The sequence below is a fragment of the Ursus maritimus genome, unplaced genomic scaffold (assembly GCF_017311325.1).
Source record: "Ursus maritimus isolate PB19 unplaced genomic scaffold, ASM1731132v1 scaffold_3, whole genome shotgun sequence".
NCBI lineage: Eukaryota > Metazoa > Chordata > Mammalia > Carnivora > Ursidae > Ursus > Ursus maritimus.
The window spans coordinates 53,357,118-53,429,206 of NW_024425563.1; positions in this window are offsets into that span (position 1 = coordinate 53,357,118).

Consider the following 72,089-nt stretch of genomic DNA (forward strand, 5'->3'; position numbering starts at 1 on the left):
CACCCCAGGCACCCCTGTTTTTATTTTTTGAAACAGCTTCAGGAGAATAGGTATTATTCTTCTTTGAATGCTCGGTAGAATTTCCCATGGAATCTGTCAGGCCCTGGACTCTTGTTTTTTGGGGGGGTGTTTCTAGAATAAAGGTCCTTTACGTCTCTGGTTAAGTTAATTCCAAGGTAACGTATGGTTTTTGGTGCTATTGTAAATGGGATGGATTCCCTGATTTCTCTTTCTTCGTTCTCGTTATTCGTGTACAGAAATGCAACTGAAGAAATCAGTTGCATTTCTATACATGAACAATGAGACTGAAGAAAGAGAAATTAGGGAATCCATTCCATTTACAATAGCACCAAAAATCATATGTTGTCTTGGAATTACCCAGACATAAAGGATCTATATTCTGGAAACTACAGATTACTTATGAAAGACATTGAAGAAAACACAAAAAGATGGAAAAATATTCCATGCTCATGGATCAGAAGAATAAACATAGTTAAAATGTCTATGCTACCCAGAGCAATCTACACTTTCAATGCCACCCCAATCAAAATACCAATGACAGTTTTCAAAGAACTGGAACAAACAGCCCTTAAATTTGTGTGGAACCAGAAAAGGCCCCGAATCGCCAAGGAATTGTTGAAAAGGAAAAAGAAAGCTGGGGGCATCACAATGCCGGATTTCAAGCTATACTACAAAGTTGTGATCACAAAGACAGCATGGTACTGGCACAAAAACAGACACATAGACCAACAGAACAGAAAAGAGAACCCAGAAATGGACCCTCGGCTCTTTGGGCAACTAATCTTTGATAAAGCAGGAAAAAACATCCAGTGGAAAAAAGACAGTCTCTTCAATAAATGGTGCTGGGAAAATTGGACAGCTACATGCAAAAGAATGAAACTTGACCACTCTCTCATACCATACACAAAGATAAACTCCAAATGGATGAAAGACTTTGATGTGAGACAGGAATCCATCAAAATCCTATAGGAGAACATAGGCTGCAACCTCTTTGACATAGGCCACAGCAACTTTTTTCATGACACATCTCCAAAGGCAAGTGAAACAAAAGAAAAAATGAACTTGTGGGACTTGTATCAAGATAAAAAGCTTCCGCACAGCCAATGAAACAGTCAAAAAAAACTAAGAGGCAGCCCACGGAATGGGGGAAGATATTTGCAAATGACACTACAGATAAAAGACTGGTATCCAAGATCTACAGAGAACTTCTCAAACTCAATACACGTGAATCAAATAATCAAATAAAAAAAAATGGGCAGAAGATATGAACACACACTTTTCCAATGAAGACATACAAATGGCTAACAGACACATGAAAAAATGTTCAAAATCATTAGCCATCAGGGAAATTCTAAGCAAAACCACCTTGACATACCACTTTACACCAGTTAGAATCACAAAAATGGACAAGGCAAGAAACAACAAATGTTGGAGAGGATGTGGGGAAAGAGGAACCCTCCTACACTATTGGTGGGACTGTAAGTTGGTATAGCCACTCTGGAAAACAGTGTGGAGGTCCCTTAAAAAGTTAAAAATTGAGCTACCCTATGATCCAGCAATTGCACTATGGGGTATTTACCCCAAAGATACAGACGTAGTGAAGAGAAGGGCCATATGCACCCCAATGTTCATAGCAGCATTGTCCACAATAGCTAAATCATGGAAGGAGCCGAGATGCCCTTCAACAGATGACTGGATTAAGAAGATGTGGTCCATATATACAATGGAATATTACTCAGCTATCAGAAAGAACGAGTTCTCAACATTTGCTACAACATGGACGGCACTGGAGGAGATAATGCTAAGTGAAATAAGTCAAGCAGAGAAAGACAACTATCATATGATTTCTCTCATCTATGGAACATAAGAACTAGGATGATCGGTAGGGGAAGAAAGGGATAAAGAAAGGGGGGGTAATCAGAAGGGGGAATGAAACATGAGAGACTATGGACTATGAGAAACAAACTGAGGACTTCAGAGGGGAGGAGGGTGGGGGAATGGGATAAGCTGGGGATGGGTAGTAAGGAGGGCACGTATTGCATGGTGCACTGGGTGTTATACACAACTAATGAATCATCGAGCCTTACATCGGAAACCGGGGATGTACTGTATGGTGACTAACATAATATAATAAAAAATCATTAAAAAAAAAAAAAAAAGAACTCTTCCATCACCACATAAAATCTTTAAAAAAAATTATAAGAATAAATAAATAAATACATAAATATTTGAAAGTAGAATAAAAAAATAAATAGATTATCAACAAAATACTAGCAAGCCAAATTCAACAGCACGTTAAAAGGATCATATACCATGATAAGGTGGGATCCAATTCTAGGATGTAAAGATGGTTCAATATATCCCAATCAATAAATGTGATACATCACATTAATAGAGCAAATGATAAAAATATGATCAGCTCAATAGACACGTAATAGGAAAAGCATAGGACTAAATTCAACCTCTTTCATGATAAGGTTCTCAACAAATTGGGTATAGAAGGGATTACTTCAGTATAATAAAATCCATGTTTATGAAGCCCACAGCTAACATCATACTCAATGGTCACAGTTTAAAAGCTTTTCCTCTAAGGTCAGGGATAAAACAAGAGTGGGAATGGAAATTGGTTTAGTCACTATGGAAAACATTATGAAGTTTCCTTAAAATATTAAAAATAGAACTACAATATGATCCAGTAATTCCACTTCTGGGTATATATTCAAAGAAAACAAAAACGGTATATCGAAAAGATATCTGTACTCCCATGTTTATTGCAGCATTCCTCACAATAGCTAAGACATGGAGACAATCTAAGTCTCCATAAAGAAGATGTGGTAAATGTATACAGTGGTATACATGTAAACATACATGTATACCTACATGTATCCAACAGTATAAAGGTTATATTACTCACAATAGCCAAGACATGGAGACAATCTAAGTCACCATAAAGATGATGTCATGGTAAAATGTATACAATGGAATATTATTCAACTATGATAAAGAAAGAAATCCTGCCATTTGGGACAACATGAGGGCATTATGCTAAGTGAGATAAATCAGACAAAGAAAGACAAATACTGCATGGTTTCACTAACATATGGAACCTAAAAAAGCCGAACTCATAGAAACAGAACAGAATAGTTGTTCCCAGTGGCTGGCAGGTAGGGGAATCAAGAGATGTTGGTCAAAGGGTATAAACTTGCAGCTAGAAGATGAATACATTCTTGAGGTTTAATGCAAAGCATTGTGATTATAGTCAATAATACTGTAATACATACTTCAAAGTTGCTACGAGAGGTGTTTTTTAACTTACTAATATCACTTTTTTAAGCCCAGATGTGATAAGTAGTTTTTTTTAGGATTATAGTAAATATTTAATAAGTGAATATAACAAATTGGAGTTATTAACTTAAAAGACTAAATCTTAAATGTTCTCAACACAAAATGAAATTATCATTTTGTGATATGATGCAGGTATAAATGCTATAAGCGGTATTCATACTGCAGTATATAAATGTATCAGATCAACACCTTAAATTTACACAATGCTATATGTCAATTATATTTCAATAAAAAAACAATAGTTAACAAAATAAGAAATTTGATTGAGGTGTTTAATAGAAAAGTTACTTTAGCTAGATAGATTTAAGATTATGAAAAATAATTACTATAGAATTCAAGATACAATACAATAGAAATGAAGTAGTATTATTCTTTTAATCTTTATAGAACTACTGGATACTAACATTTATTATAATATTAAACGTTACCACTATAAGACATATTTAATTTTTAACCTTTAAACTATATTTGAAATGTGAGTTCTCTGAAGAAAAAGTCTCATTGGAAATTCTTCACAACTTATGAACAAGAATTAAAAGCAGAGTATCAGTCTGCCATCTCAAATATTTCTGAGGATGAAAAGTTCTAAAATCATGGGGCGCCTGGGTGGCACAGTGGTTAAGAGTCTGCCTACGGCTCAGGGCGTGATCCCGGCGTTGTGGGATCTAGCCCCACATCAGGCTCCTCTGCTATGAGCCTGCTTCTTCCTCTCCCACTCCCCCTGCTTGTGTTCCCTCTCTCGCTGGCTGTCTCTATCTCTGTCGAATGAATAAATAAATAAAACCTTTAAAAAAAAAAAAAGAAAAGTTCTAAAATCACACTTTTCAGACATGATAAATAATATAAAAACTTTGGAGAAGAAAAAAGACTATTGTGAGAAAATATTTTTGTCTTTCACTTATCTCATATAAATTTCTATGTAGTAAGACAAACATGCTGTGTAGTCACTGTAGGACCCATTAGCAGCTGACAGTGGAAAGTTACAGCTCTTCACTGTCATGTTTATTGCAGCAATCACTGTCATGACTTTAAAATTTTCACTACCATTTTCAGTAAAAATTTTATTCTTTTATACTGGAAGTTCATTTTATGACTTGATTTTTAGCAAAGCATCAATTTTTATCACTCAACTTTTGGCATTGGTCTAAAAAACATATATATGTGTGTTTATGTGTACATGTATATATATATTCAAAACACCTCCAATATTATGGGAGCATAACATAGTTGAAAGTGAAAAAAAAAGCCTTTGTGAGAAAATTTCTTTTAGTGACACCATGGTCTTGCTTCTGTTTTATAGTATCAATCCACAGTATCAACTAAATTCTCAGTAGGTTTGCTTACCACATTTTCCCCTGAATTCTAACCCTTGTCCCTCTAAAATTCATGGGAATAGAGTGGTCAATTTACTTTGGTTTGAGCTTAAATGAACACTTTAAAGTGACTCTTTAAAGAAACCCATTAAAAATCCTCCTACTCTGGAAGCATTCTGCCAAGACTAACTCAAAGCCACAAAAGATTTGGGGTTGGTGCCAAATTGGAACCTGTAAGAACTGTGTGGGCCTTTAATTCAGCAAAAATTCCATTTTTAACAGAAACTCAGAATATTAAACAGAAGAATACAAAGTAATTTTCCAGACCAAGAGCATGTGTGATAAAACCATGGAACTCTACAGGGGAATTCCCCAAGTGAAATTCTTTCTTTGGAGTAAAATGAAAGGATCATAGCAATCTTTAGAGAAGAAACAAGGTCTTGCACAGGGCAGAAATCTGACCTTGCCATGGAGTCATTTTGTGATCTGGGCTTATCAACATAGTCTCTTCATGTTTACTCTGTTTCCTAATAAAGTAAGTATTTATAATGGTGACTAATCATTCGTCCATTAGCTATCTCTTCACATTAGAAAAAATTTATTGTTTTGCTCTTTGAGTTGGCAATAGTAAGAAGAGCTCCCAAACATCAGTAGTACTTGTAGATTGCATGAGTGGGTGGCTTATATACCATTTCTATTTTGAGCATTACTCTGCTATGCACTGTGAAGAGTACTCGATGGAAGCTTCAATAAATATTAGATATTATTACTATTATGTAAATGATCTCATTTAGTCATTGCTTTATTAGCCTTATTTTTATGAGAGAAAATTGAAGCTTAGAAGACTTAAATAACATTGTTAACACTTGAGAGAGATACAGAGAATGCACCAGCATGGGGAGGGGTAAGGGGAGAGGGTGAGAGAGAGAGGTGGACACCGCTGAGGGCAGAGCCTGATGTGGGTCTCGATTTCACAACCCTGAGATCGTGACCTGAGCCGAAATCAAGAGTTGGACACTTAACCGACTGAGCCACCTAAGCACCCCAACGCAACTATTAAAGTGGTGGAACCAAATTTGTCTACTCTAAAACCTAAGCTCTTAACCACTGAACTACTCTGACATTCTATAAATTTGAAACTCACTAGGAGCTCTGAAGTTTACAGGGGAATTCTGGGGCACACTAATTTCTTGGCTTCAAAAGGCAAAAAAACCTCCTACCCTTTACCCTTTCAGCTACTTTGAGGCTCATTTTTCCCCCACTAAGTCTGTGAGGACAGCAGACTGAAGTTGAATCTCATTTGTAAATTGGAACAAAATCCTATACCCTCTATTTCACGTACAGATTGCGATGATATAATGATATGAGGTGTGTCAAACAGCTCTGGAAACCATAAAGCAATTTCTTTACAAATGTAAGGCATCACTGGGTCATAATGCCTTTGCCCCTACCCTTTAATAGTAATACCTACTATTTACTGAACCCTTTACTCTTTGCTATGTATACATTTACTCATTCAATCCTCACCATAATTCTGCGAAGCAGCACTGTAATCCCATTTTAAAGATGAGGAAACTAAGATTCAAAGTGTTCAACCTGCCTTAACTTGGATAGTCATTTAGTGACTGACTTGGAATTTTTACCCATTTATGTCTGGATCTGAAGAGGGGCTATTAATGATATATCTATACGTAGACATATGTATATATTTATCTACATATAAAATCAATATTAGCAGCCCAATGTTTAGAGAGATGATGCTTCTAAAAAATAACTTATGACCCAAAAGCTGATGGCTGATTATAGACTGGCTCAACAATGGGTCTTTAGAAGGAGGTAATGTAGGCTACTGGTTTCTCTGGGATTATTAAATTGTGATTCTTGGAACACCTGTGTCAGGATGTGGACTTCTGGATAAAAATGCAGATTCTTAAGCCTCTGCTCAGATTATTGAATCAGAGTCTCTGGAGAGTACAAACCACGAATACACATTTTTTAACAAGTTCTACAGGTGATTTAATGCAAATTAGAGTTTGAGATCCATTGCATAAAGTAATGAGCACTCTAGCTCTATCCCTGGTTGTTTTATATATAGATTTTTTGTAAAGTTTCTCTTCTAAATGTAGGAAAAATAACTTTTCAGGGACTGTGTTGTTTTTATTTCAAAATGTAAATTTATTATATAATATGAATTATAAAAGATTACATTAATGTGGCTCTGGTGGGCAAAATATCCCAGCCAGACAGCCAGGCACTCTCATAAATGCATTTTTGTCTACCAGTAGGCCATCAACTCCATTTTCATTTAAACATCAGTTAAAAGAAAAGGTATAATTGATCACAAGATTAATTTCCTCTCAGCAAAGAAACACCAGCTAGTCACATGTGGGGGCCACTTGCTTGTTAATAGCTCCTTCTGTAAATAAATTATAAAATTAAATCACAGGATCTAAATGAACAATTAGGCAAGCTGTTAGAAGCAATGCTTTTCCCCTCTGAGTTTTATAAAGGTTTCTGAAATAATTTTTAATTCACAAGAGGGAAAATTACTTTTCGTTAGATAATTCACAATATTTTCTTCATTTCAAAAAACAGATTATAGAGACTTTCATATACCACAAATCCAGCTTAACGGACTTTGATTGTTTCTGAATTTTTCCTAAGAAATACAGAAGTGATTCATTCTAAAACAGTCTCAATGGAGTTGGATTTTTCTCTACCCTGAAGTTTTACTTAAAAAGGAAAATGTATCTCAAGGAATCCTTTGAATATTATCAAAAATTATGAGATTGGTAATATATTTACTAATGTAAGTTATTTTGCCAAACAAATAAGAGTGGGAGGGGGGTTGCAGTTTAAAATGTACCCAGTATTTGTTTTAATCAGGTATGGTAAAACATCAGATACGGAAATGATTGTCATGAATAAAGAGTATAAACTCATAGATCCCTGGAAACATGAGGCATGCCGTTCTACTCAGGGCCACACAGGGAAGTAACAAAGCTGGCCAGGAGGCAGAGAAATCAGGGGAAACTGTGCACAAGAGCCTTCATGCAGTTTTCATGGGAAAGGCATAGCAAAACAGGATAAGCAGGCTTAGAATTGGCTAGTTTGAATAATTTCATCAGATTCTGGGATGTAGGGGCTCTTTCTAGTTGTCTGGTACTGACCTTCAGGTGATTAGGGCAAAGGGATAGTGGCTTGCTCAGCATGTGAAAGCCTAATAAAGGAGATGTTTGAAGGTATGGGCTCTGGATTGGTTTATGTATGAAAGGAGTACTCCAGGATGAATTGTTTGCTATCTCTAGGAATTAGCTAACTCTGGGAGGGGCAGTCCCTCCAGGGTCAGCAAGGCCCCAAGATGTCAAAGCATAAGAAAATATGGAAAATAAAAAAACATACCCAACACAAGTAAGTTCTTGTGCTGTTGCTATAAAACTGGACAAATTTCTGAATTCAAACATTAGATGTACTTGTTGATGTGTGGGTGGTTTTCTACATACTAACTCTATTCTGAGGTCATGTGTTAATGTTCTATCACTTCTGAAAGAGTGAAAGAGCACTTTTTAAAACTTAGCTTTAAATCCTTAATAAACAGTTTTATAATGGCATTTTAAACTTAGAGCAAGAAAAAAGTAAACTCTACAGCAGTATTTGGCATCCAACTCCAACTGTTCTGAAATTCTGTGTGTGGCCAAAGAGAAGTACTAATTGGTTTTCTTCCTTGCAACAGCAAACACCTGAATATCATAATTAGGGAGGGGTAGACCTGAGAAAACTTATAAATCTGAGGAACTGCTACATCTCAACAGTAGGTCTATAGGCATGGAGGCGGGCACTAGGTAAGATTCCATTGGTTTCTTGATGAAAGGGATACAGAGCTCAAAATTCTGTTTGAAGAACATCTGAGAAAAGTGGAGCTGGGTAAAGGGCCCAGATGTGGAGTAGAAGTGATCAGAATGTTAGACAATAGAGACAGAAGGGAGGAGTCACAGAAGGTTTAGAAAGGAAAGCTCTTTGACTACAGCATTACCCTATTTTCCAAATGTCCTCATCTGGCCAGAAAGGTGGTTTTCCTTGACACTTAATGACAGATTTTATATTTCTTGGAAGACTGGCTTCTAGTACAACAGAAACTTTTGGAGGTGTCTGAAAGGCCTCAGCATGAGGAGCAACAGTGGTATGGCATGAATTATTTTAGCACTAATAGTTTGAACTGGATTACCTACTTGCTTTCTTCTCCAGATTTTATGTATTAAACAATAAAAACAACAACAAAATTGATTATTCCTGAGGGAAGTATATTAATTAGGACTCTTCAGATTACAAGTGACAGAACTCCAACACCAAGTAGGTAAATGAAAAACAGTCTTGGGAGTTTGCCAACTTCAAGCACAGCCAGACTCAGGGACCAGAGTTATGCTTAAATCTCACCCTACCAGAAGATAACAAAACTCAGGTAGGCCAAAGCACTTACGCTGAAAACCTCAAAGTGCTCCCTGGATTTGGATGATCTCTCTTGTGAGTTCTTCTGGGTGAGGACAGAGAAGCAGAATTCTGAAAGTTGACTGGAGAAGCAAAATGCTTCTTGGTGGACACTGGGATCATGAAAGTCAATCAGGAAGCCCTAATTTCTCTAAGTTGTCCAATAAATATTTATTGGCCACCTACTTTGTGTTACTGAGGACAGAATAAATCAAGAATACTTTTCTTTAAGTTGCTTTAAGGCTAGTATTAGATGTTAAAATGGTAAGAACAAATATTCTCCTTGATCTTAGTGAAGGGCCAAAAGTGATCATGGGGAAATGGAGTGGCTAGATGACCTTCAGCTGGAGGCTTTCTCTGAGCCTGGCAATGGCAGTGGGGGACAGGATAACATTTCTTGGATAAGTCTGCTATTTCAATGAAACATTCTCTCTCCGGGAATGACCTTGACCTCTCCATTTTGAAAACACTCTTGTGCCTGATAGAGGTCCCTGGATTTTGTAAAGAAAGGTTCTTTAGCTAGTTTTTTGTTTTGTTTGCTATTAAATGGTCTGCTTATCAACTGATTAAAAAGAAATCTTAGGTTAGAAATGCTCATCTATGGGGGAAAAAAAGCTCATCCATAGGAATCTATGACATTAACTCAGCACTGCTAGACCCTGTGGAAAATTTGACATAGAGGGTGAAGAAGATTCATGATCTAAAGATTGGCATGGCAGAAGCACTCTTGTGAGATATGTGATGGCTAACAGATGTGGCCACGGACAAGATGTGCCCTCATCATATGATGTGTATCAGTAATATGACTTCACAGGAATTTCAGCAATGCTTAAAATTATTTTTAAATGGCTTTGAACCATAAAATTGTGATAGTCACCTCATATCTTCATGCTTTGGCTTGCTCATCGATAAAATAAAGGAGTCTCCTGGATGTCACTAAAACCTTTAGGGTCCAAAATTTTATGTTTCTAGGGAGGTTTCAGAGATGCGATGGGATGTGCACTTGTTCGTAGCCACAAGATGTGGGTCAGAGAGAACTTTCTACCTGTTTGCTGCATCACTTTAGGCCAGTGATTTTCTGAACAGGTATGATTTTGTCCTCCAGGGGATATTTGGTAATGTCTGGAGACATTTTTGGTTCTTAGAATTGGGGGTAGTGGTGCATTGAGTGGGTAGAATCCACAAATGTTGCTAACTATCATGTAATGCACAGGACAGAGCCCCGCAACAAAAATTATCCAGTCCAATAATACTTAGGTTTAGAAACCTGCTTTAGACAAATCATCTCAATCTTTATGATCCTTGGTTTCTACATTTCTTGAATACTGCTTATGATGACAGTAAATGAAATAGCTTTGAAAACACTCAGTAAATGATAAATTGTGGCTTCACTGTGGTCATTAATCTGAGTGTTGCCTCCACAGTGACAACAACAGAGAGGGAGGTCTGCAAGTAGAGCAATGGCATCTGGGACACAGCAATGAAGGGAGTCCAGTGAAATGTTGCCACCTGGAGAGGTGTTACAAATTATAAAATATTGCTTCCTTTTCTTTTGCAGCCTCTGATGGAATTTCCTGGAAGGTTTTGGGACACTGTCATCTGGCTAGTGCTGTGGCTGAAATCCTGCACTTTAAGTTAGACAAACTTGAGTGTGAATCCTGTTTTACCGTTTCTAGTCTGTATGACTTTACTTTTCTGGAATCCAGATTAAGATGGGTATATTTCCAACTTTATAAGGTAAATCCTGAGGCTTCAAAGAGAATATTGCATGTTAAGCCAGAGCCTGTGATCACAGAATAAATGGGAGCCCTAATCATCACTATTTTCTGCGTCAGTGCTGTCATGGTCACTTTAAGGATCTTTCCCTTTACTTTTCTGTCACACATCTTTCTCCTACTGAGCAAACTTTCATTATGCTTTCTTAGAGCAAATCAGCACCTGTTCTTTTTGCCTGGTTAAAATCAGCCAACTAAATTTGTATTAGATTGAGATACAAATAATTAAGTTTAAACAAAGTTACACAAGCAATAAAACAAAAATTGCCTCTCCATGCAATAAAAGGGGAAGTCATTGACTATAGGCTGCAGAATTTTGTTGCTAAAAAGGATCCTACAGCTCAAGGGTTCCCTGCCTAGTTTTACATCAGAGTATCTCCTGGGGAGCTTTTAAAAATACATAATCTGGAACTCCGAGCTCTACTGAATCAGAATCTTTGGCATAAGGCCCAGAAATATGTATTTTCTAATAGCTCTCCTGGTTTCTAAGATGTGTGGCTGGGTTTGGAGATAACTGATCAGAACTTTATTAGCACAGTTCCTCTCAATACTGGAGCATTGAAAAAAAATATAGATGTCAGGGTTCCACATGAGATCTACTGGACAGAATCTCTGAGAAAGGATATAACAACATATATGTATTAACACATATATGTACATATATACACACATATACATACATACATACACACATGTATATATAATATAATAATAGTCTTACTTGATCTTTACTGTAATCCTGAGCTTTGTCTGGAGAAAATTATCTCCAGTTTTCGGATTGAATCTTATAGGACTAGGAGACCATAGTGATAGGACTAGGAGACCATAGTGGTCTGTTTATGCTCACAAAAAGGGGTATATTTCATTATTTGTTCAAAATATTTGCTGTCCCTCCCTACTATGCCCTTCTCTGGAGCCCCTCCAGAAAAGTACAGAGGAGTACATTTACTGTTCCACTGACATCAGCCTTGGTCCTATAACTTGCTTTGACTGAGAAATGTGAGTAGAAGAAGCCTGTGTCTCTTCTAAGAAGAAACTTTGAGCCATCTCAGTTGTCAGTTTATTTTTTCCCTCTGCCACCAGACTAGCATATCTGTTAGTGGCTGCTACTTCAGCCTGCATCACAGAATAAAGACTTGAAACAGAGCTGTAGCAACCTGCAATGGTTGTTAATTTGAGCACAAAGCAGACCTTGTTTAACCCCTTGAGATTTTGGAATGACTACCCTCAACCTCCTACTCCCTCTTCCGTAACAGACAGAAGAATTAGAACCCAGGTCTTCTGCTCATGCCTTGCTGTCTGTATAATACCCAATAGGAGAAGACAGCTGCCTCTGTCCTAGATGAGGAGGGGATTATTTGCTCCCATTGCTAGAGCTGAAAAGGGGGAAAAGGTGTGTTTTTGGTATACTCAAGTAGAATTTAGAATAGAGACCTCAAATTTCTTCCAACCCAGAAATTCTATTGTTCTTTGACATCCCAAAGAAACATCATTGCCCACTGTTGTTACTTGGGCTAGTCCTATTTGTGGAGTTATACAGTTGAGGCCTAACTGTGGCATTAACCTGTGGGATTGACTGGGAAATAAACCACGGAATGTAATATTCTTTATGTGGAAAAAAATCTGTACGAGTTCCAAATAATAGGCAAAAAAAGGTCAACTTTTGAAACAAGCTCTTGCTTTTTACTTCAGGCTTCAGATAAAACTGGGTGTTATACGCAACTAATGAATCATCGAACTTTACATCAAAAACCAGGGATGTACTGTACGGTGACTAACATAATATAATAAAAATATTATTATGAAAAAAAACCCTGAGAATACTCTCAAATGATGTTTTCTAACAAAATATATACATTTAAAAAAAATTTTTTTATTATATTATGTTAGTCTCCATACAGTACATCCCTGGTTTCCGATGTAAAGTTCGATGATTCATTAGTTGCGTATAACACCCAGTGCACCATGCCATACGTACCCTCTTTACTACCCATTACTGGTCTATCCCATTCCCCCACCCCCCTCCCCTCTGAGGCCCTCAGTTTGTTTCTCATAGTCCATAGTCCCTCATGTTTCATTCCCCCTTCTGATTACCCCCCCTTTCTTTATCCCTTTCTTCCCCTACCGATCTTCCTAGTTCTTATGTTCCATAGATGAGAGAAATCATATAATAATTGTCTTTCTCTGCTTGACTTATTTCACTTAGCATTATCTCCTCCAGTGCCATCCATAACTAACAAAATATATACATTTTAAAAGGGTGATTGTGATTCACATTCTGCCCACAGGAGGGCCACACAAATCAGTATTTCACAATATTTTTTTTGTGATAAATTGGTTTACATATTTATTCCTAGAGCTTTTTTTCTCCCTCCACAAATCCAGATTATCTTTACAATTTATAACTTGAATTAAAAATTTTCAAGTTCTCTATATAAAGATAATTTCAGTCCATTTCAGTTCTTTTAAACCTTTCATTACCATTCAAATTTTGATGTCTATGGTAGATTTGAATTCCTATTTCATTTTCAGAGACTTATTTTCCCCAAATGCATTATTTTGTAGTTTAAGCATCTGAAACCAAGAGAGATGAGGTAATATTAGTCAGAATCAAAGTTAGTTATTGACAATTCAAAATTTAAAAACCATGATTTGGGTTTTTTTTTTTTTTAATATCAAGTTGGAAACATGAGGACAATTATTTTTAGTAAAATGTAAATAACATAATAGCTATCATTTATTGACTACCTACTCTGGACCAGAATTTTTTTTTTTTTTTTTTAAGATTTAGTCATTTGAGAGCGAGAGAGAGAGAAAGGGAGAGGAAACAAGTGTACCCACGTGCAAACAAGTACAAGTTGGGGGAGAGGCAGAGGGAGAGAGAATCCTCAAGCCGACTTCATGCTGAGCAGGGAGCCTGACAAGGGGCTTGATCCCACCACCTTGAGATCATGACCTGAGCTGAAATGAAGACTCACCACTTAACTGACTGAGCCACCCAGGTGCCCCTGGACCAGAATTATTTATTGTACATGATGCTAATCCTCCCCAAAGCAGCATGGCAAGGTATATGTCACTCTCATTGTTTGGGATGAGGAAATTGAGTCCCAAGGATGTTAGTCTGACATAACTACTATGTGACTTTAATGGAAAGAACTGGCATCTGATCCCAAGTCCCTCAGAAGCCAAAGTCCACAAGCTTTCCTTTTCCACACTGCCTTTCTCCCATTTGGCTTTGAAATGAGTTTCTACTCTGGCTATCATATTTATCATCTCAAGTTTCTTTCTCAATTACATATTTTATTTCCAAAATAAATATTTATGCACATAAATCTCTATCCTAACAGGAAGCAGAGAATTAAAAATCACATAATCGCCATGAAAGCTTCTGGTTCTTCCTACGGGAAAGGGAAGTTGTGGTTTGCAAGAAGCACAAGCAGGGACCCCTTACCAGCAGTTTGTGGGCCGCTGTGCCACAGAAGAATAGGGGAAGGCACTGGTAAGGCAGAGAAAATAAATATGCATTTAAAATCCCTTCATAAGCAAGCACAAGTGAAGGGAATAATTTGGATTCATTAAATAATCTGCAACATTTTCTTTATAAATGTCTTGCCCAACTACTAAAAAGTCAGAAGAAGCCATGCAACCTTCTAACCACTAGATGTCATTGTTGCTTATGAAATAGAATTTCCCATTTCCTCCTGTCGTCCTCCCTAAAGTTTATCCTTCAACTAAGCTATTAGAGATATAGAAGAGATCAAACACATAGCTCCTGACAAGGGACTTGTGTTTTCCTTGGAAAAGACAAGACAAACCTATGCAAATAGTTACAGAGTATTACAAAACTGGCATTCATTTGTGACTAGTTGCAAATATGCAGGGTTGAGGCAGCAAGAGCTATAAAATCTCAGAGAAATAAATGTAAACAGGAGTGGCCGTGGAAGGTTCCACAGACGTGGGACCTGGGTGATGTTCTAACGGATGAGTAAGAGATGGCCTAGGTAAGGAGATCATTCCAAGGAAGAGGAATGACATGAGCACAAGCATGGAGGTGGAAATAAATATAGAGCTGGGGTGAAGTGGAAGACTCATTGGGGAAGAGTGGGAGTTGGTTGTGGAGGAGACAGATTGTATAGGACCAGAAATAACAGAGGAGCACGGCAACTTACTCTCCCTCCTGAATTTGCCTCTAAAAGTTTTTTTTTTTAAATTTTTTTATTATGTTATGTTAGTCACCATACAGTACATCATTATGCCTCTAAAAGTTTTTGAGAAGAGTGATGTGAAAAATATTTCACTGTAGGAAGATTAACTGTTTGGGTATTAGGGTCAGGGAGAATCACAATATATCTCAGTCCCTTGTAAACCATTATTTGAGCTTTCTTCACCGTGTAATTACTTTATCCTGGTCCCTTTGTCATTTGTTATGGTTCTCCTCCCGCCAAATCTTGATCTGGGAATAGCAGATACCACCCCCATCCTCACACCAACATAAAACTGGTACCTGTTTGTCTTCATATAGAGCTGGTGCTTCTGTTTCTGGTCTAGTCTTATCTCCAGACACTTGCCTTCCTCTGGTTGACCATTTACAAAATAATCTGAATTTGCTCTCGGAGATGTTCAGCCAGTCAACTCCCCTTTTAAAACATCAAAGATACGCTTTCACTTCAGTGGGAGCACGTCTCCGAGCGAAGGCTCCTTTCCAACTGTCCTAAAACAGGTGGCTGGCTGTTTCACAGGTTTTCTCTTTTGCTGGACTCCACATTATAAAGTTCTGAGAACATGGAAAACAAACCTTTCAGACTTTCCGTCCCTTTAATGAGGCGCTCTGAGGAGAGCGGAATGGTGGGCAGAGGCTGGGGGACGTGGCGTGGCGCTTCTCCAGGGTCAGCCCTCGTCCTCCGTCTGGCAGCTGGGTCTTCCTGGGGTCCAAGCGGCTGGATTTCACGATTTGGAGGCCACGGGCCTCTCGGTATCTCACAAACCTCTCAGCCTCCTAGCGGCCCCATTCCTGCATCCTTCATCAAGCAGATACTCCAGAAACGTGCTGCCAAGGACCAAGACGATGAAGAAGCCAAGGACGACGACGCCCTGCGTGTTCCCAGGTCCACAAACAGGGTCCTAGCCGTAACGGCGGGAGTCCGGGTTCTTCCCACAGAGATTTGCGTCCTCTACATCCGGGTCCTCCCGCAGGGTATCGTCGCTTCCGGCGGCGCCCGCTTTCCCGCCACAGCGGACGGACGCCGCGGTCCCAGCCCGGGAGGAGCTGGCTTCCCGCGCCGTGGTGTGGAGGTTGGAAACGCCTGGGAGAGGAGTTGACGGTAAGAACAGATATTGCTAAAAAAAGTAGACGGCAGCGGTAGTATCCGAGTGCCAAGGTACGGCAGCAAACATGTGCGGGTACCTCAAAAACTGTACTACCGTTGCTTGGTTTCCTCTAGTTGACAATTATGTGACCCTGGATGGAATGAGCTTAAAAATACTAAGGCTTAAAACTTGTTAATGGCTTCTCATTGTTCTCAGGACAAAGGGTCCTCCAGTCTAACCTGGTCCCACACCTCCAAGCAACCTGTGTGCTGGGCCTTCTGTCTTTCTTCCACTTCCTTGGGTTCCCCATACTCCGTCCAGAGAGGCCCCTGCTCATTTGTTCTGTCTGGAACTCTCCCTGCATCCCTTTGCCCCTCTCACCCCTGACTGCAGGTTAGCTTATACTCATTCTTCAGCGGCAGCTCAACTGTCACTTCCGCAGGGAGGCCTTCCTGGGCCAGCTTCTTTATGATATGCTTTCATAAGTGAGTTTCCTTCATAGCATTTCCCCCTTCTCAATTACATTCCCTTTTCTGTGACTATTTGATTAACCTTTGCCCTTCCTCGCAAGATGTGAATTGCTTGGTAGCAGGGTCCGTGTCTGCATTGGCTCACCATTATTTGATTCTCATCTATGGAATACAATAGAAATCATTGCTTCTCTACTCTGTATCTCTGATGATCCCATGGAGGGGGGAGGTGAGATGGTAAGAAGCTGAAAATGCAGAGTTAAATTTTTCTCGATAAGAGGGCTCTACTCCTTTTAGCTTCATTCCAAGTTACATTTCATTGCCGAGCCACCTGCAGTCTGGGCACTGTAGGACATGGAAACAATAATGTGTTAAAATCTGACTGTTAAAATTAAATGGCATGGGGCTATGATTGTTGTACCAGTAAGTGAAATGAAGCTAAAAGCATCCAAGCCATTCTGAGAACATTTCCACAAACAAGAAGACCTTTCCTGAAATGATTCTGAAAAATCATTAGGGATTCTTGGTCAAGACTTACAGATTACTGCCTAGAGAAGTAGGGGCATCTGTAGCAACCTAGAAGAAAATAACTTGAGATGTTCTTTCAGTTGCAAGAATGAAATTCAAACTTTTGGACATAATTTTTAACCAAGCCTTTGCACTCAGTTCGTGAATATATTTTTTGCCATGTGGCCAAGGTAACACAACAAGCATATTGTGTAGTGAAGATGGGATTTCCCTGTGCCCAGTCTATTGTATGGGTAAGCCCTGTTGATGCCTCGTGAATGACTTAAATTATTTTCTTGACTTTATGCTGGTAACCCCCTCCTAGTAAGCAATGAGTAAATTGTTGGCCTCATACAGCTAATGGTGTGATTAGACCAGGAAAGAACATTGTTACAGGAGGATGACTATCTGCATTTTTATTGTTCTTTTATGTTAAGAGTTCTGTTGGATTGTATATTTTAAGAAAGATTACAACCATGTTTCTAGTTCCATATGCTTTTTCAAAACCTTGCCATACCCCCTTAAGGGTTTTTGCTTCTCTCTTTGAAATTGCGTGACATTTTGTGGCTGTCCTGACAAAGAGAATGTGGTAGAAAGGACACTGCATGATTTATAAAGATCAGTCAAAAAATGTGATATCGCTTCCACCTTCTTTACTATCTCTCAGGATGCCCACCCTTGCAACCCATTGACCATGTTGTGAGAAACCTCAAGCCACAAGGACAGGCCAGGGGTAGGTTTATCAGCGCATGGACCCAGCTAAGTTCTCAGCCTACTGCCATTATCAGTTCACGTAAGAGTGAGTTTTCGATTGATGCTAGCCCATTCTTTGAGCTGTTCTAGATGATGCCAGGCAGAGCAGAGATGAGATGTCCCCACAAAGCCCCGTCCAAAATACAAGTTCATAAGCGAAATAACTCCTGTTATAAGACACTAAGTTTTCAGGTGGCTTGTTACACCGTAGTTGAGAACTGGAGAAATAGTCCTAAACAAGGAACAAATCATTCTATTTCAACTTGCCTCTGAGCTGTTGTTGATGCTGTTTCTTGTGACTGAAATACCCTTTCCTTTCCTTCCTTTCCCACTCCTTGCACTTGTCTAACCTCCTTGATTATTTTTCTTGAGTCAACTCGTGTTAATTTCTTTAGTAAGTCTTCCATAATCCTTGGTCAAATACCTCTTCTATATGTGTAAACCTTAGTAACAGTCCTGGCCACATGGGCTATCAGGATCCATAGAAATGTCCAATGTCTACAAAGATGGTGCATTCATCTTTGTATTATTCATCCTTGCATCATTAATCTTTGTACATCCAGGGTCTAACATAGTGCCTGGCTCCACCATCTACTACCTGTTTGAACTTGGCTAAGTTAATAAATGTATCTAAGACTCCCTTTTATTATCTGTGAAAGGAGATAAAAGCTCCAACTCATAGAGTTTTGTGGGGATTAGAAGATAAAGTGATCTAAGGTGCTGGCACTGAGTAAATGCTACATAAATGTAGCTATTATAATTATTAGACTAACCTCAAAATAGGAGGAAACACTCAGCATTCTAGAAAGCATATCCCACAAATAATATTCTGAGATACTTTAGTGAGAGTTCTTGACCCCACTTTTCTGCTCTTCCACTGAGCAGCTTTTCCATTAACTTTTCCCCACAATATAATTTTCTTTACACACTGCTCACAGAGAGAGGGCAGGTATATAGCTTAGAAAGGGAATGTCAGTTGGACTGATAAATGGATTTTGAAACTCATAGCAGAAGCAAAAGTCTTGAAAACCGAGTTCTTGAAACAAGTAAATTACTTTGAAGTTCAAAAGCTTGGCTTTGGATATCAAAATCCAAAGTCCTGCAGGTAATAAGGCATGAAGATTATGCCAAAATCAACAAAATGTACGATGATGTAAGAATTAATCAGAGGGATCCAAATCCTGCTTTGTATCCCCTCAGTCCCACCTCCCAAGCAGAAGGGAATTGGTGCATCCTATCCCAGGATTCCAGGGTATAGCCAAGGTAAACTGGAAGCCTATTAGAAGCCCTGGGGCGTCTAGTTAGTAAGCTGGTTAGTAGTCCATGAAGACCTCTTCATGGAGTCCTTTGTACCCTATGGGTGAGAGAAAGGATCCAATGGGCATACATAGTGTTGAAAGAGATCAAGTGAACTTGAAGGAACCTGCGGCAAGACAAGAAAGATATGGAGTGTGTGTATATTTGTGTGTGTGTGTTGTGTGGTGGGGACAATGACTGGAGGCCATTATCGTCAGGGCCTACCAGCCCATGACAATTAACACCTGTTGAAGAGATTTGTAGCTCAGCAGATACCAGATACTGTAATAGTTACATTTTTTTTCCAGGTATGATGTATAAACTCCCAGGTGTGGGTGAGTAACTTGAGTACAACTCATTTAGGCAGAGACTCCTTTTTCCTTCAATTATTCCCCCTTTAGAATTCAAGTGAGTGGACAGCATGGTGATGTCCATACTATTGCAGCAGCACCCCTCTGCAAACTCAGTGGATTTAGGCCACTCTATTGACCATTTCCTGTTGATGGCCCTTCCAACAGCATGAATCTCATCAGTGTGGTTTCCCAGTACTCTCAGCCAGCTCCCCCCCACCAAGAAGCCAATGCACAGGCTTTTGTGGAGGCCAGCAAAAATATCCCTCTCCTGGAGATTTGCTGCCTCTTCAAGACTTGCAGGTCTCAGCAACATCGACCTTCTTATCACTATAATCTGGAAAAGCACATGCTGTTCTCAACAGTCTTGGCAACGGGCTTTATGAGAAAATTTTGTGGAAGTTGTCTTTTCCAGTTAAGCTAAACCACCAGGGTCAAATTCTATTTTGCACACAAGATCCACCGATGAATACTTTGCAAAACCTGCAATATCCAGAGATAAAGTGCTATAAACTCTGAATTGTGAGATATTCAGAAGAGAAGTGCAATAGGGGAAATTTTATAGAGGAGCAGTTCTAAAAGGGAATATTTATCACATTGTCTAAATTCTTGTCCTAACTCCAACAGTTACTAGCTCCAAAGCTCAGAAAGGTATCTTACTTCTCTGTTCTTCAGTTTTCTCTTTTGTAAAATAGACATAAAAACACTTATCTTGTGTGAGTTGGGGATTAAATAATAAATGCATACAAAGCACAGTGCTGGACATTTTGTGAGTTCTCAGTGAATGCTTACTACTATTTTCATGCTTATTATTATTTCTAGTATTGATGGTGACAGAAAATATTGGTTGCCTACCCTACAGCCATTTCCCGCTGCCCCATCTTCCTTGTAAACCAAGTATTGATTAGTGTATTTATCTGGAAGCCACATACTGCTGAATCTTGACCGAAAACTTGCTGACTAACAAGTGATTCCCCTCTATTTCTGGGCATGCAGGGGAATGGCACTTCTCCACCTGCTTGAGGATGGGCATGGCCATGTAACTTACTGTGGCCAATGAAATAAGAGAGATGATGCTTGTCACCTCAACCAATACCACTCTAGATGATGAAAGTCCCAAGAGAAGACAATCAGTGCAGAAACTTCTGTCAGAATATGATAGACATGTAGCATGAATGAAAAATAAACTTCCCTGCTTTAAACCATTGAAATGATTGTAATTAATTGTCATCTGTTATCATAGCTTTACTTAGCCCACCCCAGCTGGGGTAGAAGAGCAGACTTCATAAAACCTATTTTACTCTTTGGTAACTATTTTGTGCAGCATCCTTTGGTTTATTTTTCAGAAATTATTTTCACTACAATCAGTATTTTTTGTACAAATTCCCAGAAGTTAATAGTTTATAGTTGCTTTGTTTATATTGTATTACACTGATTTTAGCTTTTGCCATTGTGAGTGTTCTTTTGTGGCTATTATTTTTAACAAGCTCAATATGCCTGTGTCAGAATTTTCAGATCTAAATTCTAATAAGAAGAGGTAAATATTCTATAACTTTCTTACCAATAATAAAGGCTTATTAGAGAGGGAGCAGTACATAGAAAGGACTTTAGGACTAAATTGATAGGTTCCAAACCTGCCTCTGCCACTGCCTTCTGTGTTGCTTGGGAAAAGTTACTTAACTTCCTTGTGCTTCACGGCTGTCATCTATATAAAAGGATAATATTAGCATATAATTCATAGGGTGTTTTATACTATCCTATTATAATTCTATGATTTATTGTCCGATGAGGGTTAATAAATTACTTTTTTTTAAAGGTCTTAGAATGATGCTAAGCTTCTAAAGGCTGTATAAATATTTTTAAGTGACTAAAATGTACAAGCTTAATTACTGTCAATTTTATGTTACTTTTTTGGTTTATTTGTACAAAATATAATTCTTACTTGCTCTGTTCTCGTGGCTGCAAATTCTATCAACAAGATATAAGTTTTTGTCAGTTTTTAGTCTATAAAAATTTTACTGAGTATAGAATATTTATGTTGATTATTTTTACTAGTAATGTTTATTATAAATAATTTAAAAAGTTATATTTAAATTTTAGTTAAACTATGAGAATATTGAATAATTCTCCACAAATATTTTAGGATTATTTTATGTCCAGGATTGGTCTATTGTATTACAAGTATAATTTTCCATGTACTTTGAATCACTTTGTAGTTTGGGTTCTTTTGAAGAAAAATGCCAGCAGCAGGGTAAAAATTTCAGGTCACATAGCACTGGAATTAAAGGCAGGCTAGACAGAGTAGCATTAACATTTCTTACCTCCTTTTTTTTCTTTTTCTTTTTCTTTTTCCTTTTCTGTTCTTTTCTTTTTTTTCTTTTAAAGATTTTATTTATTTATTTGACAGAGAGAGAGACAACCAGCGAGAGAGGGAACACAAGTAGGGGAAGTGGGAGAGAAAGAAGCAGGCTCCGAGTGGAGCAGGGACCCTGCCTGATGTGGCGCTCGATCCCAGGACGCTGGGATCACGCCCTGAGCCTAAGGCAGACGCTTAACAACTGAGCCACCCAGGCGCCCCATTGCCTCCTTTTTTTTTTTTTTCGACAGGTAGATGAATCTTCTACACATTCATAAATCATTATTCGGCTGTCCAACGGATGGTAATTGAATGCCTACTACATGCTAGCAACTTTCTAGGCACTGGAGATACATCAGCAAACAAATCAAAGCCTTTCCTTCATGGAGCTTGCATTTTAAATGGCAGTAGGGGGAAATGGACAAAAGAAACAAATATATATTTAGGTGATAATAAGTGGTCTGGAGAAAAATAAAGCAGAATAGAGAAGATGGGCAATGTCTGGGTATGAAATAGGAAAGGCAAGAGAACAAGCTAAAGGTGTGTATGGAAACAGAGTGCTCCAGGAGGTGGGACAGCTCACAGACCCTGAGGTGGGAGACTGCTTGGTTTGTCCGAGGTAGACCAGAGATATGCATAGTAAGGCATTATAGGGACTTAGACTTTTACTCTGTGTGAGATGGGAAGATAATGGATGCTCTCAGGCAGGGAATGACACTGTCGGAGCTCATGGACCAGGGAGCTAGACTGCCTCAGTGGAGTCTTGGCTCCCTGACCTGTTAGCTGGGTGACTTTGGGCAAATTATTTTTTCTGTGTGTCTCTGCTTTCTTACCTGTAAAATGGGATTATCATGGCACCTGCAATGTGAGATTAGAGTAAGAATCAAAATAATTAACATTTGTAACATGCTTTGAATAGTTCCTGGTATATACAAAATGCCGTGGAAATGTTTGCTATGTGAATTAAGATATTTTAAAAAGTATCACTTTGTGGTATGGATTATTTATCATGTGTTTGACTATTACATGGAAAATATTCTGTGACTAACATTCAACTCCAGTGTTTTTAAAATATGAATTGTGGTCTAATTCATGAAGTATCAAAGACATAATTAAGAAGGCAAGAAGCACCATAGAAAGAATGATGAACTTGCAAGTGGAAGACCTAAAGTTCTGATGTTACTTTTTCATTGAGGTTATGATTCTGACTTATTTAAAGTCACATAGTTTGGCTGTATTTAGATTCTGTGATTTTCATATATAAAATTTACTTTAGATAATAAAGGATTTTTTTCTCAAGAAATGATTTGAAATGGAGCAAAGGGTAATCTCTTTTCTTTATCCTTTCTTGGGGAATATTGTGGCAGTGGCATGAGGATGAGAGGTGCCATAGTAACATTCAGATAAATATCATGAAATGTGGGAAGATGTCTGGGCTGGTAGCCTACTTTACCAGGCAGGGCCTCTAGGATACGCCACACATTTACCCCAGAGTTACATATCCTGATTCAGAACCAAAATGCAGCATTAGCAGAGAAGATTTCTAAATATATGAACTGAGTTAAAAGCTCCTAGTTCTTCACGGTTTACACTGGCATGCAAGGGAGTCGGAGGTATGAGGGTATGAGAGAATCCTCATGAATCCTGTGTCTGTGTGTGCATATGCATGTGTGTGGGCATTGCATGTGTAACTTACATAACTATTCTTTTAGGCCAGAAGGAATTTAATACTTTTACTTGGAAAGATTAATGTTTTTTTTCTCTTGGTAACTAGCACTGTATAGCTTGAGGACAAGATCAAATCCGTTATAGAGCAAATGAGTCTATCTTTTCTTTACACATGTCCTTGTAAGAGAAAAAGTTGCTAGACATCTCCATATGTAGCCATTTGAATTTATAATATTTGTTTTTCTCATTGAAATAGTGATTATATAAGCTTTCATCTGTGTGAAACATAGCTAGATATTCATGTACTTGTGAATCCCAAAAAATATTTCAACAACTTCATAAAGGTGTATGTATTTAACATATTTAAGGAGTATAGTAAGTACTGAAACATTGGCAATTTGTGGAACGTCTAAATTAGTGGCAGAAGATTTTATATATCTATATATAGTGACATATATACATATATATAAACACACATCTATCTATTATTTATATTTGGTTCCAAGCATTTAACTTCAACTTCTCCAAAATGCATCTACCTTAGAAAGCTTGATTCTTAGGATTTGGGAGTCATTGAACTTTTTGAGAATCTGATAAGAGCTATGAACATACCCATCAAAGTTTGCATACATTTTTAGTGATCTTCTGAAATGCAGCCATATATCCACATGATACCATTCTAGCAGCCACAAACAAATTATTTCCACTTCACTTTTTGGTTTGTATGTATTTTGATTGCTATGTTAGCTGACTCATATTTGTATCTGTTTTGCTACAAGTTTAAGTACCAGGGATCTCTTTTATCAGTAACGCTGAGAAATGTTTACCTTTTAGAAAGGTCATTGGGTCCTCCCCTTTGCTTGACATTTATTATGCTGTATTCTACATGTCAATTCAAATGTGTCTATCCCCTTTTAAACCATAAATTTTTTGAGGGCAGAGACAGGGTCTAGTTTAAAGAGGTCTAGCCTTAGTAGGCCCTCAGTAAATACTTGAATGAGCAAAGGAGCAAAGTATTATTCTCATTAAGCATGCAAGAGACCTGAAGTTGTATTACATTCAGTGATTTGCCCAAAGTCAAGCAGTAAATAAGTGGTATAGTTGATATGACATGCAGGAATGCTGACTCCCTGTACAAAGATTTTTTCAATAATTACATTCCAGGGATAAAAAGATGAGCTTCAGAATAAGTCACTGAAAATGTGTGATCTCTTTTTAGAGATAAAGCAGCAGCCTGGGACTGACCATAAGAATAGAGTGTAATTGTGCAAAGTCCCATGATATGGGTCCCACAGGGGAAAGGGAAGGGAATCTTCAGGTTTAGAGAGGCGTCTACAGACTAAGATAATATATAGGAAACTATTATATTCTTCAAAACATTGGCACATTTAGGATATATAGAATATTGATTCAAAAAGTAGTTTAATCTTAAAAAGAAAGTATTTAAGAATGTGAGATCTTTAAGTGTTTTCCTTTAACATTATTTTAAGAAACATCTCTGACATCAGATTGCAAGCCCAGTTAACTGGTTAACTGGTTGAGCCCTGTTGTATATTCTTATTGGCTCATTTCTCTTACCCACATTCCATTGTCCACAAAAGAGAGCTCTTTAATGTCTTTCGTTCTTGACATGTCTGTGTTGTTTCTATAATTATTTTTTTTAGGGGGGGCAGAGGGGGAGGAGAAGCATGAGGGGCAAAGGGAGAGGGAGAATCTTAAGCAGACTCCATCCCCAGCACAGAAACTGACACAGGGCCTGATCTCACAACCCTGAGATCATGACCTGAGTCAAAATCAAGAGGCGGCACTTAACTGACTGAGCCACCCAGGTGCCCCAGTTTCTATCATTTTTATGTACAGTAATCATCATGTTCTTCCTTGTTTAATAAATGAGAATTTTTGATGTTTGTGAAAACAAAAGATGGGTTTTATTGATGCCTTAGTTTTTATCAACTTCTTAATCAACTTGATCCACTGAAGATGGTCACTTTATGGTGAGTGGCACAGAAGACCCAAAATGTCATGTTTAATAGCTGAAACAATCCTTCGAATCACTGTGATTTTCTTATTTTATTTCCATTTAAATTTCTACAAGATAGGCTTTCTGAAATTTGCCACATCTTTCAAAGTAGAAAACAAGCCAACAGATGTTTCTCAGTAAAGCCAGTCACTAATGTGTGCAAAATCAATTTGAACATATTACTTTAAACTTGTTTTGAAGAGTGATCTCATAATTAGCATGGATAGCTTCTAAATGGAAATGGTTGAGGAAATCAATGCTGTTTAGAGAATAGCCCAACTTTTAGAGGAATTTAAGTAATTTCCTGTTTTGGGAATACATGAAATACACAGGAAAGTTGTGCTTTTGTTGATGTTGGTTGAAAAATCTATTTGATTATAAGGGCCTTTTCAGTTTTTTGGACGATCCATTTTGAAGGCTAGCATTAAGAAAGCATTAGGAAAATACTGAGGAAAGAGAGGCTTGCTACATCCAGCCCTAGGGCATTTGACATCCCTCTATTTTTCTTTTAAAGTTAATTTATTAATTTTTAGATAATCATCTGTTGGTAGTGAACACTCATCCCCAAAAAGCAGCAGCAGCATTTGTGAAATATATCTTTTATGTACAAGTGTGTTCATAGCATGAGATAATGAATAGATTTGTATTTAGAATTGGACTAAGCCACAGAAGTTGTGAACTTTTAGGGGTAAGTACCTTTACTTTAGATATGTCACAAGATTTCTTATTGAAAAGCCCATATCATACCAACATCCACCAGTCTGAGATTGCCATTATTGCCATTCTAAGGAAGTTACCACTTCATATTAACAGATACGGAAGTCTGTGATGTCCTACACACACACACACACACACACACACACACACACACACACGCATACAAACCACTAATGACAAATTTAAAAGTGTTGCCTGGGGTGCTCAGTCAGTTGAGTGGCTCTTGATTTTGGCTCAGGTCCTGATCTCAGGGTTGTGAGATCCAGCCCTGCATCGGGCTTCACATTCAACAGGGAGTCTGCTTAAGAGTCTCTCTCTCCCTCTTTCTCTGCCACTCTCCCTCCGTGCTCTCTTTCTCTAAAATTAAAAAAAAAAAAGACAAATTTAAAGAACTAAGAGAAATAAGCTTATAAGCATGTTATTAAGATACCTGCAAGGAAAAATCTTAAGTCTTTGAGAACAAAGACTTGAAGTCATTCCAAGCATGTGTCAGGGCTCTAAAGTTGGTCTCAAATATAACATTTTTTGTTACTTGGAAGGGTAAAAAATTAAACCATTAGTTCTTGTTAGCTCAACAGCAAAAGTGCTTTGTCAGATTAGGTATACAACACCTGATCAGACAAGGACACTGACAAAAAAGAAAATGGAATACTTGCATTTTTTATTTGTTTATTTTGAAAAATATTTATTTATTTGAGAGAGAGACAGAAAAAGAGCATGTGAGCCCAAAGAGGGTCAGTGGGAGAGGGAAAGAACCCTCAAGCAGACTCCCTGCTGAGTGTGGAGCCCGATGTGGGTCTAAATCCCAGGACCCCGAAATCATGACCTGAGCTGAAATCAAGAGTCAGATGTTTAACCAATTGAACCACCCTGGCTCCCTGGAATATGTGCATTTATTTATCTACTTTCTGTTGGGGCTTAGGGGAAGCTGGGAGAGAAAAGAGTATCTGTGACAATCTATATGTTGCAGCTCTGAGAGAGGATTAAAGGCTGGGATGAGGATCCTGGAATAGAAATTCCGATAAAAGAATAGAAAATGAGTTTATTTGGGGCTGGGGAGATATAAACCTCAGGGCAATTGAATACAAATATCTGGATTTGATTGTTAGGTTCAGTCAATGAAACAGAGTTTAAAATGATTTTAAATTATAAATATTGTCAGTCTCACTTGCATTTATATCTTTGTGTCATTGATCATCACCATTTTTAATTGGTATCTAGAACCCAATGTTTGACGCGTGTCTGTGATTCTGTGGGCCTTAGAACATACATGGATAATCTTTAAAAATCATGTATTTGTCACATATTTATAAGTTATCCAAATTGAATCAAATATGGTAATGATTTTTCATTAGCACTGTTTAAGTATAGTCTTAACAGCAAAGTGATAAAATCCACGGTGGCCTAGTAGTCCCTGCAGATGGAAGACCAAAGATGCTCCCTGTCTTATAATTATTTGTGAGCTTGAACTGCTCTGTTTTGTTTTGTTTTTTGTTTTTAAATTAAGATTATTTGTTTATTTATTTGAGAGAATGGGCACGAGCGGTGGGGAGGGGCAGGGGAAAGGGAGAAGCAGATTCCCTGCTGAACAGGGAGCCCAATGCGGGGCTTCATCCCAGGACCTCGAAATCGTGGCTGAGCTGAAGGCAGACACTTAAACAACTGAGTAAGCCAGACGCCCCTGCTCCATTTTGAATAAGGAAACACCGCCTACTTTCTCCACAAGACTTTTCTTGTTATTTACACTGAAAATGTTGGGAAATGAAGACTAACAATAAGGTATAGACTAACTTTATAAAACCAAACAAAACCAGAAGGAATCATTTTTAAACCTGCTTGGTTGAGCAAAATGAAACAGTGAACATAGGTCTTATGGGTTATGTATCTAATAGCAACAGACTGTTATTCAGCTCTTGGAGAAGTAAAGCAAATGGAATATGATGCAGACTGGAAATATAATGATTAATTCTAATTTTTTGGCAAGTAGCTAGAAAACAGAAAATTTCTTTTTTTTTTTTTTAAAGATTTTATTTATTTATTCGACAGAAATAGAGACAGCCAGCGAGAGAGGGAACACAAGCAGGGGGAGTGGGAGAGGAAGAAGCAGGCTCATAGCGGAGGAGCCTGATGTGGGGCTCGATCCCATAACGCTGGGATCACGCCCTGAGCCGAAGGCAGACGCTTAACCGCTGTGCCACCCAGGCGCCCCGAAAACAGAAAATTTCTTATTGATAAGGTTCCTAAGGAATAAGGAAAGCTTTTAACCACAAAAATCTAATGCATCCTTATTGAGAATGAGATCTACTGATTTAGTTCAAGTAAGTGAATTAAAAAATATTATTTTGCATAAACCCTGGATTTAGCTTCATAGACATAAAATGAGACATAATATCCACTTTGAGAAGTTTGCGGTCTGGTACAGGATCAATCAAATGAGCCAATAACCCTAAGAAAAGGCAGTATATTCCACAAATTATAACTGAGGTATAAACAAAATACAGTGGTGTTCAAATGAAGGAATGCTCACTTCTTATTTGGGGTGGGGAAAAGATATGGCTTCCTGGAAGAAATGACATTTGAAAAATGGATGGGATATTTACAGGTGGAAAAAGGAGAAAGGGTGTACCAGGCAGACAAATGATTAAAGGCAAGATAATAGGCAAGTGTGAGTCAGTTCTGAGAAAGTGTGCCAGCTAGAGTAGAGCATAGGTATGTGAAGAGTTTAAGAAATAGGAGATAATATTGGAGGGGTTGGCTGAAGCCAGCATGGTGAATTTCTTGTATTAGGTAGATGGGTGTGCATTTTTCTTTTCATAGGTGATGAGGGGTCATTAAAATGTGTGGAGTTGAAGGATGGCAGAGTCACAGGGCTGCCCAGTGTTGTGTGAAGATTGTGCACTGCAAATCTTAGAGGTTGTCATTCACATGGTAATTCTGTATTTCTGTATGTATTGTTATTATATTTCTGTATTTATTAATGATCATGTTTAATTATATTACATTATGACAGGTTCCCTGACAGATGGATGTCAAGTGTCTTGAAAACGGGGAGCCTTTTCTGATTTGTATAAAAGCACCATATGGGTTTGTGATAGCCTGTGACAGCTGTGCCATAGGTAGGCACATCTTTAAGCAGAAGATAGGACCAATTGCTTCAAGGAAGGACTGGAGGCTTTGACAGTAGTAGACCCTAAGGAGCTTAGCTTGGAAAAGATGGGCTGATGTAGAATCTGTGGGGAGGCAATGGAAGGACCCACACATGACTTCAAAGATGTGTGACAGATAGTAATGGCAAACAGGAAATAGAAAAATGAGAAGGGAGATTTATTAGAGTAGGGGGAAGGGAGGTAGATGGAGGGCAGAGTCGAGAGGCTCCATTTTTAATACATTTGGAGCCAGACGTGTTAGCTGAACATCCAGGTGGAAGTGTCAACCATTAGACTGAAATGTTGGTGTGGAGGGCAGGGGAGGAGCTGGGCTAGAGTCATCCACATAAATGTGATTGCTGAGGTTACAGGAGAGCCTTGAGACAAGCAGGCGGAGTGTAACTGGTGTGAGAAGCAATCCTCCTTATCATATTTTGCTCTCTCAGTCCGAAAGAATTAAGAATAAATCTTGCAAAAGGAGCTTGCTTTCTTGGTAATGTGGTTGTTGGATAGTGTGTTTCCTTTCCAGGTCCTGCCAGCCATCAAATGCAGCCAGAACGCCCACTGTCATACGTAAACATGTTGTTTTTTTTCATTTTAAGATTAGATAGGAGTATCAACAGGAGAGGCTTTCTGACCAAAAGCAGAATCGTTGATGTCTTGGTGATGGTTTAATGGCGAATTAGAAGCACAAAAATCAATTATAAAATATAGTTAACTCAAGAAAGAAAGCAATGGCAAAACCTATCTTAAAAGCATTTTTACTTGACTCTTTTATGGACCTTGTATTTGCCTCCATATTTTCATCTTATTCTGATATTTTCATCTTAATCTGATGCTAATATTAATTTACATTTCATAAAGTTATAAAATTGATGATAAAAGATAGTCCAGAAGTATCCTGGGTGGCAGAGAAGCAATTAGGAGATGAAAATGTTTGTCTGATGTAAAGAATCAAAGCTTATTCTAATGTCTGTCCTGAGCTTTTCTTATGTTTTTAGGTTGTCTGGCAGGAATATTTCCTGGTATTAGTGCTCTCATACTTACTTTGTTAGGAAGATCCTAGCAGCCAACAAGGTGTTGATGTTTCAAATGTTAGATGAAAGTTGACGTTTAAATACAACTTACCCTCTCTCCTATTTTATACTATTTTAATGTACACAAGGGTCCCAGTCTAATCTGGGAGTCATAAAATATTGGTTCTTCTGTGTTTTCAGGAAAGTTTTTTTTTTTTTTAAGATTTTATAGAGATTTTAAAGACTTAAAATCTTTAAAGATTTTAAAGAGAGAGAGACGGAGAGAGAGTGTGCGTGCGTGCACAAGCTGGGGGAGCGGCAGGCAGAGGGAGAAGCAGGCTCCCCACTGAGCAGGGAGCCTGATGTAGGACTCCATCCCAGGACTTGGGATCATGACCTGAGCTGAAGGCAGATGCTTAACCAACTGAGCCACCCAGGTGTCCCTCAGGAAATTTTTATTTTTATTTTATTTATTTTTTTTAAGTTCCATGATTCATTACTTGCGTATAACACCCAGTGCACCATGCTATACGTGCCCTCCTTACTACCCATCACCAGCCTATCCCATTCCTCCATCCCCTTCCTCTCTGAAGCCCTCAGTCTGTAAAAGAGCAATGTATGGTTCATCATCAGTATTTCCTTGACATAGCCTTTTAAATTCCTAGCATGATAACGCTTTGTTTTCTGGACTTTCCAGGGAAGTAGAAAAGTATTATGTGCCAGCATCTTTAGGTTAGTAGGGGAAGATTTGGTATTATATCAGTGTATTTGAAATTTAACATTCTTATAGCCTCATCTGAATATTGTATGACTATTATTGATACTCATTCTCTGATATTCCCATTGAACTAGAGTGATTTTTTTCCTTTAATGTAGTAAGCTATATTTAAGAATGTTATTGGTATAGTAGGGAAATAAAATGAAATATTTAATCAGCACCTTTACTTACAAATAGAAATATGTAACTTTTTAAAGTAGATCAGTATTCATAAGATATAATCAAGGAAGAAAAAACTTTGGCCTTTATAAACAGTATTTGGGATATAAAGTTTATGAATTTGATTGTACTTTACAAATTGTAATAGAAACTTTAAATCTATATAAACAAAGATGTTCTTACTAGTATGATGAGCTGGTATCTCTCAAATGTTATTTAAATTTGAACAATCTAGGGGTGTCTGAGTGGCTCAGTTGGTTAAACATCTGCCTTAGGCTGAGGTTATGATCTCAGGGTCCTGGGATTGAGCCCTGCATCAGGCTCCCTGCTCAGCAGGGAGTCTCCTTCTCCTTCTGACCCTTCCCCCTCTCGTGCTCTCTCTCTCTCTCTTTCTCTCGTAAATAAACAAATAAAATCTTTAAATTTGAACAATTTGATTTTCTTATCCATTTAGAAGTAGTTCTAAATTGTCCTATATTTTTTCTATTTTGCAGATAAAAAATGTACCAGATCTCATACTATTGAAAAGGGAATGTATTTGGTACATAGCTCTTCATAAATTATAGAAAGCTGTGAATTGGATTGTTTTCCTCAATTCTGTGAATTTCTATTAAGAGAACCTAAACATGTGTGTGCACACACGCATGTGCGCACGTGCGCACCCCCCCAATATGCACTTAAACACACCAATTAGGTCCTTAAATTAAAAGTAGCTCCTGAGCTGTTTTTTGTGAAGAATATAATATGTGTATGTATTTAGTTCATGCAGTTTATCCAGCTGGTCTTTTATAAATATTTACTGATGTTAGTGACAACTGAGAAAATTAGTCAGTGTGTGCAAGCATAGAATTTTAATAAGAATTTAAATCAGGTAAAAATGCAGAAGAGAAAGTAATGGCTGTTGAATATATTACAGAAATGACTGTGAAATGAACCTGGAAAAAAAGAAAGCATATCTGGTTTCCAGGAGACAAAATTAAGTCACATTTTCATTTAGAATATTACAAAAACTTTTGAGATATTTGTAGATTTATTTTAAATTTTATTTAAAAATACTTAGGGACTTACCAGTCTAGAGTAAGTCTGCAGGCCAGAATATTAAAACCTTTTGAGGAAAAGTTTTGCTTTTAGACTTCCCCAAGGATGTTGTGAAATCTCTTGGGAACAAACTTGCAGAATTATAGAGATGTTGTTCCAAACTTTCACTTGGCCCTGACAGCCTGATTTTTTATGTTTTTTTCCTACTACTGAGTAACATGCAGAACAGCTAACCAATCAACCAACCAACCAAACAAACAAAAAAGGCTGGATCTGGAGAAATGTATAATTTGTGAAATTGCCTATAGTGAATGCCTCAGAAAATATGGTTTGAAGCCTAAGTGGCTGGTGATGCTGAGAACATAAAAGAATTACATTCTCTTATTTTCCCTGGTTTAGCATATGACCTGAAATATTTGTCCACAGTTCTTCCATTTTTCTTTAGTAAAAACCACATGTGCAACTAACTAGGAAATTAAACTGTATGTGTGATTGTTATGGACTGAATCGTATTCTCTCTCTATTCGTATGTTGAAGTCCTAACCCATTACCTCAGAACATGGCTGTATTTGGAGATAGGTCTTTTAAAGAGGTAATTATGGTCAAATGAGGCCATTAGGGTGAGCCCCAATCCAATCTGATTGGTGTTCTTATAAGAAGAGGAGATTTGGACATACAGAAAGAGAAATCGGGGATGCCTGTTCACAGAGAAAGGCCATGTGCGAGCCAAGGAAAGAGACCTCAAGAGAGACCAGAGCTGTTGACATCTTATCTTGGGCTTTCAGCTTCCAGAATTGTGAGAAAATGACCAGTTTGTGGTTATTTTGTTACGGCAATCCTAGCAAACTACTCCAGTGATAATGAGGTAAGTACTAAATCTTTGAAGAAAAAGGATTGAGTCATTTAAATTTTTTAAAAAGGTACATATCTTGACATTTGAACTACAGGGTCCTGTATGTATTGGTACTTTCGCAACAGTTCTGATTTCCTATCAAGTTACTCTCATTTAACACATATAACTGTCGACACGTGCTCACCTAACCATTTCCTTCATTCCACCTGGGTTGCTTGCTGCTCCTTTCATCCACTTCTAGGTGTATGTTGCAGAGAAACATCTGTGAAAAAAAAAATTGGATTTGAATTCTCTCTCCACCTTTTAAAAATTGTCATAAAAAACACATAACATAAAACATACCATCTTTACCATTTTTAAGTGTATAGTTCAGTAGTGTTAAATATATTTACATTTTTATGCAATGAATCTGAAGAAGTTTTCAAATATGACTTTTCATAAATGACCTTTGTTATGTTGGGGTTGTTTTTTATTTTTAGTTTGTTGAATCATGAATGGGTGTTGAATTTTCTCAAATGCCTTTTCTACATCAGGTGAGATCGTGTGGTTTTTGTCCTTCATTCTGTTAAGGTGGTACATCATATTGATTGGTTTTTGTATGTTGAACCATCTTTGCATTGCAAGAATAAATCCTGCTTGGTGATGATGGTATATTATCCTTTTAATGCATTATTGAATTTGGTTTGCTAGTATTTTGTTGAGGATTTTTGTGTCAATAGTGATCAGAGATAATTGGTTTTTAGTTTTCTTTCTTAGTAGTGTGTTTTCTGGCTTTGGTATCAGGGTGAAATTGACCTTATAAAATACATTTAGAATTGTTCCTCCTTTTATTTTTTTGAGTTTAATAAGGATTGTTATTAATTAGTTTTAAAATGTTTGGTAGAAATCACCAATGAAGCATCTGGTCTTGAGTTTTTCCTTATTGGCAGTTTTTTGATTACTGATTAATTCTTACTAGTTATAGGTCTGTTCGTATTTTTATTTCATCATGATTCAGTCTTAGTAGGTTTATGTTTCTAGGAATTTATCCATTTCTTCTGTGTTTTCCATTTTGTTAGCGTATAATTATTTATGATAGTCTCTTATTTTCTTTTTTATTTGTGTGGCATTTGTTACAATATCCTCTCTTTCATTTAAAGAAATCCACTTTTTAACAGTTGAGAGAACATGTTACTCTTGGAGTTCTCATCTGTTCATCTGTAAAATGGGCATGTTATGTACTGTGCCAGATTACTGTTCCCTACTTAACGGTATTTTATTCAACTTTTTATTGTCACATTGTTGGTTTAATAATAGTAGTTAGTATTATTTTCATTATTTAATTCACAGAAATTCCTCTCCCTTTGTAAATCACAAATCCCTTTCTCATTCCTTTTCAAAAGAATCATGAACTCTAAGCTTCACATATATTATTAACATTCATTTCTTAGAAATTTTGGATCTCACTGCTGTTTTGTCTCTTACTATTCTTATACAGTTCTCCTTTTGATTGTATGGCCCTTCTGTGCACATGTTTAACTCAGTAAGGATATATTACTTACAGAAGTCTTTCATTATTCATTTCCTTATACATGACCATGGGTGGATACCTTACTAATAGAATTTTTCTCTGAGGTAAGTATTTTTCCAACTGTATTTTCTATTAAGTGGAGTAATCCCATGGTCATTCTAGATACTATGGGATACTGTTTTCGTATAACTGTCCTGTAAATTTAATTAATGTGAGCCAAGTGAAAACCTGTTAACTCCCTATGTACCTGTTTTTAGTAGATGTGGTTTCAATTTTTAGGATGGAAGTGAATATAGCTTTTTTTTTTTTCCTTTATGGACTGCTTTTCATGTATTGGTTAGGAAGGCTCTTGTTTGATTTACAGGTTGATTAAACAAGTTGACTTTTAATTTTGAGCTGATTAAGCCTCTGAAAACAATTATAAGCATGGATAATGCATACACAAATTTTTCTTATTTAAATACCAACCCTGAAGCAGTATTTGGCTTTATGAACAAAGGGAAAATCCTTTGATTCCCCTTGTGGAAAACTATATACAGTTGCGTTTTATTGGCATTGTTAACTGTTGATTGTCCTATAAATCACGAGGGTAAAATATTTACTTTTGGAGGGTAAAGAATGGGATTTGCGTATAGAGAGAGGAAATACAGCATTATTATACTTTCTTAAAGTTATACAAAGTAATTGCAAAATGATTAGTGAATTCAGCAACTCTTATCTTAAATCTAATTATCTAGTGTAATGCTATTCAAGGGTAATATTGCAGACGTTTGATTTGTAATTAGATCAGCATAGATTTGATTTAGAACTTTATCTTTTGTAGTATCAACAAACAATCCCTCAATTTGAGAGGTTTACAACAATAAACATTAATTTCTTTCTCATGTTATATGAGGGCTGTGAGTTGGCCATAGCTTTGTTGGTATCAACTGGGCTTCATATGTCTTCTAATTTCTGGGCTTTGGCTGGTGAGCAGCCATTTTCTAGGGCATGCTCTTCTCATGGTGAAGAGAAGTCAAAAGGGTATATGTAAACCACACAAGTACATTAGACCCTCACATCCCCTTGACCAAAGCAGGTCAGATGTCTCAGCCCCAGTCAGTGGTGCAGGGAAGTGAATTCTGCCTCCAGGAAGGCACAGCAAGGTTAGGGAGGGAATGACATGAACAATAATTCAACCTACCATAAGAACGTATCTTCGAAATACTGTGGACCCTCTCTGGGCATTCCCATAATCAACGCAACATGTCAATTCAGACTAGAAATAAATTCTTTCTTTTTTTTCTTTTTTTTTTTAAAGATTTTATTTATTTATTTGACAGAGAGTGAGAGAGCAAAGATGGGGAGCAGCAGAGGGAGAGGGAGAAACAGGTATATGTACTTCTCCCTCAGCAGGGAGCCTGATTGGGGACTCAATCCCAGGACCCTAGGATCATGACCTGAGCCAAACGCAGACGTTTAACTGACTGAGCCACCCAGGTGTCCCGAAATAAATTATCTCTAATTCAGAGAATTTTAGAAACAAAAGATTTTTTAAAGTCATGGATTCCTTTCTTCAGAGTGGTATTGTATGTTGAGGCCCAAAGGTAAATAAGATTAAAGTGGGGGTGGGGAACCCAATGTTCTCCCTGCTGACTGCTTCCTCTTTGCCTTCTTCCTTTCCCTCACTGTGGTTTCCTGGCAAACCCTAAGATGATTTTGCAAAACAGTTTGAAAGTCACCAGTGCAGCATTTCTCAATGCAGGCTCTACAGACGTTTAGGGGTGTTAGGTTACAAAAAAATGTAAAACATTTTGTGTGGGTTGCACAAAGTTAAGCAGAACTGCAGGAATTCTCAGAACCTTTACTATGTTAATGTTCCTTGTGAATCTCTGAGATGATTGTATAGGATTGCCAGACTCAGAATTGCCTAAACTTCTTGTGAAGTAACTTGGTGTTTTGGAACACATCTTAGGGACAGTTGCATTAGAGAACTGCTTTTATTTAAAAAAATATGTATCTGGAGTAGAGATGAGATGGAACAATTGGCTAAGTTTTTTTTAGCTAGTTAATTGCAATAGAGGGATTAAAATTCAGGTCTCCCACTCCCTCTCTGGGATTCTTTATGTTGCTGAGTTTGTTCATATGACTGGGACATACTTTCACAATTATGTAGTGATTCATGGAGTATTTTAACCTTTGAGAAAAGTGGGCCTAGTGAAAGCCTTTGTTAGGGTCTAATAAGAAGGAAATTGAGTGACTGTGAGTAACTGGTCTCACAAAATGAATGAACGATTGTATGATCTCATCTAAGCAACTTTTGGGATAAACCACAATATTAGCACATGCTTAGGGTTTTTTTTTTTCCCCAGTGAAATTAAGACTCCATTCATGAAGAAAATAATGGCTATTGAAATCTATAATTTTCCATAATACAAACTCTGCTCTTTACTTTTATTTTTTGTTCACAAGTAAATGACTGTTGAGCATCTGTATCATTTATGTCCTAAGTTACTGTTGGATAGCTCTCTAAGACTTATATCACATAGGAGATAAATTTGACCCAATTCTTACCAAGAGATTAATAGCTATTACATATTCAGAGGGAGTGATCATTGTCAATCTTATCTGGGGAAAATCCATGATATCAAGTGGTGATGGAGGACAGAATGGAGGAGAGCCTTATTCTTATATAATTACCTGTGATTTGAAAATACAAAATTTCAAGGGGATTAAGATCTAAAAAAAATGCATAATAAATGGGAAATATCCAAAAAAAATTAGGATGAACACTTGATAGAACTTGTTTTATGTCTCAAAATAACTGTAAAATACAGAAAGTAGAGACAGCAAATTGAGTCATAAAAAAGAAATATACTTCTTAATTTAACTTAGATTGTTTCATTGAGTAAATGCAACTTCAGATTTTCCTCCAGGGTTCTTATAGAGTAATTATTTTTATTTTGTTATTATGTTACTTTTATTTTTTACTTGATAGCTGTAAGAGGCAAATGCAGTGTTTATAGTTTTATGAGCACTTGCCTCAGGCATCAGTGATTGAAATTGCGAAAGAGCAAAATAAAACTTTCCAGGTGTGTGTAAATGAAAACCATATGTGAAGATAAAGCTATGATTAGAATACAGATTAAAAGCTGACATTGATTTTTAAAATGTACACTTAAGGTCAGATTTTGTTTTAAGTGAATGCAAAGATCTCTGATTTCATTAGCTTTTGTGCACCTCTTGAATATTCCCCTATTATTTAGAATAAGTAACACGTGCAGAGATGTCTTACCAACTAATTTCCAATTTTGTAAAAGCTGCTCTAAGCTATCCTTTTAAGATTTTGTTCTAGTATCCCTCATAAAAGGTCTCTGTATTTTTCTGCACTTGACTTTTTTCTCTCAAACTGAAAAAACCCAAACAAACCATTTTAATTTGCATATTATATACAAACAGAAAAGTTTGTACAAGTCAGAGGTATACACTTACTAAAATTTTCACAAATAATGTTACACCATATAACCTACACCCCCCAGACCCCTTAATATTCCCTTCTAAATGCTTACAAACTTTTGTATACAAAAGCAAAATTTTTGGGCCTGCGAACCTCCATTGGGTCATTTTACAGTTTAGAATTTTCACCTTCCTTTGGGAATTGACATTTCAAATGTGATTATACATCATACCCCAATGAGTTTTTCTGCTTATTCTCTGAATACTTGAAATTACTTTGATTTTTCCCTGAGCTGGTTGCATCCACTGATGCTCAGAATTCTTCCATCATCTTGGAAACCTCTGGTCTTGAACATAGGTGCCTATTTGAGTTTGTTTGCCCAGATTTCAGCTGTTATATTTGGATTGCCTGAATAGTAATCAAGATTAAGTATTGCTTTCTTAGAAGTACATACACCTATATGTAAGTAATATCTGGGATCTTCTCTTCCTTCTTATATCTTCTGGGTCTCTGTTGGTTTTGTGAAAAGTTAACTGTTGTATCACATGGGAGGAAAGATCATTATGTGTTGTATTTCACAGTAAAACCAGTTAAAAAGAAAAGTTGATTTTATTTTTTTTGCCCTTAGTCATTGGACAATCATCTTTCTATAGTAATATATGTTTATGTATCACTACATATATAATATATAATATTAAAATTTAAATTTGTATTTAAAAAGTTTAAAAAATAATTGCTTGTTTTTCATATATATATATGTATATATGTATATATGTATATATGTTTTTTTCTTACAGAAAGAGCGAGCATGCACACTCAAGCAAAGGGGGAGGGACTAAGGGAGATGGAGAGTGCTGAGCACAGAGCCTGAAGGGGGCGGGAGCTCCATCTCCACCCTGAGATCATGACTTGAGCAGAAATCAAGAATTAGATGCTTAACCAACTGAGCCACCCAGGTGCCCTGCTTGTATTTTTCTGTTACATGTTCTTGGACTACCTTCCTTATTAGAAAGGTCATTCTTGGTCTTCTAACTTAAAGTACTTGGCCATCTGGCCCTATCATTCTCTCTTAGAACTCTGTTCTTTTTCTTGTAGAACCTACTGCAATATATAAGAAAAGATTTGGAATTGTTACTTAATGTCAGGCTTCCTCTATAGACTTAAACTCATAGTTTTAGAGACCAGACCATGTCTATTTTGTTTGTGGGTTTATCTGTAGTGCTGACCCCTATACTTTTCATATGGTGCAGGTTTAATAAATATTTGTTGTATGAACAGATAACTTGAAAAATATGATTATATTCTTTAAAAAGAAGGATGTAGCTATTGGGCCTTCCCTTTGCATAACAGGAGCCATCTGCCTTCTATTTAGAGATCAGCCACAACACTGGGTCCCTCCCTAACCTTTAAAATCTGAGCTTTAAGTCCCTCTTTCTTCCTTCCCTCTGGCTCTGACCTTGGGCCCCATTCAGAGAACCCGGCTTTGGTCTTTTCTCTCTGTTGGAGCCTCCCATCTGGTTTGTGGAGATGGAGTGTTACAGATGTGCTGAATGCCCAGGGCCAGGTTTGTGAGCAGCTGCACCCATTTTCTTTGTAAACCAAGAGGCAAGAAGGTTGAAATGCACTCTTAAGTCTGTTTCCTGTCATAATATATTTTCAAAACCTCAATAACTCTAGGTTCGAACGTTTGTGCTACTTTCCATGGGCCTGACTCAGAGACTGGCATCTACTCTTGAGCACTGGCTAGGTGGCTGGGGTGCTACTTTCTGCTGATAGACTTTCCTAATACTAGCTGTCAGCCGCTCTGCCTGAAGTTTGACCACTGCTATCACTGAATTTCCCACGAGGGCTCAGTATGTCTTAGGGGATGGCCAATAAGTTGAGGTCAGATTCCTGAATGTGAGCTGCTTACAAACTGTGGTTGCCATATCCCCTTGGTTGCTATGTCTTGGCTGCCAAATTATCATTCCATTTGTATTCACAGCTTGGCCTCTCCTTCCCCTAGACAGTATCACCTTCAGAATACGGTTTGCTTGTGTCTACCTTTTGGACAGCAGGGCTATGCAGAGTGATGTTCAGAGATGACATTCGTATTATTCATGTATTCTATACTTCATCCTATACCACATTCATGATCTATCATAATAAGAAAGCACTCCGAACTTATTTACACTAAAGTGGAATTGATTGATATCATTTTAAAAGACCATTCTTTTCAGTGGTACTCGCCTTTTGACATGGTTTACCATTAACATGGAACTCTGATACTGGGAATACAGCCCTCTGCTTGTATTTTCTGGGCAGGTGGCTTTCCTGTTATTTCTGAAATGCACCCTGAGGTATTTGCTTCCATGGCCCAGATTAAGGTACTCTGTGGTAATGGCATATGACCTATTTTCTTCTCATTTGAGTTACTGAAAAGGGCCTGTGGTTCTAGATCCCTTTAAGAAAGGAGCTGTATTGGGGCACCTGGGTGGCTCAGTCGGTTAAGTGGCTGCCTTTGGCTCAGGTCATGATCCCGGAGTCCCAGGACTGAGCCTCACATCAGGCTCCCTGCTCAGGGGAAAGTCTGCTTCTCCTTCTGACCCTCCCCCGTCTTGTGCTCTCTCTCTCATTCTCTCTCTCTCAAATAAATGAATAAAATCTTTTTTTTAAAAAAAAAGTTTTTGCACAGTGAAGGAAACAACAAAATTACAGAATGGGAGAAAATATTTGCAAATCACATATCTGATAAAGGATTAGTATCCAGAAAAAGAAAGGAGCTGTATTGGCCTTGTATTACCTATTAGCATATAAAAGCAAATCCTCCAGAAGTTGGCAATAAAGATTGAGCATGTGTGGGCTAGCAGAAGTAATATGCAAGGCACAGAGTCAGGTTTTGCAGCCTCAGGCAGCACATTTTACCACATTCAACTAATTACAGAGTAGTTATTTAAAGGAAACACTGTATGTAAATTACTTCATTTAATAATTAAGTTATTAAAATTAAAATTTTAAGAAATTGCTTTAAATAAAATAATTGGTATATTTGATTTTTTTTCTTCCTTAGGGTGATCATGCGACATGCCCCCTCTGTTGTCTTGATGGCTGTGCCAGGTTTTACAATAGGCAGATTTATCAGCTTTTGTGAAAAAACACAGGCAATCACTTGCTGCTGAGATCAGAGTGAAGGAGGCTTATGAGAACTGATAAAATAAGCACCCTCAGGGCAAAAATAAATGTACACTATATAGAGTAAAAACAAAATATTTTGCTATAGGGGGATTTAATGACATTACTAAATACTGTTTAAATTTCTTCAAAAGAAATATGGTAGATCCTGTTCGTTATTATTTTCAAACACCCGTGCCCACCCCTCTGTCCCTTGGGCACTTTCACTATAGAAGTTGCAAAAGTTGAGTACTAATTTCTCTAGTTTCTCTTGAAGCTAAGCATGTGACATATTTCCAGTTAATGAAACCTGGGAGTGGGGATGTGGGGGTTGGCTAGAGAGCACTCATGTAATGATCGAAACTAAGGACGCCGTCTTGTAACCATGAGTTGACAAACATGAGAAAAAGGCCAAGAGACTAATAGTGATGTGATCCTGATAATGTTGAGTCACTGAACCATGTATGCTCCTCCCCACCTTATAGCAATTTGGTATACGTGTTAAAGATGATGTTACTCAGAGAATCCTGGTACTTGCAGCTAATAGCATGGTTGAGTACTATTATATGTCATGAAAGTTACACACATTATACTAAATTTCATCTTTACAACATTGTGACCTAGTTATTACATATGAATGAGGTAAAAAGAGATGTGGAAATTTTAAGTTATTTGCTCTTCTGTGATCTTTCCTGAATTAGAGTTGGATTTCAAAATCAAGTTGTTAAATTCTAGCACATAATACTGATAAATAGTCTGATGGGTCTCATACAAAGTTATGTCTGTTTGGAGTCTAGATATAGTGGAACTCTCATCATTGGAGTTTTCCTCCCTAAAATGCCCCATGAGAAAGGTATCTACATTTATGAAATTTATACTTTTGAAAACAAATTATAAAGACTCTCAATCTTCAGAAGAGTGTACAGCAGAGGGGTGAGGACCTAGATTAGGAATTTATTTAAGAGTCAGTAAACAAGTAATCAACATGAGTTTACTCAAAATTGCTGGTACATGTTGAAGAAATAATTGGTTAGAGCAGCTTAAATACCTTGGGAAACAGAAAACTCACATTGTTCTATTTAGGTTGTTTGCTCATAAGCCACTCTACAGGGAAGTCAGCTTCTACCTCAGGTATATCTATTGGTACAGGTTTGAAAAGCGTTGGAAGAACTGGGGATTAGAAATCTCAGAAGAAGCTCAGAGAATGTAGCACTTTGAGTTCATTCTGCTTGTTATGTCCCCTCAATTTCTTCTCCAAGTAGGTAGGTAGCCACCAAGTAAAGGTTAAGGGCAGCTGCTGCCTTTGTGGGAGATGCAATAAAGCTTTTAAATGGCACCAAAAATCAAGGGTGTCTCTGACACTTCTTAGAGTCTTTAATGTTCTACTCTGGATAAAAAACAAAAAAAAACCTTCACCTGTGCCTAGCAGCTGTTACCATGCTCTCACATATCTTAAAGCCCTTTCACAGTCCAAGGAGATTTGAATTTCTTTTTTTTTTTTCTCCTAGGTGACCATTCTTTTTAAAACTTTTGATTTGGTGATTAAATATTACAATTTAAAGATACGGATTGGTTGAATGACTTAGGCAGGGAGGGTATATGTTGTGCTGTCGGGAGGTAGGATGGCTCCATGAATATTTTAATCCAGCGTTGTTGGTGACAGCATCAGCAGACAATTTATTTTATTTTATTTTATCTTATTTTATTTTATTTTATTTTATTTTATTTTTAGCAGAGAATATATTTTAAAAGAAGAAGTTTTTGAATTGAAACCTGGCTTAATTATTCTTTTTTTTTTTTTAAAGATTTTTTATTTATTTATTCGACAGAATAGAGACAGCCAGCGAGAGAGGGAACACAAGCAGGGGGAGTGGGAGAGGAAGAAGCAGGCTCCCAGCAGAAGAGCCTGATGTGGGGCTCGATCCCAGATCGCCGGGATCACGCCCTGAGCCGAAGGCAGACGCTTAACCGCTGTGCCACCCAGGCGCCCCTGGCTTAATTATTCTTAAAAATGAAACTAAGAATGAAGGAAGCATTAAAATTTATGTACTGTGTTTAAATTTCTTCTTCCAGATTTTTTATGTAAATATGATGCACAAATAACATATCACCATTTGATTTGGTTTGGACATTTTGCTGTCTTGCTTTTTTTGTTCTTCTGTAGGAAGAACATTATAATTAAATTATCTGCCAATTCCCTTTACATTGTTATCTTTATCTGTAACTTAGTTAAATGTACTGTCATTAAAAATATTTTCAATTAAATATAGATAATGTAATTACACAAAATAAATAGAAACTTCTTTACATATCCACACAGAGGGGATTGAAATGATTATAAATATTGTTTGAGTAATTCCCAGCTGGTAAAGTTTTTAAAAGAGATCTCTAAATGAAAACAAAAACAAAAAACCCCTAAAAACCTAATTGTTTAAATTAAGTCAGAAATAGGTAAGACCTTTTTTATTAAATTTAAAAAACTGGCTGAAATACACACATAATCTCATTTTTAGGGGAGGGCATGAAATCTATTTTTAAAAATTACTCTTAATTTTGAATTGGTAGAGAAGTTTTTAGATAAATATACAATTTTAAAGTATAGTAGCAGTTGCAGTGAAAGTTCCTTGGACAGATAAAAATACCTGCTGTGCATATATTCTTTAATTAGTTTTTTCTTGGAAATATTTGGGAGTTCATTGTACATAAAGCTTATTAAGCTATACAACCTGCATATTATAGAATACATTTGCGATGCAGTCAGTTGATAAAGACTTAATTATTTTTCTTTATCAACCTAGAAGAGACTCCATTGCAGATATGAAGAAATGTGATATTTTAGTGGCTGAAATTCTAAATGCTTAACCAGAAATGAAAGATTTTATCCGAATTAAAAAGAGAACTGATATTTCCCCTCATATTTGGCCCTCACAAACCTATGCCCTTCTCTGTACTATTAAGTTAAAACTTATTCTAGTATTATTTTTATTTGTTTAGAATGCTCTAACTTTATCAAATGTGGTATTTATGCATTTACAAAGTTAAATATTAACTGTCTTTTACTGAAAGCTGCTGAAATTTCCTGTTCTACCAGTCTTTGGGTTCAGAGAAGTGGCTATGATGTTTGCATTTTGTATAGTTGTCCAGGAATCAGCCTTAACATTAGTACTTTTATCTCTTGGGGCATATTCCGAAGTTTTCTGAACAATCTGTACAGCCATGCAGAGAATATGGTGGTTTTTCAGATTGCTTCCAGCAGTTCCCTTGACTGAATTGTTTTTTTTTTTTTTTTTTTTTTAAAGATTTTATTTATTTATTTGACAGAGAGAGACAGCCAGCGAGAGAGGGAACACAGCAGGGGGAGTGGGAGAGGAAGAAGCAGGCTCATAGCAGAGGAGCCCGATGTGGGACTCGATCCCGGTACACCAGGATCACGCCCTGAGCCGAAGGCAGACGCTTTAACGACTGCGCTACCCAGGCGCCCCCCCCTTGACTGAATTGTTATTCCGGTTTCTCCCACATCGGTGAGATCACTGTAAACTGTGAAGGCCATGAAGGCTAGGTTTTAGTTTAAACCCTAAGAAAGCTTTAGGAGAAAGAAGTCTTCTCCAAGTATTGTACTCAAACTTTGAGAAAACACTTGTTCTTTAACCTTTGCTATGCTACTAGCAGATGTTCCTGCTGTTAAATTTTGAAAAATGGCAATATGTGAATTAACTTTATGAATCTGTGAGGTCAGAATCTGTAGACTGAATTCATTCAGTGAGACTACAAAAGGAAAAAAAAAGGACCTTTCTTTCCACTTTTCCTCCATGATTATAATATAGTAAAAGAGCTAATTAAATATTAAATTTATCTGTTATTTATCTATTCTCCTAGTTACCCATTTCTAGTAGGTTGCTAGACTGTTACCATAGTTCAGGATTTTTTTTTTTTTTCTGTGTAGATAGCAGATGACATTTTATTACGTTTGTTCAACACATTAGTTACATATCTATGTTGATGCCTAGTGCATTCTGGGGAAAAAATGACTTTTTGTAACTTCCAATTGCCCTTAAAGAAGATAGAACATCTAGTTTATTTGTTAAGACTGCTTATTAAGAGGTAATATGGCTAAATAATTGGTGAAATTTGAATGAACTCTGGATTAGTTGACAGCAGTGTTAAGTTTCAAAAATTGTTCATCATACTGGACCTATGAAAGTGAATGCTCTTTTCTGAAGAGATACATATTGAGGTATTAAGGGAATAATAGGTACAATGTCTATGATTCACTCTCAAATGGTTCTGGAAAATTTTTTCATATACATACACATACATAAATAGAAAGATGAGGCAAATATGGCAAAAAATTAGCAATTAAAATGAATCAAGGTGGGGGTATACAAGTACTTTGTGTAATTCTTGCAACATTTCTGCAAGTTTGAAATTACTCTAGAACTAAAAGATAAAATGTGCTTTCAAATTAAGATTTAAGCAATAAAGAATGTATGCTTCTGGCCACCAAAGAGCCATATTCCCTTCTAAACAGTGTATTATATTTTCGTATTTTAAAATAATGAGAAAGCACATCTATGACTTTTTAGGACATCTGAAAGCAAGAAGTGAGACTTCCATTATGGCTTTGGAGACTGCTGACAGTTGCTGCAGGAAATGTATTCCATGAGTGCTTCCTTCTGTCAGGACTGAAAACAAGCAGCCGTGGAGAACTGCCTCTTCAACTCAGCATTGCAGGGAAGGTAGGGGTTTTATTTATTTCTAGTTTATTCCTTCTAGTAAGAAGTCAATTATGTCAATGTGCTAATCAAATTCCTTCATACACAATTGTAATTTTAGGGAATAAATAAGTGGAATGCCTTAAACATGCTATACTCTTCTGAGTGCTCAAAAATCTTGTTTTTTTTTCCAATAAAATATGAATGCTTTGCATTTAAACTAGGGTTTTGCACATAATAATATGGAGCACTTTTAGTCACTTATACCATTATTTGACTTCAAAGATTGGATTAACTGTGATTAACTATCTCAGTTTTTCCTAACCTTTATTTCATGCAGTTTTATATTTTTCAATAATGATAATTTCTTACGTGTTTTGATGAATTATATTTAATATTTATGCCTTTGCAAGACTTTCAAAAATTAGGAAAAAAAAATCGCATCAAACTGTATGTTGGAAAATAAGACCATTGTGTCATTAGCTCCTGTGAATTAAGCCAGGTAAAGTGAGGGTTAGTAAGCAGCATTAGACAAATGTGGAAAAATGAGGTGCAGAGGACTGAAATAACTTTTTCAAAGTAAAATAATCTGTACTTGAGTTTATGCTGTAATTTATGGCATCAAGCAGTAGAATTCTTTATAAGGCTTATAAATTCTCGTAATTATAATGAGTTTATAATTAGACATTGTATAGTCATCCTTGGCATTCTTTCTATTTGTTTATACTAAGTTGCAATTTAAAGGACACAGTGTTTTTTGCAGTTGAAACCTATAGAATCCACACTGCTTTGTAATTGCCAATGGCAAAATATTTTGAAGTCAAATTGTGGAGCTTTAATAATATTGTGATATTTTGATTGTTATGATATCTTTTATGTTATGTTTTTCGCAATATGGTTCCGAGTATCTTCTCATTTAGAAATGCTTTAAAACAGTATCGGTTTGAATATCAACTTATTTCTAAAATCAAAGTGTGATACTCACCTAATACTGGTACTCTTGTCTCATGTTGCAAGAAATGTTGGAAGTCCTACTTTGTATGCTAAGAAAGGATTTGATTCCTCATTTCTCTCTGAATGCAGGTCCTCAGGGTTCAGTCTTGCTATATCTTTGTGACTATTTCCTTGCTCTCGGTTACCCAAACCTTCTGAGTATTGAAATCTGTAGTTTCTATTCTGTACCCTCTTGTATCCTCTGAGTTGCCACTATTCTATTGTATGAAATTCTGTTTCTCCTCACTTGCCTTATTTCATTCTTCTTCTTTCAAAATGGGTTTAAAATGGTTTCCATCTTCACCTCCATAAGCAAAGCCCCAACTCACTGTGGATATATTTTCTATTATTTCTCCATAATGGCAGGTCACACAGAATTAGAAGTTTCATAATTAGATATATAATGAAAAACATTTAGAAAGAGAAGGTTCTGTGATGACTCAGGCCAATCTCAATGAAATCATCAACATTTTCAGCTTAATCTTACTCTTCAACCTTTTCCTGGCTAATAACCTTTCTAGCATCCCCATATTTATTTTCTCAATCAGTACTGTAGTCAAAGTGAATGTCCAACTAGGAACCTATGAAGTACACATTTAGCCTCTTAATGTCAGTTTCAAGTATTGCAACACTTCTGAAATATAGCTTGTTGGGGAGGAAAATGAAGAAGAGGGAGAGAACAGAAGCTTGATGAGGCAGTGGGGAGCTGAATCACAAGGACCCTCACATGCTAAGTTCCATGGAGGTTAAAAAAAAGTATAAAAGCTAAAAGGAGAAACCTCATAATCTCTAGTGGAATTATAGAGAAAGTCAATATTTTGGATAGGTCAAATGACACAAAAGTTGAATTAAACATAAATGTTAGATGATGGTTTTCAAACTTTGAAGTGTATAGAGATCACTGAGAATCTTATTAAAAATGCAGATTCTGAGTCAGTGGGTTGAGAGTAGAGCCTGAGATTCTGTATTTCTAACAAGCTCTGAAGCAATGCTGGTTGTTGCTAGACCATGGGCACAATTTGAGTAGCATGGTTTTAGAATACCCTAACCTTTTGCATTGAAATATACATTTTACATGAAAACCTTATATGAAAAATTTTTAAGTAACTTCAAATATACCTGCTCTTAGTGTGTAGATTAAAAAGAAAGAAAGAAAGAAAGATGTGCAATGGAGAATCAACCAATTAAGCATGCATTTTAAAGGATTCAATTAAGATGACAAGAATCCAAAAGAAAGTAATTAGTTTTGAAGTACTAGAGAATATGGCACTACATTCCCATCAGGGGAAACAGAAATAGCACACATTGTATTAATAAATAGTTTTAACTTCTGGAGAAGAGGATCTGAATCGTTTGTTTGCTCATGTTGTTCTGCCAAGGTTCATAAAATTTCTCCAGCAGGTAAATCTATGTGCCCTTTTCATAATCATGGCCTTCTGCTAACACAAGTGTTGGTTCTCTAGAAACTTGAAGGTTGGGCCCTGAAGAACTTTTCAACTAGTCTTTTTAGGTTTGTAAAATTGATATTTCTCAGTCCTGTGTTTTTTTCAAATTTGATCTGTTAATACTGAATGATGATAATACATATTTACATACATATTTATATATGTTCACATATAATTAATCATTTATATTTGTATAATGCTTTAAAATGCTTTCCACATACTCTGATTTGATGCGCATGATGATCCTGTAAGTTTAGCTATTTTCTCCCATTTTTTTAACAAGGAAACAAAGGCTTAAAGATGTCAGGAAACTTGTCCAGGATCAGATAGTTAGTAAGTGGGGTATTTACCCCAAAGATACAGACGTAGTGAAGAGAAGGGCCATATGCACCCCAATGTTCATAGCAGCAATGTCCACAATAGCTAAATTGTGGAAGGAGCCGAGATGCCCTTCAACAGATGACTGGATTAAGAAGTTGTGGTCCATATATACAATGGAATATTACTCAGCTATCAGAAAGAACGAGTTCTCAACATTTGCTACAACATGGACAGCACTGGAGGAGATAATGCTTAGTGAAATAAGTCAAGCAGAGAAAGACAACTATCATATGATTTCTCTCATCTATGGAACATAAGAACTAGGATGATCGGTAGGGGAAGAAAGGGATAAAGAAAGGGGGGGTAATCAGAAGGGGGAATGAAACATGAGAGACTATGGACTATGAGAAACAAACTGAGGACTTCAGAGGGGAGGGGGGTGGGGGAATGGGATAGACCGGTGATGGGTAGTAAGGAGGGCACGTATTGCATGGTGCACTGGGTGTTATACACAACTAATGAATCATCGAGCCTTACATCGGAAACCGGGGATGTACTGTATGGTGACTAACATAATATAATAAAAAATCATTAAAAAAAAAAAAAAAAGATAGTAAGTGGCAAAATCAGGATTCAAATCTGGGTCTTCGGTTTAAAAATCTTAGTTTCTTTTCACCAGGCCTTATTTCTTTTTATCATATAGAACATACAGAGAGATGAAGTTATTGTCAAGTCCAGAGGATAATTTCTAAGATAGCTTAAACAAAGACTGTAGAATGAGAACAGAAAAACAGCTTCCTGAAAACTTTGACCAACAAGTCAACTCCAGAGTTGAGTTGCATGGCTAAAAAAGATATATTAATTCTGATTAAATAACAAGTTTTGACACACAACAGACAACAGGAAGAGACCCAGAGCTTGTAGGTATACAGACTGGAGATAAGGTTACTTTTGTCAGTGAAATACTAGTAATCTGGGATTTCCTTTAAAGCTCAATTTCCCTTAAAAATGCAAAAAAAAAAAAAAGAGGTAAATTTTATTTAAAAAATTCTTTAAGCAGTGTTGGCTGAGCCAACTACCTGTTACTATTTGTGGTGGACTTTTATATCTTGTTAAAAATTCAAATTTCTGTTTATGTTTGTGTGGTTTCACAGTTTAATACGTATGTATTATGTAACTTATAAATGCCATATATTCCTCTATTTAAGTTCTTTTTCGTTTCCTGCTTGCTGAACTATTTTTAAGGAGACTTGGGCATTGTTCATCTTCACTTCCTTGTAAACATCTCTGCCACCTACTGGACTATATGAAATCTGTCAGGTTGACTCCTTAGGTATGCTGTTAAGCACCAATAAATACAGAAAGCTCCTAAGTCACGCTAAGTGAACTAGGAAGTAGAGTTGGAGATGGCTGTAAATCCTGGATTTATATGTTCAGCTATACTTAGGTAAATTGAGTAGCCAGCCTGTACTTAGGTATTTTGTACCTTGAGATCTCCATATATGGAAAGAAGTGGCTTCTGTACTCTTAAGTAGCTGTTTTGGTTAGCTCTGCTGAAGTGAGCTACGAAGGAGAGGTCCCATGAGAAGTGCGAGGGAAAGACTCTTAGGACCAGGGATAAGTGCTTGAAGAAGTAGCTCTGATCCTTGGTGTTGCCAGTAGGATATGGTGGGACTCTGGAAATCTGGAGATATCTGGGAAACCAGCCAGAAAACTTCTGTTTGAAGAGCTAGCCCTTGAGTCATATCTTTATCACGGGTGTAATGAAATAAACCCGTGTCATTACTATTACCAACTTAATAAATAACATTATTAGTTGAAATTATCATCTAATTTCCATGTTCTGTTTTATCTTTGTAACTACAACACAGGTTGTTCTAAAAGTTTTTGCCTACAGGCGTGTGGCTGGCTCAGTCAGTTAAGTATTGGACTCTTGGTTTTGGCTCAGGTCATGATCTTATGGGTTGTGAGATCAAACCCGGCATTGGGCTCCACACTCAAAAGGGAGTTGGCTTGAAGATTCTCTCCCTCTGCCCCTCTACCCATTTGCGCTCGCTCACTCTCTAAAAATAAATAAATAAATAAATAAATAAATAAATAAATAAATAAATAAATAAATAAATATTTTGAAAAATGTTTTTGCCTATTTATAACCTGAGATTAATTATTATGAATATGCTGGGAATGGAATCCTTGTGATATTGAATATATTAGTGCTCGGTTCACTTTTGGACATCTGATTTTCAGAAAAATTGGCAAATTCAGAGGTAAAAAAAAAAAAACAAAAAACCCCAAAACAAAACCATTTGCCAGCCAATGCAGAAAATTTAATTGAATTGAGATTATTTTAATGTAGAGGTGAAGATTTAAAATGAAGTAATTATCTCCCATTATAGCTATAGTAATATTGGAAGAATCTTCATAGTTTGGGGAGCACATTGGCAGGGGCATTCTTGAGCATTGTACAATCTTATCTGCTCTTCATAATATGTACACCAAAACCATTCTGAAATTAGAGACTGAAGTTTTGCTTTGGAGTTCAGAATTCAAATTTAGGCCATCAGTTTTCTCTAGAATTTAAGGTATTTATTTTACAGTTGCCTTTCCTAATATAATTTCAGGAAAATTGCAGTTCCCTAGAACTCTGTTAAAATCTGACACACATACACACACATATGAACACACAAACACTTTAACATGAATGATGGAGCTGGGCAAGATACAATTGCCTTTCACTGCTTGGGTTTCAGCTTCTGGCCCTTTGATCCGTGGGATAACCTGTGCAATGTTCTCTGGCTCCCCTGGATTCTGACTTTGCCATGTTTTTCTAGTTCTTAACTTAACTTTTGGCCTGTGTTGACGTTTCTTCCTTGACTCAAGATTTGGCTCTTCTGTTGATTTGATTGGGTTGGACACACAAGAATACTCTGACGTGAGTTTGGAAACAGAAATGTCCATAGAGAAGTAGTCTACTTATTTGTAAAAAGGCAGTTGCTACTACTTATTTATAGTTTTTCCATGTTTATTATTATAATAATTATTTTCTTATCACAAAAATAATAAATATATATTGCTAGAAACTTTAGAAAATACATTAAATTTCAAAGCAAAAAAACTATAAATATCTATATCACATGGAGAAACACTGATGAATAGAACTAAAAACCAGTTTTTCAGCACATAAGTACACATTTTTAAACAAAAATAGGATGACATTATTTATTTTTTTACTTATGATCAAATGTCCATTTCCCCATGTCCTTTTATTTTCCTACAACATCATTTTTCAATGGCTACAGAATAATCCACTGTGAATTAACTTATTAATTAGTTCCTTATTTTGGACAAATTTAGATATTTAAATACTATTTCTATTTGAATAATACTGTGTGAACATCTTTGTGTGTGTGTGTGTGTGTGTGTGTGTAGATAGATAGATAGATAGATAGATATAGATTTGGTAGACCTATGATATTTCTATAAGATCTATTCCTAAAATTTAGTATTTTTGAAGTATACATTCAGAGGTGGACACATAGTATTAACAATATTTCCAAAGTGTAGCTATTTTCATATTTAAGAGTAAACTTAGAGATTTGAATCTTTTGTGTGGAAGACCACTATGTTTTGACAAAGTTTGATTATAATCAGAATGAGTAGAAAACTTATTATATGGTTTCTTTTTCCACTTAACATGCAAGTCATGGTTCTGATTTTTATTGTTTTATGTCTTCTTTGGTTTGGTCTTTGTTTACTTTTGGATTTTTGTTTGTTTATGGTACAAAAAAAAATTCTTGAGGCAGGATTTTTTTTTTTTTTGGCCAAAATCTGGTGCAAAATTGATGATATAAGAAATAATAGAGCAAGTAAAACATGTTCTTACATGGAAAATGTTTCTAGTTTGCTTCATTTGATCATTTTCCTATAAAAAGTTTATTAAAACCTTCTCAAGCATATCTGGAATTGAAACTAAAACAGCAAACTCAGCATGTATAGTGAATGTATAGACTTGTTCAGCCTTCCCATAAAGGCACCAGATAAAATCCAGCTTGTAAAACAGAGTAACAGTTAAAATTATTCCATAGCAAATGTACTGTGCCAGGTCTCCGTGCCAACTCATAAATATTTCCATCCACATACTCTTTCTAAAGGATAGTTTTCCAGTTGCAATTAAACTCCAAGCTGTTGCATATTTTGGGGCTTCAGTAATTTTGCCTATACACAATTAAAATTTTGAAAATAGTATTCTTAATTTATTATAATTATAATAAATTCTTCTTAAAGAAATGTGCCTTCAAATCTTAGGCTATATTCCAAATCTGAAGACCTCCATTTTAATAAGGTAGTAGGTACTTTCCATTTTTCCATAGATAAGCCCATAGAGGAGAGCTTCAGACACAATGGTTATAGTAAGAAACACTGATAAATTCATTAAAACCAAAGATTAATGTGATGATCCCAGCCCCAAAATAGCAAAAGCTCAAACATTTGGTCCTAAAGAAATGCAAACATTTTGACTTCCTAAGTTTCCTGTGGCAACTAAGTTTTTATGATTTTATGCTTCAAACAACTAGGCATCCTGTGAAATGCCTGCCTTTCTTTGTAGATCTATTTGATCTTTATTGTTATTTCTTTTAAAATGTTCATAGCATATTAAAAATTCTTATTTGTTGAATGCCCACTATGTTCCAGGATCAGTCTTAGATGCTTACTTAATTTAATCTTCACAATAATTGTATGAAGGAATTAATGTTATTCTTGTATTACACATAAGAAAATGGAGGGTCAGAGAAATTGAGTAACATCACCAATGTCACACAGCTTAGAAACAGCAAAGCTGTTTCAGACTTAGTTCTGGATGAAATAAGTACTACAAATTAGATTCTTGAGAGTAGCCTGTTGTCTGGAAGAAAGAAATTACACAATAAAGTACCGATAAATATAATTTTATCTCATTTTTGTTTCCATATATTAATGTTTTGTTTGTAGGAAAACTGTAAGTGAAATATGGCAAAATAAATCCTGAATATATACCAAACGTGCATTGAGGCTACTCTTGTTACATATATATTTTTTTGGTGCTGATGAAATCTAAATTTGGAGAGAAGAATCAGAGCTGTAAAGATACTTAAAGATTAACGATTCTTTCTGGCTATACCAGTAGTCAGTTCAAATAAGTATTTCATATTCCTTCAGTAATGTTTTAATGACTATACCATTCTATCCTTTCTTAAAGTTTACTACCATTTGCTTTCTATTAGAAAATCATTTTAAATTAAGGACCCCTTTAAGATGAAAAGTCCATAGGCTGTAAGAAGTTAATAAATGAGAGAATATTCTTTTGTATTTCACCAACCTGAACCTATATCAAGGATCTATAAATATGAAGATTAAAGTATAAATTACCCAACTTTTTACATTTCTATTCTTTCCTCTTCCATGGCACAGCTATTACCCAGTGTAGAGAATGTACTCTTTTAGCCTCTTCCAAAGTACTTGTGTCTCCTGAAGTGTGTCCAGTAATGGAAGGTAATTTACTTCTATTTGAAGCCAGAGTAAAAGCTGATCAGGCCAGAATGACTCAAGCTACCTGCCAGCCACATTCAAAGAAATCAAAGTAGCAGTAAGTCTCCACAACAAAGTTCAGGTGAATTCTTGCTGCCCTGGAAAACAGTACATTATAAATTGTTTTTGTAAAGTGTTGAATTTCCATCCTTATTCTGTGTTCTCTAAACAAATGGCATTATTGCCCAAAGAGGGCTTGAAATGCCAAAATAAACTGGTGCCAGTGGAAAATTCAACTAGTGATGAATAGAAGATTAATCATCAAGGAAATGAGTAGCCTTGGTTTAATGCATAGGAGTTTAAGAAGACAGGCAGCATTTCTGAGCCGCAGCATTGCTAGCAGGCAGCATTTGCTCTTTCTTAGTATTGCTGTGGAGGAGAAAGAAAAATGGATTTGGAGTATGAAGATCTGAGCTTTAAAAGGGGAGAGGGAAAGGGAGAAAATGTTTTTTGAAGACTTTGGTGAGCAATAGTCATTGAGTTAAGGGTGTTCACATTTTATCTCATTAAATCTTCGCAACACTGGGACTCAGAGAGGTTAGGAGATTTGTCCTAGGTCAGAGCTAGAAAGCAGCAGAAGTAGAATATACCTCTATGTTAATCCAAACCTGGAGCTCATCTTCCACTCTTCTTATTTGAATATAATTATATACAGTTTATCGAGGAGAAGGATAAAATCCATTCCTTTTTTGAGTGTCATCTGAGTGTTACCTGCTTCGAAATCATTTTGAAATCCTCAGTCTCATTCCAGACCTATGGATCTTGGAGAAGGGCCTGGGATGTGGCAATTATAACAAGTCCCATGGTGTGGTTTATTATGCACATTAAAATATGAGAGCTGCTGTTCTAGAAGAGGGCATGAAGACTGGAAAAATGTAAATTGAAAAATGATACTTGAACTCTTTCATCTCTTCAGGTTATTCAAAACCAAGTGTAATAAACAGGTTCCTGTGAATGGGAAGCAATTTGAAAATAAACCAACAGCCCCAATTCCATAAAGGAAGCCTGGGGGAATACATGGATATTCGTTGGTAGGTACAGTCAGACAAAAGCCAGACGGGAAATCTTTTGCTCAAGGTCAACACAATTCCTATTGTCTGAAAGACTGTCAACTATATATTATATTTTTCACATGCCGGGGTATGTACATATCTATTTGGATTTTGTTTTGTAACTGGCTGATCAACAAGGAGATACAAATGAAATCATGGAATAGAGGAAAGATCCTTGATTTTCAGGAACTACAGACTTGGGATTGAATGTTTACTGGGTGCATGACCTAATTAAAATTTTGTGGGCTCGGATTTGTTATCTTTAAAATGAAATATTAATAATAATAACTAGAACCTTATTATGTTGTTATGAGGATTAGAGAGAAAACATGTAAAGCATACAACACTGAGTCTGGTATAAAGAAAATAGTTAATGGTAACCTATATCATCATCATTAGAAGTGAAATGTGCTCATTACATACATGTATGATATTTAAGAGAATCAGCTGTAGTGTATATGATGGTTAAGCCATTGAATAGAGGGATATACCTGATCTTGAAATTTTCCAGAAGCCAATGCATTCTATAAATAATACCTGTTCTTCATCGTATGCCTTGAAACATTACTGAGTATCTTGAAATTGTAGCTTAATATTGTTGAAACTTTTCTTAAATCTTTGTTGCATATAACACTTCATATTTCTGATACATGTCTAGAACAAAAATTCTACCGTGCTTCATGGCTCAGCTTTAGTATTTAGCTTTTAAAGTTTTATTCTAAATGTCAAAAAAAAATTTAGACTCTGGAAATCTTAGTTTGGTAGCTTAAGAAGTTGTATCTGTCAGATATATGATTGACATATTTTAGCCAATCACTTTTGTTTGAGAAACAACTTGAAAGTTATGGGTGTATAACTTAAAAAAAAATAGAATATTTTAACTTGATGGTATTCCTAACTACCTGTACTTAAATTATTAATTCTGTATAGCTTTTCTTGTATGTAACATACCATTTTTCCCAGGGAAAATCTATTTTAAGAAATCTATTTTAGGGGCGCCTGGGTAGCGCAGTCGTTAAAGCGTCTGCCTTCGGCTCAGGGCGTGATCCTGGCGTACCAGGATCAAATCCCACATCAGGCTCCTCTGCTATGAGCCTGCTTCTTCCTCTCCCACTCCCCCTGCTGTGTTCCCTCTCTCGCTGGCTGTCTCTCTCTGTCAAATAAATAAATAAAATCTTTAAAAAAAAAAAAAAAAAGAAATCTATTTTAAGTTGGGCCAATAAAATATCTACAGCATTTATGCAATTATCATCACTAGTGCCCCATGGAATAAAATTGTAGGTATGTTTTTGCTTGTTATGATGTTGTTTCTGGGAGGCATATGAAAATGGGTGTACTTAAACTTTGAATGAATTGGGTGGGGAAAGAAAATCTTACGAAAAATCCTTATTTATAAAGCCCCGTTTATTCAGGCTCTTCATATCTTAATATCTTTTTAATTGGAATAATTGTTGCTGAGAGAGTGATAGTAAAAATCAGGTACTCTCTGACACTTCTCCCATGGAAATGGATACTGAAAATTGTGCATTTATAAGAGAAGCTTAAAAAGTCTGGCCTTGTTAGTGTTTTACTCATAAAGCCGTTCATAGGGGAGGCTTCCAGCTGTATCCAAATTTTGTGTATAGCTGAGTAATCTCTCTAATCTGTCAAGTAGAAATTTCTTTTTACTCATTGCTTTGGTACTGATTATATAACCCAAACAGTCCTTGAGAAATTGCAAGGCTCCAATCTACTTATTTGTGATATTTTTTATTATGTCATAGGTAGCATTTATTATACTTGTATCATGTTTCAGATTTCTTAAAAATGGATAAAAATATGTGAAAATATTTTTAAAATTTCTATTATGATTTCTTCTTCTACTAATGAGTTAGTTTCTAAATACATGGAATTAAAATTTCTTTTTGTTATTAATTTCTAACTTGCTTTCTTGTCGCAGAATAGGGTTTTGTGTGACACATTCAACTTTGGCGAGCTGTTTTATGGCTTTATACATAATTGATTTTGTAAATGTTCCATGTGTGCCTGAGAAAAATATGTACTCTAATATTTGGTTCTATTCATTCAGTATTAGTTATGTCATTAAAATTTCTATAGTAGCTGATTTTTTATCTGCTTGATCTGTCAATAGTTGGGAGAGCTGTTAAAATTATGCTGGCAAAATGCTCTAACCCTTTATTGGTACTTTTTTTGGTATATTATCAATTTCTATCTATTTGCTATATTATCTGTGTTTTTTTGCTATATTATCAGTTTTAAATAGCTTTCTTGAAATATAATTCACATATACAATCCATCCATTTAAAGTGTACTATTCAGTGGTCTTTAGTGTATTTACAAATAAATATAACTATCAATACTATCAGTTTTAGAGCATTTTCTTCTCAAAAAGAAACCCCGTACCTTTTAGCCATCACCTGCTTGTCCCCTGTTCCTACATCTGGTCCTAAGCATTCATTAATTTGGTTTCTATTTCTATGGGATTTCCTATTCTGAACTTTCATGTAAATGAAATCATATAATATGTAGACTTCTGTGACTACTTTCTTTCACTTAGTATAATGTTTCAAGATTTATTATCCACATTTTAGCATGTATAAGTATTCATTCCTTTTAAGGAATTGATAATATTCCATTGTATGGAATTACTACATTTTGTTTATCCATTTGTTCACTGATGAAGATTTGGATTGTTTCTATCTTTTAGCTATTATGAATAATGCTGCTTTAAACATTAATGTACAATTTTTTGTGTGTGGATATATGTTTTCATTTCTTAGGTATATATATATGTAGGAGTGGAATTGCTGATTCATATGATGACTCTTTGTTTAATCATTTGAGCAAATGCCAGACTGTTTTCCAAAATGGTTACACCAGTTTACATTCCCTCTACCAGTATATGAGGATTCCAATTTTTTTAAAAATCCTTACCAACACTTGTTATTCTATGACTTTGATTTTAGCTATCGTAGTAGGTATGAAGTGGTATCTCATTGTGGTTTTTATTTGCATTTTTCTGATACCTAGTGATGTTGAGCATCTTTTCAAGTGCTTATTGGCCATTTTTTTGGTGAGACTCAATTTCTTGTTTACTTTGCTTACTGTTACTTATCCAATGCCTGACACAGAGTTGGAGCTTAATAAACGTTTGTTGAATCAAGTAGTAAATTTAAAATAAGTTAAAAATACCAAATAATTTATGTAAAATTCCTGGTATGTAGTAGACACTAAAATGGCGGCTACCACTGATTTTTTAATGTTTCACGTTGTTAAATTCTATTTATAAATTCTAACATATAGTGTAGTATTAGTTTCAGGAGTAGAATTTAGTGATTGGTTACTTATATGTAACACCCAGTGGTCAAAAACAAACAAACAAACACCCAGTGCTCATGACAAGTGCCCTCCTTAATATCCTTGACACATTTAGCCCATTCCCCTGCCCAACTCCCCTCCAGCAACCCTCAGTTTTATTTTACTTTTTCAAGATTGCTTTGGTTATTTGGGTTTTTTTGTGGTTCCATACAAATCGTAGGATTGTTTATCCTAGTTCTGTGAAAAATGCTTTTCGTATTTTAATAGGGTTCATTAAATATGTAGATCGCTTTGGGTAGTATAGACATTTTAACAATACTTGTTTTTCCAACCTATGAACATGGAATGTTTTTCCATTACTTTGTGTTGTCTTCAATTTCTTTCATCAGTGTTTTATAGTTTTCAGGGTTCTGGTTTTTCACCTCTTTAAGTTTATTCCTAGGTGTTTTATTATTTTTGATGCAATTGTAAATGGATTGTTTTCTTAATTTCTCTTTCTGCTGCTTCATTATTAGTGCATTAGTGCATAGAAATGCAACAGATTTTGTATTCTGTGACTTTACTGAATTCATTGATCAGTTCTAGTAGTTTTTTGGTGGAGTCTTTATGGTTTTCTATATATAGTGTTACATCATCTGCAAATAGTGAAAGTTATACTTCTTCCTTACCAATTTAGGTGCCTTTTATTTCTTTTTGTTGTCTGATTGCTGTGGCTAGGATTTCCATACTATGTTAAATAAGAGTGGTGAGAGTGGATATCCTTGTCTTGTTCCTGACCTTAGGGGAAAAGCTCTCAATTGCTCTCCACTGAGTTTATGTTCACTGTGGCTTTTTCATATAAGGCCTTTATTATGTTGAGGTATGTTTCCTCTAAACCTACTTTGTTGAGGGTTTTTATAATGAGTGGATGTTGTACTTTGTCAAATTCTTTTTCTGCTTCTACTAAAATAATCATATGGTTTTTATCCTTTCTGTTGTTGATATGATGCATCACATTGATTGATTTGTGAATATTGAACCACCCTTGCATCCTGAGAATAAATTCCGCTTTATTGTGGTGAATGATTTTTTAAAATGTATTGTTGGATTCAGTTTGCTGGTATATCATTCAGTATTTTTGCATCTGTGTTCATCAGAGACATGGGCCTACAGTTCTCTTTTTTTGTGGTGTCTTTATCTGGTTTTGGTATCAGAGTAATGCTGGTCCCATAGAATGAATTTGAAAGTTGTCCTTTCTCATATTTTTTGGAATAGTTGGAGAATAATAGGTTTTAACTCTTCTTTAAATGTTTGGTAGAATTCACCTGTGAAACCGTCTGGTCCTGGACTTTTGTTTGTTGGGAGTTTTTTGATTACCGATTTAATTTTATTGCTGATAATCATTCTGTTCAAAGTTTCTATTTCTTTCTGCTTCGGTTTTGGTAGGTTATATGTTTCTAGGAATTTATCCATTTCTTCTAGGCTGTCCAATTTGTTGGCATATAATTTTTCAAAATGTTCTATTACAGTTGTTTGTATTTCTGTCATGTTATTTCTCCTCTTTCATTTGCAATTATGTTTATTTAAGTCCTCTGTATCTCTCTCTCTATTTTTTTGATTAGTCTGGCTAGAGGTTTATCAATTTTGTTAATCTTATCGAAGAATCAGCTCCTGCTTTCATTGATCTGCTTTGTTTTATTTTGTCTCTATATCATTTATTTTTTTTCTAATCTTTACTATTTCTCCCTTCTGCTGGTTTTGGGTTTACTTTGTTGTTTTTCCAGCTTCTTAAGGTGTAAGATTTGGTTGTTTGAGATTTTTCTTGCTTCTTGAAGTAGGACTGTATTGCTAAAAACTTCACTCTTAGAACAGCTTTTGCTGCATCCCAAAGATTTTTGACTGTTGTGTTACTCTTTTCATTTTTCTCCATTTAAAAAAAATTCTTCTTTGATTTCTTGGTTGACCCATTCATTGATTAATATGATATTATCAAACTTTCAGGTATTTTTGTTCTTTCTAGATTTTTTTTCTTGTGGTCGATTTCTAGTTTCATAGTGTTGCGGTTGGAAAAGACGCATGATAAGATTTCAGTCTTTTTGAGTTTGTTGAGACTGGTTTTGTAGGCTAACATGTGATCTATTCTGGAGAAAGTTCCATATGCACTTGAAAAGAATGTGTATTCTACTGTTTTAGAATGGAATGTTCTGAATATATCTATTAGGCCAACTCATCCAACTTGTCATTCAAATTGTTTCCTTGTTGATTTTTTGTTTGGAGGATCAATTGGTGTAGGTGGGATGTTAAAGTCCTCTATTGTATTACTATTGATTGCTTCCTTTATGTTTGTTATTAGTATGTATAAATGCTATATGTATTTGGTTGCTCCCATGTTGGGTACATAAATATTTATAATTGTTAAATGTTCTTGTTGGATTGTTCCCTTTATGATTATGTAGTGTCCTTCTTTGCCTCTTGTTATAGTCTTTGTTTTAAATTTTATTTTGCCTGATGTAAGTATTGCTACCCTGGCTTTCTTTCACTTACATTTGTATGATAAATGCTTTTCTGTCCCTTCACTTTCAATCTGCATGTGTCTTTAGGTCCGAAATGAATCCATTCCATCACCCTATGTCTTTGATTGATTTAAATTCAAAGTAATATTGATAGGTATTTGCTAATGTCATTTTGTTACTTGTTTTTTGATTGTTTTTGTAGTTCTTCTCTGTTTTCTTTCTTCTCTTGCTCTCTTCTCTCATGGTTTATTGGCTTTCTTTAGTGTTATACTTGGATTCCTTTCTCTTTATTTTTTACATTCTGTTACTGGTTTTTTATTGTGGTTGCCATTACTTTTGCATATAACATCTTATGCATATACTAGTCTATATTAAGTTGATGGTCACTATATTAAGTTGATGGTTGCATTCTAAAAGTACTAAATTTTTACTCATTTCTCCCCCACATTTTAGGTACATGGTGTCATACTTCACATCCTTTTCTTTTGTGAATCTCTTGACTCATTTATATATATATATACACACATACAAACATATATAAATACACACACACACACACACACACACACACACACTTAATTTTACTGCTTTTGTCCTTCCTGCTTTTCTTCTTATGGTCTTTCCTTTCCACTCATAGAGTCCCCTGTAACATTTCTTGTAAGGTTGGGTTTAGTGGTGATGATTTCCTTAAATTTTTTTTTTTTTTTTTTTGTCTGAGAAATTCTATTTTTTTTTTAATTCTAAGTGGTAGCCCAGCTGGATAGAGTATTCTTGGCTGAGTTTTTTCCTCTCAGCACTTTGAATATATTATGCCACTCTCTTCTGGCCTGCAAAGTTTCTGGTGAAAAATCAATGGATACCCTTATGGGATTTCCCTTGTATATAACTTTTCTTTTGTCTTGCTGTTTTTAAAGTCCTGTCTTTATCACTACATTTTGCCATTTTAATTACTATGTGTCTCAGTGTTGACCTCCTTGGGTTTATTTTGTCGGGGATTCTGTCTGGCCTGTGGATCTGGATTTCTGTTTCCTTCTCCAGATTCAGGAAGTTTTCAGCTATTATTTCTTTAAAAACTTTCTCTTCATCTTTTTTTTTTTTTTTTTTTCTTGTCTTCTCCCTTTGGGATCTGTATAATGAGAATGTTGTTATGCTTGATGGTGGCACTGTGTTCCCTTAATCTAGTCATTTATTATTTTTTTTTTTCATTTTTCCTATTCAGCCTTATTGCTTTCCCTTACTCTGTCCCGCAGGTTGTTGATCCATTCTTGTATACTATTTTTTTTCCTCTAGTATTTTAAATTTCAGTTATTGAGTTCTTCATCTCTGATTGGTTCTTTCTTATGTTTTCTATCTCTTTGTTGAGGGTCTCACTGAGGGCCTCCACTCTTCTCTACCTAAAGAAGGTATCTTTATGACCACTACTTTAAAATCTCTATCAGGCGTACTGCTTATCTTCATTTTGTTTAACTCTCTTGCTGTGAATTTGCCCTGTTCTTCTGTTTGGAACATAGTCCTCTGTCTCCTCATTTTGTCTAACTCTTTGTGTCTGTTTCTGTGTGTTAAGAAAGTCAGCTATGTCTCCTGTTCTTGAAAGTAATGGCCTTATGAAGAAGTCCTATGGTGCCCTGTAGTGCAATGGCCCCTGTTCACCAGAACCTGGCACTTCAGGAATGTCTCCTATGTGTGCTGCACCCTATTGTTGTGGCTGAGTCATGTTTGTCTTCAGTCTGGTCATCTGCAGTGGCTCTTTTTGCCTGATATGGGCAGAGTTTGGTTTCTGTGCTGCTAGTAGACTAGTCTGAGCTGCCTTGGGCTTGAGATGGGTTAGATCAGGCATTTGTCATAGTTGTGGTCACACCAAACTGAAGAGCACTCTCCCTAAGTTGTCCCCTGAGAAGCTTTTGTTGGTGAGCAGGGCCTGCAATCAGACCAGATGTCAACCCACATCCCACTACGGGGCCCACAGTCAAACTGGTGTGTGTGGTGTTCTTCCTTTACCCCCAGGACAGAATTCACTTTGGGGTGGTACTGATCCCTGTTGGGTCTGCTTGCACACAGCCACATTTTTCAATTTATCTATTTTTAAGCTTATGCTTTTGATGTCAAATCTAAGAATCCATTGCCAAAACGAAGGTCATGAAAATTTTCTCCAATTTTTTTTCTAACAGTTTTATAGTGTTAGCTCTTTTTTTTTTTTTAAAGATTTTATTTATTAATTTGACGTAGAGAGACAGCCAGCGAGAGAGGGAACACAAGGGGGGAGTGAGAGAGGAAGAAGCAGGCTCCTATCGGAGGAGCCTGATGTGGGGCTCGATCCCAGAACACTGGGAATACGCCTTGAGCCGAAGGCAGACGCTTAACGACTGCACCACCCAGGCGCCCCTATAGTGTTAGCTCTTATATTTTGGTGTTTGATCCATTTTGAGTTAATTTTTGTGAATATGTGAGTAAAGGTCCAGCTTTGTTATTTTGCGTGTAGCTGTCCAGTTTTCTCAGCACCATTTGATGAAAGACTATACACTTTCCTCCTTGAATGGTCTTGGCACCCTTGTCAAAAAATTAGTTGATTGTAGATGTATAGGTTTATTTCAGCACTCTCCATTTTATTCCATTGATTTATATATCTACCCTTGTAGTACCACATTGTCTTGATTACTGTTGCTTTGTAGCTATATTTTGAAATCAGGAAGTGTGAATCCTTTTACTTTGTTCTTCTCTTTCAGATTTGTTTTGGCTATTCTAGGTCCCTTGCAATCCCATATGTATTTTAGAATCAGCTTGTCAAGGTGTTCAAAGAAGTCAGCTCAGATTCCGATTGTATTGAATTTGTAGATCAGTTTGGGGAGTGTTGCCTTTTTAACAGTGTTCGGTCTTCTGATCCATGAACATGGGATGTTTTCCCATTTATTTTTATTATCTTTAATTTCTTTCAACAGTGTTTGGGCCTTTTCAGTGTAGTCTTCTTCTTCTTCTTCTTTTGAAGGTTTTATTTGCTTACTAGAGAGAGAGAGGAGAGAGAGAGTATGAGCTGGGGGAGGGGCAGAGGGAGAAGGAGAGGGACAAGCAGACTCCCCATTGAGCACAGAGTCTGACACAAGGCTCTATCTAAGGACCCTGAGATCATGACTTGCACCAAAGTCAGACATGTAACCAACTGAGCCACCCAGGTACCCACAGTGTAGTCTTCTTGAGTCAATAAATTGTTAGTTTGTGTCTTTCTAGGAATTTGTCCATTTCCTCTTAAGTTATTTATTTTGTTGGTGTATAATTGTTTGTAGTACTCCTTTATTACCCTTTTTATTTGTCTAATGTCAGCAGTAATGTCCCCTCTTTCATTACTCATTCTAGTAATTTGAGTATTATTTCTTTTTTTCCAGGTCTACAAAGCTAATCATTTTCCAATTTTGTGGATCTTTTCAAAGAACCAGCTTTCGATTTCACTGATACTCTTTATTGGTTTTCTATTTTCTAGTTCATTTGTTTCTGCTGTAGTCTTTATTATTTCCTTCCTTCTACTTGCTTTAGATTTAGTTTATGTCTTAAGGGGGAAAGCTAGATTTTTCAGTTGAATTCTTTTTTTTTTTTTAAAGATTTTATTTATTTATTTGACAGAGATAGAGACAGCCAGCGAGAGAGGGAACACAAGCAGGGGGAGTGGGAGAGGAAGAAGCAGGCTCATAGCGGAGGAGCCTGACGTGGGGCTCGATCCCGGAATGCCGGGATCACGCCCTGTGCCGAAGGCAGACGCTTAACTGCTGTGCCACCCAGGCGCCCCACAGTTGAATTCTTTATTATTTCTTAATATAGGCATAAGCAGAAATTTCCCTCTAACTTCTACTTTAGCTGCATCCCATAAGTTTTGGTATTTTTTTTTTTTCATCTCAATATATTTCCTGATTTTTTCCTGATTTTCCTTTTGATTTCTTATTTGACTCATGGCTTTTTCAAGAGTGCTTTGTTTAATTTCCACATTTTTGTGATCTTCCCCAAAATTTTCCTGCTAAAAGGTTCAAATTTCATTCCATTCTAGTTAAAGAACATACTTTATCTTTTCTTTATCTTTTCAGATTTGCTGAGGTTTGTTTTTTGGCTTAGCATATGGTCTATCCTAGGAAATGTTCCATGTATACTTGAGAAGAATATATATTCTGTTGTTGTGTTGAATGTTTTATAGATGTCTGTTATGTCTAGTTAGTTTGTAGCTTTAAGTCTCCTGTTTCCTTGTTGATCTTGTCTAGCTGTTCTATCCAGTTTTAATAGTGGGATATTAAAGTCTCTGACTATTATTGATGACTGTCATTTTTGCCCTTCATTGCTATCAATTTTGCTTCATGTATTTTGGTACTTTGTTATTAGGTGCATATATATAGATTAATGACTTTGTGTTATGAACCAACATATAACATTAATCCAGTTCTGTTCAAAACATTTCTAAAGAGGAATAAATATTAATAGAACCCTATTTCTTTGATTTTAAGATGTCATGAGTTATAAGATTTACTGGTGAAAAAAAGGAACAAATAATGTTAAATGTTCATATTTATTTTTAAGTGGCACAATTTCTAAAAAAGTAAAAAAAAATAATAATGTATTTAATAATTAGAATTAATTGGACCTTTAATTAATCACATTAATTGTTCTCAGTGATGATATGATATGAGAGAATTTCCTTTGATTTGGTAGTGTTTCGTGGGGTGCTATTCAGACATTTTTATCAAGAAATAGGCCAGATTCAGTTTGTCACTGAGCCCTTTGAAAATTTCATGTAAACAGCGGTGGTAGATGGCTCATTTGCCTGTCAATCTTTGGAGTTAATTGCATCGATGAAGCAATTTGGTGTCTGCCAGGCAGAAATTGTTAGTATTTACTTACTCCATTGTGATGAATCACACTGGGTATATTTTCCAGCTTTGACAATACCTATTTTTTTTAGACAAATGTGAATAAATATCTGAAGGCCAGGTTCTTTTAAAAAGTGCAGGCTAGGGGCACCTGGGTGGCTCATTTGGTTAAGGGTCCAACTATTGGTTTAGGCTCAGCTCATGATCTCAGGGTCGTGGGATTGAGCCCCATGTCAGGCTCCGTGCTCAGTGTAGAGTCTGCGTGAGATTCTCTCACTTTCCCTCTTCCTCTGCCCCTCCCCCTGCTCATGCTCTCTATCTCTAAAATAAATAAATAAATAAAATATTTTTAAAATGCAGGCTAAATATTTTTAAATTAAGTGAAATCAACCCAGTATTAATTTCATATCTCAGACATATCTTCTACACTTTCAAGTGAAGGCTGGTCAGAAAATATACAACATAAAACTGAGAAATGATCAACTTATTTGAAAAGGTTAACTCACTTGACTTCAACCATTTTGGATAACTTTTTTTTTTTATCTGTCTGAAATGTGTACAGTTTGGGCTGATTGTTTTTGGCATAAACAGTCACAAAATTAAAATGGTTGCCAAGGGATTGGGGCCAAATCTCTCTAGGTCAGTCATCTTTTTGACAGATATTACATGGAACTACTCAGCTTTCTCAGTGAGGAGTAATTAGAGTCAAGTCATGCTTACAGAAGTTCCTTTTTTGTTCTTCATGTTGCCTCTTAACCTAGTTCAGAAGGGCCATTACTCCACTACAGATAAATGCCAAACATTCTTTGGAAATAAACAGTTAAGCTGAATTATGCATTTGTGTATGTGTTGTAGCATTTAATATGGTGCGTGTGTGTGTGTGTATATATATATATATATATATATATATATATATATATATATATATATATATATATATATATATATATATATATATATATATATATATATATATATATATATATATATATATATATATATATATCAAAACAACTAAATATATTATTTAGAGAAGGAAATTTCAATTCCTTTTACATTCTAATTGTGGTATATATATCTGTTTCATGACTATCAAGCAGGGTTTCTTCATGACTCTCTGTTCAAAACTATAGTCCCAAGCTATATATCATAGCATTCTTGCTAATAATTCTAAAAAGGGTTTCTTGGTCAGATAGGTTTGAGAAATGGTGGGTTTGACAGAATTAAATAGTTGGGTTTTTTAGTTAGTTTGGTTTTTTTTTACATATAGGATTTCTTAGGGCCTTTTATATATTTATGTAAATTTTGAATCCCTAAGTTGATAGAGAATGCACTATTTTCAAAATTTATTTGGTCATGAAGCCCTTGAAATGAGGAACATCACCTGAAGCTAGTGTTCCAAGAGGATCACTCTGAGAAAAACTGCTGTGGTCTACAAGCACACATTAAAATGTCTCCAATTCAAGGCTTACATTTTTTAAAAAATTTTTTATTATGTTATGTTAGTCACTATATGGCACATCCTTAGTTTTTGATGTAGTGTTCCATGATTCATTGTTTGCGTATAACATCCAGTGCTCCATGCAATATGTGCCCTCCTTAATACCCATCACAGGCCTATCCCCCACACTCCCCTCACCTCTGAAGCTCTCAGTTTGTTTCTGGAGTCCATAGTCTCTTGTGGTTCATTCCCCCGTCTGTTTACCCCCTTTCATTTTTCTCTTCCTTTTCCTACCAATCTCCCTGCTATTTCTTATGTTCCATAAATGAGTGAAACCATATGATAATTGTCTTTCTCTGCTTGACTTATTTCACTTAGCATAATCTCCTCCAGTCCCGTCTATGTTGCTGCAAATGTTGGGTAATCGTTCTTTCTGATGGCTGAGTAATAGTCCATTGTATATATGGACCACATCTTCTTTATCCATTTATCTGTTGAAGAGCATCTCTGCTCCTTCCACAGTTTGGCTTTTGTGGACATTGCTGCTATGAACACTGGGGTGCAGGTGCCCCTTCTTTTTACTACATCTGTATCTTTGGGGTAAATACCCAGTAGTGTGATTGCTGGGTCATAGGATAGCTCTATTTTTAACTTCTTGAGGGACCTCCACACTTTTTCTAAAGTGGCTCTACCAACTTGCATTCCCACCAACAGTGTGAGAGGGTTCCCCTTTCTCCACATCCTCTCCAACATTTGTTGTTTCTTTCTTTGTCCATTTTTGCCATTCTAGCTGGCATAAGGTGGTATCTCATTGTGGTATTTGATTAGAATTTCCCTGATGGCTGATGATGTTGAACATTTTTTCATGTGTCTGTTAGCCATTTATATGTCTTCATTGGAAAAGTGTCTGTTCATATCTTCTGCCCATTTTTTGATTTGATTATTTGTTTCTTATGTATTGCATTTGAGAAGTTCTTTGTAGATCTTGGATACCAGTCTTCTATCTGTAGCGTCATTTGCAAATATCTTCTCCCATTCTGTGGGTTGCCTCTTTGTTTTGATGACTGTTTCCTTGGCTGTGCAGAAGCTTTTTATCTTGATGAAGTCCTACAAGTTCATTTTTTCTTTTGTTTCTCTTGCCTTTGGGGATGTGTCATGAAAAAAGTTGCTGTGGCCTATGTCAAAGAGGTTGCATCCTCTAGGATTTTGATGGATTCCTATCTCACATTGAGGTCTTTCATCCATTTGGAGGTTATCTTTGTGTATGGTATGAGAGAGTGGTCAAGTTTCATTCTTTTGCATATGCCTGTCCAATTTTCCCAGGACCATTTATTGAAGAGACTTTTTTTTTTTTTCCACTGGATATTTTTTCCTGCTTTGTCAAAGATTAGTTGCCCAAAGAGCCAAGGGTACATTTCTGGGTTCTCTATTCTGTTCCATTGGTCTGTGTGTCTGTTTTTGTGCCAGTACCATGCTGTCTTTGTGATCACAGCTTTGTAGTATAGCTTGAAATCCAGCAACATGATGCCCCCAGCTTTCTTTTTCCTTTTCAGCATTTCTTTGGCAATTTGGGGCCTTTTCGGGTTCTACACAATTTTAAGGGCTTTTTGTTCCAGCTCTTTGAAAAATGTCTTTGGTATTTTGATCGGGATGGCATTGAAAGTGTAGATTGCTCTGGGTAGCATAGACATTTTAACTATGTTTATTTTTCTGATCCATGAGCATGGAATGATTTTCCATTTTTTTGTGTTTTCTTCAATGTCTTTCATGAGTGATCTGTAGTTTCTAGAATATAGATCATTTACCTCTCTGGTTAAATTAATTCCGAGATATCGTATGATTTTTGGTGCTATTGTAAATGGAATGGATTCCCTAATTTCTCTTTCTTCAGTCTCATTGTTCGTGTATAGAAATGCAACTGATTTCTGAGCATTGATTTTGTATCCCGCTACATTACTGAATTGTTCTATGAGTTCTAGTAATTTGTGGGTGCAGTCTTTTGGGTTTTCCATATAGAGTATCATGTCATCTGCGAAGAGAGACAGTTTGACCTCTTCTTTGCCGATTTGAATACCTTCTATTCCTTATTGTTGTCTGATTGCTGTTGCAAGGACTTCTAGTACTATGTTGAACAATAATGGCAAGAGTGGGCATTCTTGTCATGTTCCTGATCTTAAGGGAAAGGCCTTCACCTTTTCCCCATTGAGAATGATATTTGCTGTAGGCTTTTCATAGATGGTTTTTTATGAAATTGAGGAATGTACCCTCTATCCCTACACTCTGAAGGGTTTGGACTACATGAAGTTTTCCCTGTTAGTGATGAGAACTTTAAATGCTGAAATTCTATTTTACCCACAATGCCTTGTTGACTCATTGAGCTCACATGATACTAATAATGCTTGTCATAATGACTATACAGCTACAGATAAAACTTGGAAAATCTGATGAGTGAAAGGATGCTGTATTTTGTCAAATGCTTTTTCCACATCAGCTGAAAGGATCATATGGTTCTTGACTCTTTCTTGTTGATGTGATCTATCACACTGATAGATTTGTGAATGTTAAACCACCCTTGCATCCCAGGGATGAATCCCACTTGGTCGTGATGGATAATCCTTTTAATATTAGCTAGGATCTTGTTGAGAGTTTTGGTGTCCATATTCATCAGGGATATCAGTCTGTAATTCTCCTTTTTGATGGGGTCTTTGACTGGTTTGGGGATCAAGGTAATATTGGCCTCATATTGGTAGCTTTCCTTCTGTTTCTATTTTTTAATATAGCTTTAGGAGAATAGGTATTATTTCTTCTTTGAATGTTTGGTAGAATTCCCCGGGAAATCTATCAGGCCCTGGCGTTTTGTTTTTTGGAAGGTTTTTAATCACTGTTTCAATCTCTTCATAATTAATTGGTCTGTTTAAAAAATAAATTTCTTCATGTTTCAGTCTTGGTAGTTTATAGGTTTCCAGGAAGGCATCCATTTCTTCCAGGTTGTTTAATTTTTTGGCATATAGTTGTTGATAATAGTTTCTAATGATTCTTCCTATTTCTTTGGTGTTGGTCATGATCTCTCCCCTTTCATTCATAATTTTATTAATTTGGGTCCTTTCTCTATTCTTTTGAATGAGTCTGGCCAGTGACTTATCAATCTTATTTATTCTTTCAAAGAACCAGCTTCTATTTTTGTTGATCTGCTCTACTGTGCTCCTGGTTTCTAATTCATTGATCTCTGCTCTAATCTTGATCAACTGCTTTCTCACACGTGAATTAGGCGTGTTCTGTTCCAGCTCCAGCTTCTTGAGGTGAGAATATAAAAACTGCATTTTAGATTTTTCTATTCTTTTGAGTGAAGCTTAGATGGCTATGTATTTTCCCCTTAGGACTGCCTTTGCAGTGTCCCATAGGTTTTGGACCAATGTGTTTTCGTTCTCATTGGTTTCCATAAATTGCTTAAGCTCGTCTTTAATTCCCTGGTTTACCCAGTCATTCTTTTTTTTTTTTATAATAATATTTTTTTATCATATTATGTTAGTCACCATACAGTACATCCCTGGTTTTTGATGTAAAGTTCCATGATTCATTAGTTGTGTATAACACCTAGTGCACCATGCAATACGTGCCCTCCTTACTACCCATCACCAGCCTATCCCATTCCCCCACCCCCCTCCCCTCTGAAGCCCTCAATTTGTTTCTCAGAGTCCATAGTCTCTCATGCTTCATTCCCCCATTCATTACCCAGTCATTCTTAAGCAGGAGGGTTCTTAGTTTCCAAGTGTTTGAATTTCTTCCAAATTTTTCCTTGTGATTGTGTTCCAGTTTCAAAGCATTGTGGTCTGAGAATATGCAGGGAATAATCTCAGTCTTTTGGTATCAGTTGAGACCTCTTTTGTGACCCAGTATATGATCTATTCTGGAGAAAGTTCCATGTGAATTCGAAAAGAATGAATATTTTGTTGTTCTGGGGTGTAGTATTCTGTATATATCTATGAGGTCCATCTGGTCCAGTATGTCATTCAAAGCTCTTGTTTCTTTGTTGATTTTCTGCTTAGGTGATCTGTCTATTGCTGAGAGCGGAGTGTTGAGGTCCCCTACTATTAACGTATTCTTATCTGTATGTCTCTTTATTCTGGGTAAGAGTTGGCTTTTGTATCTAGCTGCTCCCCTGTTGGGGGCATAGATATTTATAATTGTCGTATCCACTTGTTGGATACATCCTTTAAGAATAATATAGTGTCCTTCTGTATCTCTAACTACAGTCTTTAGTTTAAAATCTAATCTGTCTGATATGAGAATTGCTACCCCAGCTTTCTTTTGAGGTCCATTGGTGTGAAAGATGGTATTCCATCCCTTCACTTTCAGTCTGGATGTATCTTTAGGTTCAAAATGAGTCTCCTGTAGGCAGCAAATGGATTGGTCATGTCTTTTTATCCAATCTGCAACCCT